The 70815-nt window shown below is 42.9% G+C and overlaps 3 protein-coding genes across 6 annotated transcripts in view; 1 reads left to right on the forward strand and 2 right to left on the reverse strand.

The window, feature by feature from the left end:
- The first annotated feature begins 980 nt into the window (after nt 1-980).
- On the forward strand, nt 981-33306 carry CNOT6 (CCR4-NOT transcription complex subunit 6). Of its 4 annotated transcripts, none has more exons than XM_041481879.1 (13): nt 981-1176; nt 2580-2956; nt 15068-15181; nt 17659-17845; nt 21254-21339; nt 22307-22411; nt 22503-22571; nt 23969-24126; nt 24635-24789; nt 25758-25912; nt 26881-27111; nt 28370-28572; nt 29228-33306. In XM_041481879.1, exons 3-13 carry the CDS (start codon nt 15070-15072, stop codon nt 29438-29440), a joined length of 1674 nt encoding a protein of 557 aa, XP_041337813.1. In that variant the 5' UTR covers nt 981-1176; nt 2580-2956; nt 15068-15069; the 3' UTR covers nt 29441-33306. The 4 variants fall into 4 exon arrangements, with proteins under 4 accessions (XP_041337813.1, XP_041337814.1, XP_041337812.1 ...); XM_041481880.1 differs by having other exon boundaries at nt 2634-2956; XM_041481878.1 differs by lacking the exon at nt 2580-2956.
- A 10606-nt stretch (nt 33307-43912) lies between these two features.
- Nucleotides 43913-48656, reverse strand: LOC121361383. The gene is made up of 2 exons (XM_041482028.1): nt 48556-48656; nt 43913-46874 (listed from the first exon to the last, which is right to left on the reverse strand). The coding sequence occupies exon 2, from the start codon at nt 46870-46872 to the stop codon at nt 45883-45885; it is 990 nt and encodes a 329-aa protein (XP_041337962.1). The 5' UTR covers nt 46873-46874; nt 48556-48656; the 3' UTR covers nt 43913-45882.
- An 8384-nt stretch (nt 48657-57040) lies between these two features.
- ADAMTS2 (ADAM metallopeptidase with thrombospondin type 1 motif 2) overlaps nt 57041-70815 on the reverse strand; it is a 172984-nt gene continuing 159209 nt past the window's right edge. Inside the window, exons 17-22 of the mRNA XM_041482157.1 lie at nt 70010-70169; nt 68693-68825; nt 66224-66431; nt 65745-65874; nt 64640-64729; nt 57041-60361 (exon numbers count right to left, since the gene is read on the reverse strand). Coding sequence (XP_041338091.1) covers nt 59901-60361; nt 64640-64729; nt 65745-65874; nt 66224-66431; nt 68693-68825; nt 70010-70169 — 1182 coding nt within the window. The 3' untranslated portion in view covers nt 57041-59900. The remainder of the gene's footprint in view (nt 60362-64639; nt 64730-65744; nt 65875-66223; nt 66432-68692; nt 68826-70009; nt 70170-70815) is intronic.

Consider the following 70815-nt stretch of genomic DNA (forward strand, 5'->3'; position numbering starts at 1 on the left):
CAGCTACATATCCAGGTATACCTAAATGGAGGCCTCAATTCCTATTCAGCTTTCCCAGATCATAAACAGGGTTCTGGGACAGTTCTAGTATCTGGGACAGTGTCTTTGTCTTCACTTTTCCTTTGGATGAAGTGGTGTGTACCAAGTGCTCATCTGCTGCAGCATCATCAAGGCTTCAGCATTTTAACTCCCTGGAAAACTGACGAAATCCTTAATTTGGAAGCAATTATTTAGGTGTTTTGCTGGTATTACACCATGGATGGCACTTCCCCACCATCATTTCACTTGGCATTTCTCATCATAGTCTTGCTGTGCAGGGACAGTAATAATAACACTTAATGAGAATGTACTTTATTTTTCTAAATATCTTGGTTTGCATCCAATAATCAGTTCATGGAGAAAATTACGTGAGCCACAATGTGAGTTTCAAAAAGGTGCTGCGGGCGATTCCGGGGGACATGTCACGGTAAACATTGTTCCGGAGTGTGTCGCAGCGAAGGATCTGAGGCACTGGTTTCCCATTAAAATACACAAACATAGAAGACATGTTGTCTTTCCTAAAAAGCGTTTGGCCTATCACCCGCACCGCGTCTGAGCTCACCCACTTCAAGGCTGAGTTCCCTACTTGGGCTTTTGCAGGAGAATTTAAAAGTTCTTTTCCAAACAAGCGACTATTCCCATTCTCCTTCCTTGGGCTCCTGCTAGGAGCCCCTTCCCTGCCATACACGCCTGGCACGGGCTCCGAGCCTCGCTCCGCAGCCACTCGTTACTTTCACCCACTTTTCCCCGCCGCGTTGCTCGGCCGTACCCCCAAACACGCTCCAAACTCCTCCCTCCGCATCCCGCCGCGGCCCCCCCGGCCCTGCCGCCCCCTCCCCGGCCTCCCTCCGCGGCCGCGGAGCGTGCGCGCAGTGCGGGCGGCCTGGGCAGGTGGGGCGGAGAGCGGAGCGGAGAGGAGGAGGAGGAGGAGAGGAAGGAGGAGGAGGCGGAGGAGGGGGGCCGGCCCGCCCGCAGCCGCCGCCGCCGCCAGCGCCGCCATGATGCTTGTTTGCTTTCAATGAGTGTGAGGAGGAGGCGGGGGGGAGCCGCTCTCCCGTCCGGCCCGCGGCAGGAAACAAAGAGCCAGGCAGGCGGCGGAGCGAGGGCGGCGGGGGGACGGGGATGCTGCAGCCACAGGTAGGGGCGGCCCCGGCGCCCGGCCCGGAGCGGGGGGCTCTGCCGCCGTGCAATTGAGTTTAAAATAATTTAACAAAAGGCCGAGGGAAATGACATCAATCGGGGGAACTGCCCGTCCACCCTCCACGCACGGCGCCCCGCGCTGCTGCCTCCCCGGAGGCCGATCCGCCTGGCTGGGCGCGCACCGAGCGGCGGCAGCGCTGCCTGTCAGCGGAGCGCTTCGCCTGCTCCGGAAGGAGCCGCGGCAGCCGCCCGCCCTCCGTCCCTCCCCGCCCCGCCGGCAGCGGGAGCCGCGGCCGCGCTGGCGCCGGGGCCGGAGCGCCGCTCGCTCGTTCCGGCGGAGGGAGCGGCGGGGGGGGGGGGGGGCCGGGGGGGGGGGGGGGGGGGGGGGGGGGGGCCGCCGCTCGCTCGTTCCGGCGGAGGGAGCGGCGGGGCGGGCGGGGGCCCTGAGTGGCAGCGGCGGCGGCCAATGCGGGGCTGCGGGAGCCGTGAGTGGCAGCGGCGGCGGCCAATGGGGAGGCGCGGGGGGCGGGCGCGCGGGGCCGCGGGACAGGCGCATGCAGGGATAAACAGAGGGAATTGGGGCGGGGGGCGGCGGCGTTGGGGCCGGGATCGGGATCGCGGCGGCCTGGCTGTCGTTCCGTGACCGGGCGGGGCCCGAGCGGGGTCACTGCCTCGGCTGGGGCACGGGGAATGAGTGCCTGGGTGCCTGCCGAGCCGCATCGTGCGGGGGAGCGGGCGATGGGCAGCTCCCGCACCCCTCGGTCCGTCTTGGGGCTCACAGGACAGCCTTTTCTCTTCCAGAATTTTATGGAGAGCGATAAGCCTGGGATCAAACAAGGCCTTAGAAAAGGAGATATCTAATGCACCTGTCTGTGTCTTGGTATCTATGGTGAACACGTATTTTATCAGAAATTTTTCCACAAGCATTAAAAATTCATATGAAACACACTAGGTTGTAGTCCTGGGTTGGACTCGATGATCTTAGAGGTCTTCTCCAATCTGATTCTGTACTGCTTTGCTTTGTGTAATGTAAGAACCATATTCAAAACAAATTCAGTATGCTAAAGGTTTTGTTGGCTTTTTTTGTTCTGTTTTTTTTTTCTTTTTGTTTGTTTGTTTTTCAATAAAGCCATCTGTATTTCCACAAACGCATAGAAGATTGTATCGCTGAAAATAGGACTTCATGGATGGTATTTGCTTTGTAACTAGAGTTGCAGATTGTCTGTTTTTTCATTTGATTTCTGGGGTTTATTTTCATAATCTAGATTTCGGTGCAGTGGGTAACTAATTCAAAATCCAAGGGATTAAGAAATACCTGTGGTATTTGTCGGGCTTAAATACAAAGATGTGCAAGTGTTGACTGGTAATTGTATTGTATCTCGCATTTCTTTTCATTCTAGAGCAGGTCTCGTAATTGGGAATTTATCAACATTTCCACTGGGGTAATTTTACAGGATTATCCGCCCTCTGTTCTTCCTGCTGGTTCATCTGGACTCTGTGGAGTTTGCTGCTAGCAATGAAGCCTTCTGTGGGGGTTTATTCATGCTATTACTGAAATGGAGCCCTTCGCATTTGGATTAACTCTTTGTTCACTTTTCACCTGAATCGCTTGGATCAGCCCATGTTTAAAAAGGATCCTGCCAAGCATCTCTTTTCTGTTTGCATTCTGAAGTTGAACTCTGAATACAATCTCATGCTCAGGCCGTTTACTGTGCTTGAATTTTAGAGGAAGAATTGAAATAGAAAGATAGATGAAACTGTAATACTGCAGGGGCAGGTAAATACATTTGACATTTTATACATGAAGACCTGAAAACATGTTATGAAGGGCCACATATTAAATGAGCATGGTGCCTTTTCAAGGGCTATTCTAGATGTTAGGAAGACATTCTTTTAACCAAGTGCAATGTTTGTGATGGAAACCACTGTCTTCAAAATGGTTCCAAGACTGAGCAAACTAAAAATTCTTTTCCAACATAGGAACAAAAGAATCCATATTTGAAAACGTGGCTGTATAAAAAAATGGTTCTATTAATCTGTTGCCAAAAAACTTAAATATCAGTGCACGTAGCACACTGTGCCATGCTGTTTGGCTCACCACTGTGCCAGGAGTCCATGTGGTGAACCAGAATTCTTCCATCCACTTGTGCAGTCCCTGTTGCAGAGGCCTTGGTTCTGTTTGCTAACAGACTGGTGAATTTTAAATTATTGTTATCTGTTTTTTTCACATCCTTTTGGCTGTACACTTTTGTATGTGCAGTCTGAGCATTATATCCCAGTATCAAATGGGGCCACATTAGGCAAAGATGCTACACAGAAATCTTTAGGAATGAGGATGCCTTTCAGCCTTCAGAATTGTAGGGATGTACAAGAATTGACACTTACCACTATTTTCAGGAAGTATATGTAGTATTGAAAGATTACAGTTGTGTACATTGGGCTTTAAAAAGCTGCCAGTGACCTTAAAACACTACAAGAATATTCTCCACAGACCCAACCACCAGATTTCAGTTCTAGTTGCATGAGGCAGAGGTTGAGCCATGCCCAGTTGCATACGAAGTATCTGGGGTTTTCAATCCATATATTGAGGTTTTACACTACTTCCCATGTCAAAAGACTGACATTACTGATTCCAGTCTAAATTTAGCCTTCTCCATGGTGTAACTTTGAAAGCTTTATGCATAAATTGCTCAAGCTGAGTCACTGCAGGGTTTCATCTGTTTTGTTCCTTCTAAAGTGTTGGTGCTTCACACTTGGAAGTGTGATTATTGTACAATAGCCCGCAAGATTATTAGCATTGTGTTAAGTGACATAATTTATGTTCTTACATTGAAATTGGGCTGTACAAGTCCACTCAACAAGGGAGTCTTGGCATCAGCTTGGGGACCTGCACTCTCAGTTTCTTCATGGAGCAATTTCTGCAGCTGACATCTTTGAGAGTTTACAAATGCTTAGGCAGGTCCCAAAGAAGAAGCTGTTTAAATGCTTAACATGTACTTTTAGCTGCTAATTGCACTTCCAAGATGGTGCTTGTTGAAAAAAAAAGATTGGCAACAACTCAGTTTTTCCTTTTGTAAGACTGCAACATGAATCCTTTCATTAATGCCTTGGAGGCCTTTTTCTAGTGTATAAATCAAGGAGAGACTAGGAGCAGTAAATATATACAGTTGTTTATTTTAGAACTAAAATACTTGCTGTTAGGATTCCAATTTATGCTACAATGGAGATCTGCAGGAAGAGATTGATTTGACTTCAGATGTTTTTTAGACTGGGAATGCTGTTAGTTGTTCTATGGAGGCTGCCAACTCGACATTGTCATCACAGCCTGGATATTTGGATGGCTCTCTTGTGCATCTTAGTTCATGTTCCTGGTATGCAGCCTTTATTCTGCAAGTGAAGGGGCTCCCTACCTGAAGACCTTCCTAAAGTTTCTGTTCCCTTTTACAATACCAGTATCTCCAAAGCATCTTTTAAGCTTCCCCCTTTGTTTAGCAAGGCAGCAGTTTCAGTTGGAAGACTGGGGTTTTTCCAGAACATGCTGAAACAATTTTAGTGATGGATCCTGTCATGAAGGTGCAGCATCTTGCCATGGTTAGGATGACAATAATGTCGTGTCCTGCATGTTACAAATAATATGCAGCTTTATTGCTTGAGCTATTTTGGAATGTATTGATGGGTGAGATGTGGATCCTGCACATTGATCTGACTTAAATGCTTCTCCACAAAAGTATCTCTCTGCATAAATCAGTTTGCAGAGTCAGGGATCAGAAAAAAACTTGCTTCAGAGACAGATCTTTCATGTGATTTTTTGCAACAAAGGCCATGTTTAGCCAACACCTACAAAGACAGAAGGCTTGAAACTAAACTAAAACACCACTGGGGTTGGCCATGCGCCATCTGATGTGTATCACCTGTCAGAGCAAGGAAATGGCATCATAATGGCTGAGTAGAAAAAGTCTTGGGGAATTTTATGCCACACTCTGACCATTAATACTTTTAAGTATTGTTTTAAAGAAGTTTTAACAGTTGTTCACCCAACAGAGGAGCTTTGTTTGACAAAGCAAAGGTCCTGTGGATAAAGAGGAATTTCAGTGCAGTATTGATCACAATTCATCTGCAGAGTGCTTTCAGGAATGAGAGCTTTTAGGAACAACTAATAAGGGTGAAGAATAATTAAAACTAGTAAGGAATCCTGTTTTGATGAGGAGCATGAAAGATCCACCTCTGAAGATTTGCAATAGCCAATCATGGCATAGGTGCTTTCTGTATAGGGAGCAGTGGACTAGATCACCTCACGGTTTCTTCTGATTTAGTAGGTCAGGACTTCTCTCTAGTGGTAGAATTTGGAAAGCTGCTACTTTGGTTGCTCATCATCCATGTCAGTACAAGCATTGCCAGAGTAATGCTCAAGACCAGCCAGTGATGTGACTGAGCAGTGATACTTCATTATAAAAAAACCCCAACCCCCACAACCTCGAAGCCCCAGTTTCTTAACTGAGTATCGTTCTTGGTTTTCAGTATTGTCTCACAAACAGCTGCATCAACACAACTGAGAGAGGTGATGCAGTGGAACACGGGGACAGGAAAGAAGTCTTGAGTTGGCTTTTTGCACAAGAGTGTGGTTGTGGAAAAACATTTTTAGGCTTGTTGGTTAAATCTGAAGTAAAACTAATCTGTGAATAATTTGCTTGCTGTCAGGATGTGGCTAAATGGGTAGAGCATCAACTGTGCAATGACTTCTGTAACATCCTGACCTTTAGTTTAGAAACACTAACAAGCATTTAGGTATCTTGAAATTGTGTTCTAAGAAGGCAGAGATTTTTGGATTTGGATACTGACATCTCTTGTCAAGCTCTAGTTCAGTTCTATAGCAGGAATGCTGAAAATGAGCTCATGTCCAAATTTCATTTAAAGTAGCTGAGTTCTCTCTTTAGCTCTGTTGTAAGACTAAGAAACAGTGTTTTGTGTGGTGACTTCTGGTTTTCCCCCATGGAACAACAGAAATGCTTACCACAACAGTGGCAAGCATTCTGCAGACACATAAAGGAAAATGTGGTAAGGAACATGTTGGTGCATGTGCCAGTATTTAGAATAGCTTACTGAGTTGGACCAAGATGAGAAATTTTGCACTAGGCCCCCTAAACAAGAATCAGTGTTCCATGTACTGTTAAGAATCATAACTAAAGGGTCAAATATGATTGGATACAACCAGTGGAGTGGGAGTTGCTATTATATTAATGTTTTGGAGTGTAAGGCTGTTCTCAGCTTTCTAGAGACATTTGTAGGTGAAGCTTTTAAGCCTTGGTCTTTCTGTGTACATTTATAAAACCTGAAGCTAAATGTTTTACAACACAGCTCTTCCTTTTTAAAGCTGGTTTTTTAGGTTCCATCTGACTTGTACAGTACACAGTTCTGTAATGCAATGCAATTTATTTAAATTCTTAAAGTAATTAGTGAACCTGACATCTCTTTAATATATTGGCTTTTCAGAATACACTAACAGAATGTGCAAAAAGCTGAATGCTGTGTAGTACTCATTAACTAGCCAATGTGGTTCCAGGGGTACCAGTTAAGGTCAGGCTTTGCTTTGCAGTTTGGGTTTGTGTTAGTGTTTGTTTTGTATACAGCAGCCTTTTACTACAGTCATAATTAGATACAATTTCTGATAATTAAGAACTATTCTAATCATCTGGACCATGTTTGCAACACTGAGAACATTTGGACATCGTATTTCTAATGATTATATGTTGTGCAGGGTAAGGGGTGGGAATTTGAGGGTTTTTTATCATGAGTCTGATAGAACAGGTCTGTCTTGGAGGTCTGTCTAGAAGATGGAGGAGTCAAGGAGTCAAAAGTCCTCAATTGTGCCTTCTTTACTCTGACCATTTTAGATTTCTCTTCTGAACCTAAACTAGCTTTTGTAGCAGCTGAGCATGGAAGTGGCAATTGCTTCCTTGCATTAGTGAAATGACGGTAAACAAGTTTTTCACACTGTGCAAGGCTTAGAGGATTACACATACACCATTAAAACATGGGGCTGCACATTGCTTATCTGTGGGAAATTGTAATAGGCAGGGGTTGGGTAGAAAAAGTAGAAGTTGGGAAAATGACGTCCTCCCTATGCCTGCCACTTCCAGCTGGAGCCAGCCAGTTTGCATTTCCATAAACAAGTAGTTATGAAGGACGAAGAAACCTTAATTATATTTGAAATACCTGCAGGTCAAAATTTAATATGCTCTTCATAAAAATATGAAATGACTGAGTTTTGAACTTCACAAAATTTAAAGCCTGTTCTAGTCAGTGCTCGCTAGTCTAATGGAGTCTTCCTGATTTGAAGACAGCAAGTAAATCCTTTGACATTTATGGCCCAGTTTATCTGATCCAGGACGCTTTGCTTGAGTTTCAGGAGGGTTATGTTTCATTTTAGTCAGCTTTGGCTAGATTAAGGGGTTTGCTGAACTTTAACAGCTTTATAGATTTTTTTAAAGAATATTAAAGCCTTTGTCAGCTTCTGAGTTTTGTCTAGTAGAACTTATATATGCAAATTCAAATAACTCATCTGATCAGTAATATTCCAGATACACTTATATGAATTCATGGATATTGACTTTATCAGTCAGTAATCTTGTATTTATTATTACACATGTTCACATATTATTACATGCATGTTCACATCCCACAGCATTATCTTAAGTCTGAAAAAGAGGAAGAGTAACTTGTGGGTTTGTACTGGCAGTCGTGTAAAATTACAGTTTTAGAAGTCCTCAAAATAGGATGGAGAAGCATTACATCCCTGATGAAGCCATTAAATCTTAATATGCTAACAGCCACTAAAATGTGATCTTAGGGAGTGAAAAAGTACTTGGAATGAATCAACTGACTTCGTGTTGACTCAACAGCTTTTTTAATAATTTTAATTTAGATTATTCTAACATTAAGCTATAAATTGGGTTAAAGGGATCTTGACACCTTCCCACATGTTCTAGTTGAGTCTCTTGGGAGGGGGGAGTGTTTCAGGAGTTGTCCTTGTGCTGCTGCAGTTCTGCCTGTGCCCACAGCTGGCACATGCCATCCCTCCCCACACTAGGCAAAAGGAAATTTTTAACTTACACCATGTGTTCTGAAAAATTCAGGTGTTGGCCTTTAGCTGATTTCCCAGTCGGATTTTTCCTAGCCTTATTTTTTCAATACCAAATACTTACTGTAAAAAAAAAAAAAATTACTTGAACAGCTTTTTTCAAATAAAATGCCAAGAGTGTTTGTACTAGTCCACAAATAATAGGTGTTTACACAACAGACTTGATATTTGCCTTGAAGTAGCATACTAGTAGGGAAAAAATAAATATGTGGTTTCTTGCAACACTGGTGTTTTCTTTGTATATATTTCAATAGAGGGATCTGGTTCTTGCCTACAAAGTTAAATGTAAGGTTTTGTTTCAAAAGATACGCAAGTCCTTCAATTTCTGTTTATTCAGCCTCAGAATATTTGCGATTTTAGTTCTAATGTACTGTAGTATGGATTTCTCAATTCTGAGGCAGACAGTTATTTTGGAATTTTTTCTCTTGAGTGATGTCTCACACCTGTTTTTCTGAACTTTGGTTTATCTGCTTGTGTATTGTAGCAAAATATATTTTGCAGATATATTGAATGTTACAATACATTGTAGAAAAAATACATCTTGTATAAAATACATGTATTAACAATGTAACATAAATATATATTGTACACTATATTGCAACAAAGTATGCATTATGTAGCAAGTTATTATCCTTAGCAGAATGCAAGTATTCTTCCATGTTATGGTGTATACTTGCTAGTAGTTGGGAAATACAAAACCACAGGCATATATTAAGATTTATTAAAAAAAAAAGACAAAGTTTCAATTTAGTATGTTTTGATTAAGACATTTATAAAAATAAGATAACATGAAATTTAGAAGGTTTTGTAAGAACAGTATCAGGATACAGGAAAAACATCCAATTCTTTAGTTTTATGTTTTAGGTGGATGAGGTGATGTGAAATAATTTTAAATAAGAATTTAGCTGAAATGCATTAAATGTACTTCACAGGGCACTTGGGGTTTAGCTGGGATGCATTGGGTATTTTTCCTTTCCTCATCATGGTATCTTGCTCATGAATATTTTTCCATCAGTTTTCAGTATTGACATCACTCTCGAGTTTGTTGCCCAGGCGTGGAACTGGCTGAGATAAATTCAGTCATTGACTCAGCTCATCAAGTCGAGTGTGTAAATTCTGCAGGGACTGACCTTTATCATAAACCCTGTTCAAGCTGTTGTGGCTTTTCTGTGAGGACGTGCCAGATGTTGCACCTTGTCATCCTGGCCAGGCACAGTGTTGTTGCTTATTTGCCTGTACTTCAAGCTGAAATGTAATTAAGTTCCCATAGAAATTCATGACTTGCTGAGTGAAGCGCCACCAGTGACAGGACAGGGAAAGCAGCAAGCTTGATTCATGTTGGAAAAGCACTTTTTAAACAAGGGGTAGTGAGTCTTTGAGTAGGAAAGGGCAAATTGCAGTTTTATAGTAAAACTGAAATACAGCACTATGAAATTATCTTAAAAGATTTTTCTTCCAAAGTACAGTAGTTATCTTTTAGAGGTACTTCTGTTCCCTTTGAAGAGGGTCACTGTTTGGAGTTGAAAGCAGAAATTCCTGTTAATTCTAATAACGCTCAACTGTAGAAATTAACCCTTTCAATACATCTTAACACATCTGATTAGCCTATACATTGCTAGACCTGCTGTAACCTTAAGTTATCTAAAATGCAATGTACTTTGCCTTCAGTTAGGATTTCAGACTTTGTTCAGTGTTACTGTTTAACTGGCTGAGGGTAGCTGGTAGCAAGGGTTTGCTTCCTGCTGTGGAAGAAGAGATTTTGTGTCAGTGTGGCCAGAAGTGCCATTATGGTGGTGTCTTGATTTCAACAACTGCAAATCCACACACATATTCCTGCTATACAGAAATAAACACAGGACCCTAGTCTCCCTCAAATATATATTTTTTTTTCCTCTTTCTCCCTTAGCCAGTTTAATTCTCTTCACCAGCTCCTTTGTTATCAGACAAAAGTTGGTGCTGATGCAAGAGTGGAAATACAGGGTCCTGGGGAGGAGGAACTGCAGCAGGACCAGCTTAGTTCTGCTTCATGCATTGTAAAACCACAGTGCAAGTGGTAGAGGGTGTGGAAGATCCTAAATTAACTTTGAATTCAAAACAGAACAGTCAATTTAAGAAGCATTTATATTTGTGGGGAAGGTCATTGGAACCCATTTTTAAGTGAAACTTCGGATTGCATGGAAAAGAGCTTCAGGGTTAAAGGCACAAGGTTACAAAAGAATGGTCTGGGTTGAGCTTCCAGCTGAGGGTTTGGAGAGAGAAAGGGGAAAAAAAGTCCCTCATATATGCTATTGTTTTCTTATGAAATCTTTGAGCAACTTAATAGATTGCTTTCTATCCTGCTACTTTTCAGCAGTTGAGAAGTAATTTATTTGGCAAGTCAGACTGCTCTGCATCAACAAATGGAAAATATCGTCCAATTGTCTTGTTACTTCTTACTTTATTAAATCTAGATTTGCATCATTTATTCACTGTTTTTAATTAAAGTAGCAAAAAGTTTGAATAATTCTGCACTTGATCAGGTGTGGTGCTACTTTGTTTATTTTCCCCACCTGGCTATCTCCAGATCTGCATTAGTGTGTCAGTGACAAGTAAAAGCAAGTAAAGGGGAAGGAGGGGAAGTCACTGACATGTGTTAGGAAGTCTCAGAAGCAGAGTTGTAATGCTTCAGTTTTGTGATTGAATTGAATTCTAAAGGTACTCCAGATTTGTAAATGGGTTTTATAGATAGTTCATAGTAAGTATGGAAATAGTTATTTTGGAATAGTTGATTGGATCAGTTGAAATTATGTCTGAACACTGTGTTGCTCTTACTTGTTCATAATTTTCTACAGAGTTTTAGAATTCAAATTTTCCTAATTTAAAGATGTGTTTTAGGGGCAAACTTGATATCTACATCCATAGTAGTAGTATAAAAGATTGTACTTGGCCTACAGGAGTTATCCAATAAATTTAGTTTTGAAATCGAGTTGATTTATCGTGGTATTGTAGAAAGCATTTCAGGAAATGAAGAATTGCTGTAGTATTGGAGTGCTTAAAAAACCCCCAAAACCTTAATCTCAAAGTATCTGCTCACGTACTTATTTTGTTTAAATCTTCCTCCTCTCTATCTTCGAATTTCGTAAAAATGGCAGAAGGGTAGAACAGGAAAAAAAAGTCGTCATCTTTCCTGCCCTGTCACTCAGAGCAGACTCATTTCTCCATTTTGAAGACACTGTTTATTGGTAGTTTCCCCAGTCACCTGGAGCATTAACTGCCTCATGGTCCAGCTTCCACTTGGCACATGTCCATAGCCAAGGACATTTATCATTGCAAATGTCTTGTCGGGCAATGAGCTGAACTCCCTTCGTTCTCCAGCGAGCAGCGTATCTAAAGCAGCTTGGCCTCCAGGAAGTCCTTCCTAGGCCGCCAGCTCCTGCTGGCATGGCCCTGGTGCTGTGGCTGGGAGGGCAGCCCTGGAGCTCGAGGTGCTGCTGATGGCAGAGGCATTGTCCAGGACAGCCCCAGAGCCCAGCCGGGCCGTGCATGGCCTGGCTGCAGTCATGGCTGTAATCTGGAGAGACAGGCAGCAACGGGGGCGGGTGCAGCTCCACCTGGGAACATTTGGCTTGGTCTGCCGTGGTCTGTTCTGAGGGAAGCCTGAGCCAGAGCTCCATCGCCCACCTGCTGCAGTAGCCAGCTTTGTCAGCTCTCTTCCAGCAGGTTGCCCTCCCTTGACATAACAATCTTCAGGTTTTTTCTTCTCTTCCTGGTCCCTGTCACCCTTCCCTGAAGGGGCTCTCGGTCCCTGCTGCCCCTCACCCTGTCCCAATGCCAGTCTCAGCTCCCTCTGTGCAAACAAGGGCTTGGGGCAGTGTCTGCACTGGAGGCTTGGGCTGTAATTCCTGTGTCAGACCTGTGCGCTGTCACCCGTGGTGGGAGTGGACAGCCACACTCAGTACAGCTCTCAAGCTCTTCTGTTTTTACAGCTTTTAAAATGGCAATTTTAATAACGTGGTACAAGATAGTAAACGATTTCATTTGCATTCAAACATACTGAAATGTCCTTTTCATTAAATTTATGTTGTCTGGAGCATTTTCCAGGAATCCGTGTCATATCTTTGTTATAAAGATTTCTCCTTTACAAACTGATTTACTGTATGCAATAAGAACCTAACATTAATGGTCTTTCACCATCTGTATTGGTGTAAGTGAAAATTACAGGTGGTATAAGCTCTTTTGAAAATTACCATGATGATTGTTAAGAGCTGCAGTTATCAATGGTTGTAATGATGTTCAACACTATTTTATGGGTCTTACTAAAAATTACTTTAGTCTGACAAAACTCTATCACTTAATCTGATGTTTACCTCAGCTTTTATGTTTTACTGTAGCAGCTTAGCAGGTGCTAAATTTGGATTTGGGGAGGTGGAGAAAGGAGACAGTAAAAGAGACTGATTTTCTTGAACTATTCCATGCTGTGAAGTTTTGAAATGCAATTGAAGGTGTTGTGCTTGTATTTTATGCTGTACTGTGACTACCCAAATTTAGCCTTCCTGTCAGTTCCTGAGAAATTTTGGGTTCTGGGTGATAGATGAAGATGTGCTAATGCCTGGTGTGACAGTATCTGGATGTGCTGGTGGCAGTGATGCTCTTGGGCAGCAGTAGCTCCTTCAGCCAGGAGGCTCTCAAGCATTTGTTGCTTTTTTGGCACCTGGTAATCCTAAACAGCAGGGACTCATCCTCTGAGAAATGCAGCAGTGAGAGAGGGAAAATCATCAAGAGCAGGAACTTTATTGAGAGGGAGGGTGACTTTATTGAGATGGAGTGACTGGTTGTGCAGGATCACCAGGATCCATTGTTAAACCCCCAAATTCTTAAATCTCTAATTGTTTTAGTGTACATTAACAAAACCCACTGGAAAAGTATGTCATCCTCTTCTAGCAGTGAGCAGTGATACACTGCTGGTACCAGCAAAGCTGTTAATTAGTGCATGTGATTGAGTGTGCTCTGGGGAGCGTTGGTGTTTCTGCACTGAATGAGATTTCTGTCTTTGCTATACCTGCTTCTCAAAAAATTGGAACATATTTATTAATTCAGGGAGCAGCAGGAAGAGAAAGCAGTAAATGTCTGATGAAGGTAAATGTTTCCTGACAAGCTGGAGCATTCCTACTTGGTCTTTGTGAATTATATATAATTATATGTCGAACTTTCAGAAGAGATGCTCTGTACATTACTCCAGTATATATTTTTGCACCAGTTGCATAGTTACTGCAGGAAGAACTTAGGCTTTTACCTTTCTGAGATTGTAATCCACTCTCCTCTCATTTAATTAGTGAAGTTTGCTGAAAAAAGTGTTACACTTGGTAATTCCCACACCCCGGGTACTCAAATGCCTTCACTCTGGAAGGAGCCTCACCCAGCTGCTATTTATAATCTGATCCTTTTACCCACAATTCACTTCTTAAAGGGGAATTTCTTTTCACTGCAGAAATCTGGTTTTGACCAGTAGTGGGAGTGGGAAAGGGAAGGAGGAGTGTGACTTAGTAAAAGAGCTGTTATATCAAAGTAAGCATGTGATACCTAAAAGCTTTATTTTAATTAAGATGCATAATTATCAGAAAGTTTTTGGTGGATTTTTGTTGTTTTATTTAACATGCAGAGTAAACATTTTTCAGTAAAATCAGTAAACAGATTATAAGTCTGGTTGATAATCATATTTACTAGGAGTTATTCTTTGATTTTTTTAATATAATGACAACATTTTTCAGTTCATCACAGGAAATGAAAAAATGAGAAAACCTTAAAAGACTTGGCAGGAAGATGAACTTAGAAATTTGACCAGTACAGCTGCTTGCTTATTGAGTGCATTTGGGTAGCATTATAATATTGCTGTAATGTATTTTGATGAATAATTGCATAACATCACTTGTAATGTGTTTTTAAGTGTTATTTGAGCCAGCATTGTTTAATTTGTTTATTTCATATAAACAGATTTATAGCTTGTTGTTTGTTGGAGAGGAATGTTTGCTTCTCTGTCATGGTGCATGATTGAGGATGGTAAAAAGAACCCAGAAAAATTATTCTTATAAAGTTAACAGGAATGATGTGAAAAAGAGTGAGAAGAATGAAGTTAAATTTTGGTATTAAATACTTGGCTGAAGAAAGTGATAGAACTATTTACCTTGGGTGCATTATTTTCAGATTGCAGAGAGTAGGGTGAAGGTTGGATTAAAACCTATCACTTTGCAGATTTAAAGAATTGAGAATCTTTTTGAAACCTTAATTCTTTTCTTGATGCTGATTTGTGTGAAAAGCTGAGAATTGCAGTAAACCTGGAACTGATGGGTAATCAGAGTTATTAGCAAATATGTTCTCTAGGGGTATGAGATCCCAGTGGTCATGGTCATCCCTTTTTGAAGTTTCATTGTTGAAGAAACAAGAGCCTGCAGTGGGATGTGTTGGTTTGAGGGACACACAAGATAGCCATGGAAGGTGGTGGAACACAATTTCTAAACTGCTTTGCAGAGTCTGGTAGATTTTTGGGAGGGCTAGGCTGTTGTTTGCCATTCTAGGAGTGTTAGAAATCTGTTTTTCTATTTTATAGCAGTGTTTCCTCTTCAGCAGCATTTGTAAATTGGCACAATATCTGTAGCTTTGATAAGTATTTGGTACAAAAGCCTAGTATGAAATTTAACTGAAATGGGAATTACCTTCTAAAGAATTCTCAGCATATCATATCTCAGTTAATCACTTGCCTTTTGGTTTCAACAGGAATGCCCAAGGAAAAGTACGATCCACCTGATCCACGGAGGATGTACACAATTATGTCCTCAGAGGAAGCAGCCAATGGAAAGAAATCACACTGGGCAGAGTTGGAAATAAGTGGTAAGGAACTGAGGCATGGTCCTGAGTTAAGAACTCCCTGCAAGTAGTGTGGGCTTGGACAGGTCTGGGGTGGAGTTACCTACCCTGAAGTGAGGCAGCAGAGCACAGGGATAGTAGCTGCCAGCTGGGGGTGTGTGGTGGGCAGAGCTTGGGCTGGGATAACACAGGGAGCTGTGGGAGGGCTGAGGTGGGGCAAGTGGGAAATTCCTGTATAGGAAAGTTTTCAAGGTGAGGATATGGATATGAACTCTTTGTTTTGAGATGATGAAGTGAGTGAGAGCATGAATTTAAGATTTAATTTCTCAAAGAGAAGAAGGTGAAGTTGGGGTTGATCTGTAGTGATGTGCTCTTAGTGTAGGTAATGTAACAACAAGGTATTAGTCCATGAAGCAAAAGCTTGCTGTTTAAAAGCAGTTGTAAATTTTGCTTTGTTCTTAAGATTAAAAACAAACGCCAAAACCTCCACAATCTGTGCAAGCTTTGAGATACTGTTGGACTCTTGAATCTTTTCTGAAAAATAAGATAATGGTCAGAATTCATAAGCATGTGTTTCAACTGGTCAACCAGTCTCTTGGTTTGTAGAGTAAATCCTGAATTTGCTACAAAAAGTGTTTACAAGGAAATTCAAGCAAATATTTTAAGAATTAAAAAATTTTGTGACATTTTAAGCTTAGGCTGTAATTTTGTGTAGATACAGAGGTTCTTGAAGCAACTGCAGAAATTGCCATGTGGGATTTAAAAAAGACTGTTCAGTAGAGAAATTTATGGAAGAAGGAATAAACAAACAGTTCTTCCAATTGTGAAGAATCTTTCCATCCAGTTCACTGAATCTATGCCTTGCTTCCAGTACCACGTGCCTCCCCATGTGAATAGCTTTCTTTACTGAAGGTTACAGATGCAGAAACCCAGTTAAATGCTGCTTCAGGAATCAGCATTATACATCAGCATTAGGCTTGGAATCCTCTTGGACATCTGCTGCTCTGCATAGGAAGTGCATTAAGTGATGGCTCTTTCCTTTCATGCCTGGTAATCTCACTGCAGACTGATTCCCGCCAAGGGAGGTGCTGGAGTGGAGAGCCTGGATCAGGGATGTTGATTGGAAATCCTTTCAGCTGCAAGGCTTTCTATGATCACAGTCACCTGTTTGCATTGGGGGTGGGGAAGAGGTGCTAATTCATTTTTAAAATGCAAAGAACTATCCATTTGTGTTTAAAACCTTTCAAAAGATTTCTTAATGAGCATTAGAGGAGCATCAATCCCTTAAGAACTGCATGGATTTGCCTTGCAGAATAAAATGTGCGGTGTTTTTTTCTTTCATTAATGTTCACACTGTCCTTTCCTTGCAAAGCACTTGGTCACATAAGATGGAAACCCACAGATGTTTTAACTGATCTCATTTGAATCATGTTTTTTCATGACAGGCTTTTTTATGCTCTTTGTTTTGTTATAGCTCACTGGAAATTGTACCACTATTAAACATTTTGCTGACAGGGACTGAGTCCCAGATGCACATGTTTCAGTGTAACCTTCCCTGGGCACTAAATATGAATTCTTATTTTGGAGAAAATAATTTAAGGAAAGGAATTACAAAGTGTGTGTGTGTTGGTATAATATTAACTAGACTGTTGTTAACCTTGATAAGTCACAGTGGCATTTTAAAGTTGTTCCAGCTAACTTTTTGCCTTGGAGAAACCGGTGTTGGTACTCCTAAGGCTTTTGGTACAGTGAGATGATTTATGTAAATGAAAAAGAATTTACCCCTGGAGGAAAAAAATCTTGGAGATGAGAAATATTTCGAGACCTTCTGATGATATCTCACATTCCTTGCATGCAGCAGTGTAAAAATCTTGATTCTGTCACACAAATCTATGTTTCCACACTTCAGTTTAAATAAAAAATCATACCTTTTTTAAAATATCTGGCAGTAGTTGATACAGCTTTTAGTTGAATGCCAGATGGAAATCCATGTTCTCAACTAAGCATCTTAGTCACCCTAAATATAGTGTTTCTATCTGTTCTTGGCTGGATTAATGCCATAGAGTAAAGATTTTTGGTTTGAAAGATGTGCAGAAATAAGGGATGAACCAAAGCACTGTCTTTCATCTCAGACATAAACTATAATTGAAAAAAAATCTGTTTCTTACGCTTCTGTTAATGATAAATTCATGGTCAGCTAGTTAATGTGTTTTGTCTTGTATGGAACTAGATAAAGACAGATGTTTAAGCCTTAAGTATGGATTGGGAAAAACAACCTCAAGCATCCTTGGCAATATCTTGTATTTTCTCATACAATGACAAATTTTTCATCTATAGACTCAGTGATTAATGGAATTTACATTGAATAAAATAATAATAAAACCCACAATCAAAACTCCCCCTCAAATTCCCCTGCCCTGTACATACTTGAGAAATGTGCTATTATTGCCAAATCTATGGATTTTAAATGTCCTGTTTTCTCTTGTACCTTTCTTCCACAGGGAAAGTGAGAAGCTTAAGTTCATCTTTGTGGACACTGACCCATTTGACAGCTTTGCATCTCAGTGACAATTCCTTATCCCGTATTCCTTCAGACATTGCCAAGCTTCACAATCTGGTATATCTGGACTTGTCCTCTAATAAAATCCGCAGTTTACCAGCAGAGCTCGGAAACATGGTGTCACTCAGGTATGTAAATCCTAACAGGAGTTAAAATTGTCTTTTATTATCTTTGTAGCAACAGTTCACCTTTCAGCATAAGTCAATTCCCCTTTCCTCCCTTCCTGTCTGCCTCCCTGAATACTTGCTGTGGGCTGTGCAGCTCTAGCAGTGCTGGCTTTTGTGTGATCTGCTGTTCCGATGTGTGACAGCACAGAATGAGCCTCAGAAGTGCTTGGTTTGATGGCAATCACCCATTTATATTTTTCCAAGTCAGGTTTCCTCTCAGACATCTCTTTCCAGATTCTTTTACAAATCTTTTATGTGGTGTTTGTCTGAAAGAGTAAGTGAAGCACCAAAAAAAAATAAATTGCTTTTAACTCATAGTAAGGTAGAAAAAAGATCAGATTAAACATTTATAATTGTGTTAACTACAATGTTTTCCTCATTATTCATATTTAGTAATTATATTTAACAATAGTTCATGTTCTGTTTATTGTATAACAATTGCAACATCTAGTGTCATCTAGTATGTCAGTATCATCTCCTCCCCACCTTTGCTGTGATGTAACTGCATTCCTGTGCAAACTGAGGAGGAGAAAAAAATGTTGTAATCACAGCTTTTCAAGTTTTTTTTTTTTCCCTTCAGTTTTGCAATGTCAAGATGTACAAAGTTAGCCTGGAAGTGAAATATGAATAATGGTGCCTATTTAGATTATACTTAAGGCTGCAGCATTTTACTTTGTAAAAACACTGTTACATAAATATATAAATTATTTATGTAAGAGTAAATATTTACAGGCAACAGTCTTTTGCCCTTGACCAAAAGGAAGAGCCTTATCTTGGGTTTATTAGACAGTTGCCAGTAATTGCCTTCATTGCTATTAATTTTGAAGATACTTCTGAACAGCTTTCTCAAATCCAGAAAATACAGAGTCTGAAAGTAACAAGAATGTTATTAGAAGAAAAGGCAGTGCTAGAGCAATGGACTGCCAGCACAGCTTTCATGAAATTGGAAGCAAAGCAAGTTTGCACATAGAAATATCTGTCATTGCATTTTCCTCCCCTTTAGAAAAGTCCACTCTGTTGGAGAGGATTAAACTAGCTGATTAAATTGGTGCTAAAAGCTCAAATTCCAGAGCAGTTCAAGCCTCAACCTTGGAGGCTGAGCAAAGGGACCTTGCTTTTTGAAGTATAATTGGCAGCTCTGTTTTGTAGCATGTTGTATAGTTGCTTTCAACTGGAGAGGAGTCTGTTCTAAGCTCTAGTTTTTTGCCTTACTATTTCAATTAAAAGCAGTTATTACTAACAGGTTTCTTCCCTTGTTTATTCAATTCCTTGGATATTGTGAGGTAGCAACTCTAAATTTACTGGAATAGTCTCAAATTCATCCTTGTACTTAATTAGCCTCCTTTCAGTCTTTTTCTTTTTAAAACATTTTTGTAAATGTAACACTTTTGACATGGAGGCAGCTTAGCAGTGCAGAGTCATCAGTAATGTCAAGTCGTTATGCCTTCTTCCCAACACTTCTTCTGATTTATTCTGGCTGATTCTATGAAGCTTCAGCTCTTGAATGTCCTAAGCTTCTTCTGAGCAGAGAAGGGTAAATCTTGTAAATGTGAAATGTGTAGCTAAGGTCTAGGATCAGCTAAGCTTTTTATTTATGACCAAAACACAGCACTTGAGCCCAGATCTCTAATGTGCAAAGCTGTGCACGAAGCCACTGTGCTCCTCAGTTAATTGCAGCTACTCCATGGTTTTTTTTTTTACTGTAGTGTAAGTGAAGAAAAGCCCATAAGCACATCCTGTGTGAGAGCACATGGCAGGTCCCAGCTGGGCCAGGGTTTTGTTGCAGGCTGGTGTTGCTGCAGACTCTTCCCCTGGATTCTGGGAAGTTGTTCAAACTAACGGTAATTCTACCATGGGCACTGCTGATATCCCAAGCCACAGAGATCATTTGTGCTTTCAACACTGAGAACTGATAGCAGCTCTCCCAGCTCCCACATCTGGAGCTCTGGGTTTGGTCTGTACTGTAGAGCTCTCCCAAGACTCCTTTCATCTCCCTTTTTACTGCAAGTAGTTGAAAAAAGAGATGTCAGAGCAGTAGGATTTCTGATCTTTGCAGAAAAAGGAGAGAAAAATAAACAGTGTAACATGTTATCTTGGAAAGCTCAGCTGTAAAACAGATCCTCTTGATATGCTTGAAAGAGCTTGAGTGCACCCCCAGTACATTTGCAGATGACACAGAGCTGGGTGGAAGGGTTGATCTGCGGGAGGGCAGGAAGGCTCTGCAGAGGGATGTGGACAGGCTGGATCCATGGGCTGGGGCCAGTGCTGTGAGGTTCAGTCGGGGGAAGTGCTGAGCCCTGCGCTTGGGTCACAACCCAGCAGTGCTCCAGTTTGGGGGAGCAGTGTCTGGGAAGCTGTCTGGTGGAAAAAGACCTGGTGGGGGTGGTCAGCAACATGAGCCAGGTGTGCCCTGGTGGTTGAGAAAGCTGATGGCACCTGGCCTGGATCAGCAGTAGTGTGGCAGCAAGACCAGGGCAGTGACTGCCCCCCTGTGCTGACACTACAGTCAAATCCCTCGGTCAATTCTGGGCTGCTTATGACAAGAAAGACACTGAAACCCTCAAATGCTGTTCTGTAGAAATCAACAAGAGTTAAATTAACTCTTGCCCTCTAGGTTTCCTTTTCTTTTTGTTGCCCAGAAATACTCAAGGTATTATATACCTAGGTCGAGTCTCTAGGTACCAAGTTTTAAACACTTTTGAGCAGCAACTTTATATTGATTGATTCTATGAAAGTCTTCACTGATTAGTGGGAATCCATTTTGGAAAGTGAAAAGTCTATTTTTTCTGCCTGATATGTTGGGATATCAGAATTCAGGACATGAATTCTGTTCCTGTCTGTATATTGCTTTTGTGAGTTTCAAAGCACATATTTTGTCTTACCACTGAAATTATGAACCCAAACCAACAGAAAATTACCTCTGTAAATGACTACTGCATGGTAATGCTATAGCTGTAATCATACTGCTGAGATCCTGAATTTGTAAATTTGATTTCAGGGATATAATTTCCCTTTATTTCTTAATCACAGCTGACCTGTTTCATGGTCTGGTTTGTCTGAGCTATTACTGCATCATCACTTGTAGATACTAAAGTGTTTAATTATTGCTAATGTTCACAAAATGTCTGACTGTTTAAGATAAACTCTCCAAACAGATCCTTTCCTCTGTACTTCAACATAATGTGTTTTGTCTGGTGTGTGTGTGTGTCTGAGTACAGCAGGATTTCCCTAACAATTGCTGTTTAGTCTCTGAATTTTTCAATATTGTTGTTTGCTACTACATTGATTCTCTTCTAGTTCAATTCTTATATTGCTGCAGATAAACGTTGCTCTGTTTTCAGACCCATATGATTCTTGCTCTGTCTACAGGGAACTACATTTAAATAACAACCTGTTACGAGTTTTACCTTTTGAGCTGGGAAAACTGTTCCAGTTACAGACTTTGGGTCTGAAAGGTACTGCTGTTTTTTTTCTTGGTGTCTGTGCTTGTTTAGTGATACTGCTGCTGAGCTGTAATGGCTGTAGTCTGCTGGTTCAGAAAATGTTACTGATTAGCAATCCAGATGAAACTGCTCACTCCACATTTATAAATACTGTTACTTTGGGATTATTTAGAAAAATAACAGGTTTGGCAGAGCAGTGCCCATAGAAAGAGGTTTCCTTTTCTTTTTGCAGACTGTGCAGAAGCTTTCTGTTGCTTGCATGGGTGTTGAATGCAATTCTGCTTTAACTAAGAAATAGTCTGTGGTTAACTGTGGTACATCTCCAGCCAGAAAGGGAACATCCTTTGTACAGCTGCGGGGTTCTGTGCTGTTCATGCAAGCAGCAATTTAAGTATTTTCCTTTTTTTTTTTTTTCCCTCTGAACTTTATGGATTCTAGCTATAAAATTGCTGACCGTGGGGAATTTTGAGTCACAAAATCAGAAGCACTGAGAGATATAATTCCTCTAAACACTGTTAAGTCTCAAAACTGTGTTTATCTCCCCCTTAAAACTGGGCACGTGCAGTGTGTGTTGTCCATGACAACTTCTTCAATCTGCTTATGTTTGGCAGATGGCAGAGTCTCTGCTGAGGTCTGACTGTCAGATCAACTGCTGGGGGATGTTTCACACTGAGCAGAGGTGGCTCCTGTGTTTGTGCTCATCAGCTCTGCCTGTTGTACCACAAGTTCTTCACTGCTCTTAGTCCAAGCACCACCTTTGGGATGCTCGGTTCCACAGCAGAATCAGCAGGGAATGTTGTTAAACTTCACTAGGGCTGTCCACGCATGCAGAGTTTTGGGGGACTGAAGACCTGAAATCTGAAATCCCAAAGTAGTTCATAATAGATCTTGTCTCCAAGATGTCAGCTTTCAACACTGATATGCATGTCTGCAATAGTTCTGTATATTTTATTCAATATTCCTGTGAATTGGTTTGTAGGAAACCCACTTACACAGGATATTCTGAACCTGTATCAGGAACCAGATGGGACACGACGGCTACTGAACTATTTGCTTGATAATTTGGCAGGTACTGCAAAAAGAAGTAAGTGATCATTCTTCAAACATTTCTTTCTGCTGTGTTAAATAAATGTGATTATCACTTGTTGTGTCTCTATTTTAAAATGTTCCCATAGTTTCGACAGAACAGCCACCTCCAAGATCCTGGATTATGTTGCAAGAACCAGACCGTACAAGACCAACAGGTACTGTAACACTTCAAGGATTTCTCAGTTCTTCTATTTTCCTTTTAATAAAAGCTGTTGATCTTTACTGGAAAAGAAGTTAATGCTTAAATTAACCAATCATCTGTGCAGTGCTGACCAGCCAGCTGAAGTCATTCTATCCCAGTTGGAACACCTGTTCCAGATTTACCCATCTTTCACTCTGAAGTAATTTATTTTTAATTAACGTCCCCCTCACAGGAATTGAAACTGTTGTCCACAATTAGTTAAATGGTGGAATTATAACAGGCTTAATTTAACATTCATTGAAGAATAAGAAACTGAAGCATTTGAGCATGATTTCCAAAAAATGTACAATTGTTTTAAGTAACCAGGGTGTCATCCTTGATTCAACATTTTTCTTGCTGGTGAGATTCAGGTCATGTTTAATTCTTTGCTATTTTTTTTCCTGCATAAATTGTTTAAAATACAGTCTTTTCTATTTACCTGCACACCAAAAATCTTAGTGTATTTCTCAATTATTGCAGTGTCAGGACTGATAATTCTCCCATTATTAAGGTGATTGCTTCAAAGATCACAATATTAATGCAGTTTCTGTTTTTCTGTCTCCTATTTATTTGTTTTCAAAATGCTAGGCTTTGACCCTAGCCAGACCAAGATCGTTTTCTTCAATTTTCTATATCTTCAAACAGTGGTCTTGTTTCTTTTTTCTGCATTTGAGAGGAGCTTCCACGTATCTCATTGTTGTACTTCAAATTCTTTAAGTGCTTTTTAAAAACAAACAAACCTATAAAACCCAACAAAAAAACCCCCCAAATCCATGCTGCTGGATTACCTGTCAAGTTGCCCCAGCCTATCTCATTACTGCTCCTGTTTCAAATTAATACAGAGAGGAGATATTTCTTGTCCTATGCCTGAATGGCTTTTTGAGGTGGAAATATTTGAGGGGTTAATTTGCCTACACTTTTTCTTTGTGTGAAAGGATCCTCACCCTGCCTATGGATCTGTTACAGTCTGTGGTGGCAATAATTGAGGTAGATTTTAAAGAATCTAATTGTAGACTTGCAGACCTTTGTGTAGCTGGCAAATACAAGTATTCAAATACACTTACTTTGGGTTTTTCACAGTACAGCACCACTTAGCAAAAAACACATTTTTCTGCTCTTCACTGTGTTAACCATATAAAGGGGGTGTTGGTTTTCTAATTAAATGCTAGAAGACAGCTGCCATAAGTCCAAACATGTAATTTGTCTCCCTAGAAGAACTAACAATTTTTTTTAGCACCAATACACATGCTGTGTTTTGGTTGAAAGAAATGAAGCGTGAATTGATAAATTTGCAGAAGACAAAAGTCAAGAAAATAATTGTATTTTTTTTTTTTAATCTATCAGTGTGTAAGTAAAATTATTGTTCTGCAGCCTTGTTCTCTGTCATGTGTTACAACGTCCTCTGTGACAAATATGCCACCCGGCAGCTGTATGGCTATTGTCCATCCTGGGCCTTGAACTGGGAATACAGAAAAAAAGCCATTATGCAGGAAATACTGAGCTGCAATGCTGACATCATAAGTCTGCAGGTAAAAAAAATACACCATTCTTTCTTTTCCTTTTCTATTCCCGTGTGCTGGTTTCTTCACATTAAGTGTATTTTTAGTAAACAGTCTGTTTTCAAAACCTTCTGCAAACAAAAGAAAAAGAGGTGATGTTTAGAACATTATTTGTTGCTTGACATCAAAAGAAGGCTCTCAGCCCCCGCAGTTGGAATGGGAACCAGCAGCCCCTGATCAAAGCAGTGTTGGTGGGGGTGTCTTTGTGCCTGTGTGTGTATGTGGGGCTGTAATTGACACATTTTCAAATAAGAGGCTTGAGATAATCATAACTCCAGGGATTGCAGAAATTAATTTATATTTTCTTAAAATAGGGATATTGCTCTTGAATTTGCATTCTCTGATGTACTTAATTCTTAGATTTTTTTCCCCTTAAATCTAATTTGAAAGTGATTTACACTTCTGAAGAGTCTAAGTAATATTTGTCTTCTATATTTTGCTAATAGTACATTCATGCTGTGCTGCCTTAACTTTACAGGAGGTTGAAACAGAGCAGTACTACAGTTTTTTCCTGGTAGAATTGAAAGAACGTGGCTATAATGGATTCTTCAGTCCAAAATCTAGAGCTAGGACAATGTCAGAACAGGAAAGAAAACATGTTGATGGTTGTGCAATATTTTTCAAAACAGAAAAGTAAGTGATGTGGTTTTCTAAGCCTTCTGTTGTCTCTTGCTGTCTTTTACATAATTTCTCAGGTGGGTCTTACAGTTCACACAGCTGGGCTTTAACTGTACTTTTGTAGCCAGGCAGGGTTTTGATAAAGAGCATTCCTACCCCCGGAAAGACTGGTTTGTAATGACAGAGATCATTCTGTGTGGAATTAGCCATAAAAAATTTAACACTGAAATATTGAGTTGAATGAGATTTCATTCTGTTTGAGCACTGCTGGTTGGGAGTTCACTGAATTATCCTTCACTTGTTGAGTCTAATAATTGAAAATTAAGAAAATAAGGGAAAATGAAGCAGATTTTCTTGCCTTTTGGTTTTGGTTTTTTTTTTTTTTTTGAGTAAAGGAATTTATAATCCCCCAAACTGCAGAAATAAGGTCTCAGATGACATTGACTTTTTGATACATTAGCCTTTGGTAAAGCAAGCAACAAGGGATCACTGCACACTTCTGTAAAAAAGCCCTGATCATTTAAGAGCTGCAGCACTTACTGGTTGTGTCATATTGCACTTGTACAACTTTGGATGTGATGGTAATAATGTCCCTTTCTGCTTCCATTCCTGTGTGTCCATAAGTAAATGTAGGTGCCAGGTTTGCAACCTAGTGTCTTGGAAAATTATTTACTCCCTCTCTGTTAAATCTGCATATTTGAACTAGGAACAGATGCAGAGTTAGAAACAAGCATGACTTTTCTAAAATACCTCTCTAGATAAACAAAATATTTTAATTGTAACTAAGGTACTATAAACTACATGAAAATTGCTATGAAAACTGTATCACTTGATTTCAATTTGGGATTTTATGAAATGACGTAACTGGCTGAGATTTTCACATCATAAATGTGTTTGAGCTTTAATTAAAAGGAGAATTACTGATAACATTTCCAACTGGATCAGGCTGCTGAAAACAATTACATTTGATGTTTTTCTTTCAGATTTACTTTGGTCCAAAAGCATACTGTTGAGTTCAATCAACTAGCAATGGCAAACTCAGAAGGTTCAGAGGCTATGCTGAACAGAGTTATGACAAAAGATAACATTGGAGTCGCTGTTCTGTTAGAACTGCGAAAGGAATTGATAGAAATGTCATGTAAGTCCCATTTCATTTATTTTTAAAATAGATGGTATTTTGTAAAGGAAAAAAAAAAAATTACTCTTGTTATAATAAACAAGAGAAACTAGGTTCTGCAGGTGAATTTGGCTTTGCAGATTGTATGTTCAGACAAATTTATTTCCAAAGAGGATTTTGGGGAAGAGTCATATTGCTTAAATGATGAGGGGTTATTTTCCCCCACTTGTATTTTTAAGGAAAAAAGATACAAAAATTTGAGTGATTTTGTTGTTTGGTTTTGGGTTTTTTTTCTTAAAACTATGTACAAGTATCAAAGAATCAGGTGGTGTTAGTTCTGTGTTTCTGGATCGTGTATCTCCATCATTTTAACTTATTTTCTTTGCTGTCATGCCTAAACAAACTGTTTGTTCTTCCCTGTCATTCTTCATTTAGGAAAGTAAATTGGCTTTATAAGTATCACAGTGGGAACCTACTCAACCTGTGTTATATTTATCCAAATGATATTTTATTAATTCAGATTGTAGCAAACAAGCCTTTTAAGAAACACTTCCAGCAAGAGAGGTAACTTAGAATGTGGATAACTTAGAATTCAGAGCTTTCTGCCTAATAAGATATGAACACAGCCTGTTTGCTATCATAGCCTGAGGAAAGCTGCTGTAATTTTTTAGAAAAATATTATTTGCCTGTAATTAGGATTATCCATTACTTATGTTAATTTTCTGTGAATACAAAAGCATTACATGTAACAAGATAGTCTGCTAATTGTCTTGAATGTGAAATATCATTCCTAATGCTTTCTATCAGCTAAAACACTTCTTAAATGTAAGAGGAATTATCTGACCCTCTTCATTCAACTGGTTTTAACCCTCTTGAAGTCATACTGGTATTGTATTTTTTTTGTCTCCTTAAACATTTTGTTTAAAATTTTGTAATACTGTTTTCTGTTGCTGACTGATTTTAAATAAATAACTGATTTTAAATTTTAGCTGGAAAGCCACATCTTGGGATGGAAAAGCAGCTAGTTCTTGTAGCTAATGCACATATGCATTGGGACCCAGATTATTCTGATGTGAAGCTGGTTCAGACTATGATGTTCCTGTCCGAGGTAAAGAACATTATTGATAAAGCTTCTCGTAGTCTCAAACCTGGTGTTTCGGGAGAACTTGGAACCATTCCACTTGTACTGTGTGCAGATCTCAATTCTCTACCAGACTCTGGTAAGAGTTCTATTTCTTATTCTTTAGACTATTTCAAGTGTGTAACAATTGTAAGTTTTTCTGTTTGGAGAATGCATTGTTTGATAATACAAGCTCTGTAGGTGCTGAGGACAGAGAAGGTAGGAGTGACGGAGGAGAGAGAACTGTTTCATTTGTGAGTGGCCTTATTGCTTGTTCTGTACTAGAGCTGTGTCTGGTCTTTCAGAAGCATTTCCACTGTGATTTTGTTCCCTGTTTTTAAAAATATCTTCCAAAAATAACTGAAAACATGAGTGTGTTGCTGATAATTTGGTTTTCCTAATTTTGTTGTGAAAAGATATTTTACCTTTAAATTTGCTACCATACAATCAGTTTCTGTCATGTTTTAGAACTTCTAAAATTCAGTACATCCCCTTCAGAAGGGGACTTTCCAGAGCTCTTTATTAGCACGGGACTTTGTTTCTTGACTTGGTGGCAACTTTATAAAAGTGCAAGGAAAGAACACATTCAGTGGCTGCCACCTTGCTTGCTCAGGTACCCAGCTGAAGTGCTGTACTCAAGAGCCATCCTTCATCTCCATTCCTGGTCCCCTTCCTTCTGGCTTCATCTTGGCAACTCTTAACATCTCTTAGGGTTTTAAGGAGCAGTTATTGGTCAGCAGTAATGGAAATGGGATTCTTTTTGATGCAAGGAAGGCCAGTATCACTAGTGCTGATTGCAATGACCAGTTCATGTGTCTCATTGTGTCTTCAGAGTAACTTAACTGCTTCTTTTACCTTCCAGAACTTTAACACAGCTATTCTGAAATTGAGGCACAACCATCATTTTATGTGACACAGATCTAATCAATTTGGCTTTGCAGCCTCTTTAAAGTTAACTTCTTTTGAAGTAGTGTTTCAGAAGTTGGCTTTTTTGCAACACTTTAGCTGAAGAATATTAAACAGCAGGACCTGAGCATAAAAGCAAGAAGAGGCAGCCAATAACTAGCATTGATAGAATTTTACTTCTGATTTTTTTTCATCTTCCCCTTCCCAATCTATGCCTTATTAATCTTCTCTTTTTTTCTAATCAAAGTGGGTCTCTTTGTTCTAGGTGACATTTGCTCTTGATACACGTTGCCCTGCTATATTTTAAAAGAACTGCTGTTGATTGTACTGTGTATTGTTAAGGTTTTGGTTACATAAAGCCTAAAGTTGCATGTCTGACTTTGACTACCTACATACACTTATTTGCTGAATGTTTGTTAATACCTTCTTGTTTGTAATCTGTCTCCTCACAGGTGTTGTTGAGTACTTGAGCACTGGTGGAGTGGAAACAAACCACAAAGATTTTAAGGAACTGAGATACAATGAAAGTCTTACTAACTTCAGCTGTAATGGAAAAAATGGGACAACAAATGGAAGAATTACGCATGGTTTCAAGTTGAAGAGTGCCTATGAGAATGGTCTAATGCCTTACACAAATTACACATTTGACTTCAAGGTAAGGACTTGCTTATATTTTGGAAAGGTTTTCCATTTCCAAGTGTAACTAATGTGATTTGCTCTGTGAAGTTGTTATAAGTTAATCTGTGTAGCTAAGTTCACCAAGTTTACACTTAAAACATAGCAAACTAAAATGCCCAACACTTTAGTCTCCTAGAAACCATCTTATTCTTTTTAATAACTTGCAACAGCTTTGCAAGAGTTGGGGTGCTCTTAACCTTCCCTGTAAACAGTAGGAGTTTGTGTTTTGATACTCCAAGCTAAATGACAGGGGCTCTTAAGCTGTCAAGTGCAAAGAAATAATCCATGTTGCTTCTGGAAAAGTCGAAGTCCTCTGTTGGGAAAACAGAGATTGTTTGTTTCCTCTTAAAAATCTGTGAAATGTGATTTGAAGCTCTGTAGGAGGTTGGAAATTGAAACCCCCAAAAGCATAGCAGAAGTGATAAAGGGTGGCCTTTTCTTTTCTTTTCCTAATGTATATTGAGCATCCCACTGCATATAGGAAGAAGAAATCTCCTAAATTGTGGTGTGCTATAGAGAAAGGAATGGGATATTTCATTACTTGTAACACTGAGCTCACCTCTTGTTTAGAATAACTTGAGACAAGAATAAATACTAACAAAAATCTTTTTTTTTTTTCCCTCTTGTTTTAGGGTATTATTGATTACATCTTCTACTCTAAACCTCAGCTAAACATTCTTGGCATTCTTGGACCTTTGGATCATCATTGGTTAATAGAGAACAATATAAGTGGTTGTCCACATCCACTCATCCCTTCTGACCACTTCTCACTTTTTGCACAACTGGAGCTTTTGCTGCCTTTCCTGCCTCCTGTAAATGGAATCCATCTCCCTGGCAGGAGGTAGTCAAATACATTTTAGAGGGCAACCTCAATCTAACTTGTACAATTGTAAAATCTGAATATAGAGGAGTGAGGTATGGCCAACAGGGATTTTTTTTCTTAATAATCTTAATCTTAAATCTAATTATTTGCTAAAGACATAGTAAAAGCCAGGTGCTATCAACAGACACAATTCTGAGCCCAATATACTTTGTATACTGTTCCACAGCGATTGGTGCGTTTGCACCTTTCTTTAATACATTACAATTAACCTTCCTGTTTCTTTTCTCCAACGTGACATTTTCATGCCTTGAAATAGGGAATTGTTATACAGTGTATTCTCTTTGCACAGTTATCTGTAGCACTACTTTTTTGAGGCCAGTAGGAACATCCACAGAACATTCTCCGTACTTCACTCCCTCCTTTTTCAGACTTGTTTGTAAAATATAGAATTTGAATTTAGCCTTTATTGATTGTATATGAACAACAGAAAACCTGATTTATGAGATTTTGTACTTTAAAAAAAAAAAAAGAAAAATCAGATTTGGAAAATGATTGTATTGTAAACTAAGGCTAAATTTTTATCTGTTTTCATGTGTTATAAAGGCCAGCGTGTAAAAGAGGTTGTCACAGGTTTTCTCTGCTAATGATTTGCACTGTTAGGGTTTTGTTAGCCCTTTTATACTACTTTTTATGTTCAATTGAGAACGTTGCTTTCAAAATCCAAACCTTTAAAATATTAATAACTTACAGAGATAATGAAATACATTCTATTTCTGATTAAACAAAAAGAAAGAGGCATAGAGTTCTCACAGAACAGATAAGCTGAGCAGTGAATATAAGTAGACCTGTATGGATTGAAAGTTATTGCTTATGTGTACACAGTCAGACATTTTTTTCATCTCTAATTTTTGAAGTAAAATCTAGGATACTTGTGTACAGCTTCTTCATTTCTCTTTTAAATATGTGTCCTATCTCCACTGTGCCTGCTTAAATTTGTTCTCAACTAGCACTGCCTGTGCATGCAGAGAGATCCTGTGCATCCTCTTTTATTTTTTTAAATAATGTTAACACTTGTGAAAATTTTATGAAGATACTTTTGTATAAGCTGTGGCATCTTTTTTCCTTTGTGAAGCATTGAATATCACACTTTGGAACATGTTCAGGTTATGGGTACACAGTTTCTAGCTTCTAACGCCCATGCACTGCTTCTTTCAGTGTCATTGCACAGTGCCGTTTTTCCCACTAAGAGTTACTATCATGTGGATTCTCTTTCGTTTGTGTGTTCCTCAGTTTCTGAAAGTATAATTCCTTGAAGATAAAAACCTAGCCCTACATTTTCTATTAATGAAGCAGTGTAAAATAAATGCATTTTCAATACAGGTCCCAAAGACAATTCTTCAGATCATATTTTAAAGTGACCAAGTCTTATTTTAAAGTGTCAAGCAAGACCGAAGTTATAGTGTACCCTCAGTGCCATTTGTGTCATGAAGCCAAGTATATAACAGCTTACAAATTTAACTTGTTTATTTGTATCCTAAAAGGGAGAATTCATCATCTCCTTAGACTAATACAACTTCAATAATAAATGTAAAAAAAAAAAAAATTAATAATGGATATAGAGCTTGGTCTTAAACAGCTTTTGTTTCAGCTGCGGGCAGGGAAGCAAAAGGACACTGAGCATTAAGAGAAAACTTTCTAAATATTGTGAATTTTTTATATATAAGAGAATTGATTGGTAATAATGATTCAAAATTTTATTGAAAAGTAGTCAGCACACAAGTGTGCTCAAACCGTTCTGTTTTAAGCTCAAAGTAAAAATTGCAAACAGTTCGGATGTGTAAAATGTACATTTTAAAATTTCAATACAAGAAATTTTGATCTTGAATCCTTGTCTGGGACCTGATCTCTTGGGGTTATCTTGTTTTGGTTTTAGTTGTAAAAACACCAAACATGTCCAGTTTATAATCAGTACATTGAAATGCTGGTAGTATTGCTGTAGTAGATTTAATGCGTAGTGTTATTTTTTTTCTGTTTGTTTTTTGGGGTTTTTTTGTAAAGTGTGAATAAAAGGTGTTTTACTCATGTTTCCTTAATGATGTCTTGGTAATGTACATCATGACAATTTCCAGTAATGATGAGCCAATTTAGCTTGTCAGACTAAGCAAACTATTTTTCTTTTCTGATATCTGGATTGTGTAAGGAGTCCAGAAAGCTTTACAGAAGGGGAAGGGAAGCACTTACTCATTTTGTATTTTTTTAGAGGGGGATAATTTACTTTAATAGATGCTGGAGCTTGAGTGCACTTGTTAGATTCTAAAGGTTTGAGCTTTATCCAGTATGTGTTCTCCTCTATTGCTTAGTCTTAAAAAAATATTTGAATTTATGACAGCATGTGAAAATATGGCCCCTTGTGCTTTTGGAGACACAACTGTTCCTGCTTAGTCACCTTATGGTCTAAGGGTCCATTTGAATAACCATTTCCTCCAGCTTTTATAGTAGTCCATCAGGTCCTGATTGAAAACCCTCTGAATCCATTGAAGACACTCCTTTGACTTCACTGGGTTTTGACTGGACAGCAGCTGTGACTCGGGGGCTGAAGGAAGGAAGGAGAAATGTTTTGAAAATAGGGAAAGACCAGATGGCACCAAAACAGAGCTGAGATAAACTTTGTCAAACAATCTCTCAAAGAAAATACATTCTTGTGTCAAACAAATCTAACTCAAAAGTCTCAATTTCCAGCTATAACATAGAATAAGGCAATAAACCGTGTCTTCACAAAATCAAGATGTTTGCTTCATAGTTTTTAACATGAAATGGTTATTTGCAATATTTTTATTCGAGGTAGTTTTGGGTGTTGCCATAATGTACCTTCAGTGTTCTTGTTGTAAAAGCACATACAGCAAAAGTCACAGAACATCCTTGGGATTGAAAGAATTTATTTAGGTAAGACCAGGCTTTTTTCCACTTAAAATACACTCTGCCATATCTTGTCTAGTTTTATTTACATTTACCAAGAGTTCTGGGTGTCAAAGTGTAAATTGAACTACACCCTTAAACAAAACAATTGTTTAGAGTACAAGACTAATACCACAAGTTACTGCTTTGAACATAACACAAGTAGGGGGGGAAAGAGCAGATAAATTGGTGTGTGTTGTAATTATTTTGTCCTTTTAGCAGCTTTAAATTAAAGGTAAATTTGGCTAGCATTGGACTGAACTGATTTTAAGAACATTGTATGCATCTCTGATATAACTTCAGCAAATCTCTCAAGGTTGTTTTTTTTTTTATAGCAGGCTTAGAAAATAGCTTATGCTTTGCTTTTTCAACCATGTATGAAAGACAAAATAATTGCAACACCATTGTGGGGGAGGGGGAAAAAGAAAACTAATTACACTGTAAAACTTTGAAAAGTTCAGTTAACCGCTTCAGTAGCAAAGCCTTTCTCATCCAGCCGGACACAGTATTTTTTAGTATGTTAACTGCTATTCTTTTCTTTTGGTTGCATAAATTTGTAACACTTAAGTGTCTTGGTATGTTTAAGTAGTGTCTAAAATAGAATATCTTAGTCTTTATTCACAGTACTTCTGTATAATGTGTAATGCACTGGACTAACTCTTGTTTACCATTCATGTAACAAAAACCAGCACATTATCTGCACTAAGCTCAAAGAATGTTGCATTTGTCTATAGGCAGCTCTTCAATAAGATAAATGGGAAACTGAATATGGTCTGATGGTAAACAAGGGCTTTTACTGTTCTCTTCAGTGGAACTTTCTTCTTGGTCAAATTTTAACTAGTTAGTATTATATTTATATACAGGGTCTTCTTTTTCTTTACCAATGTATTTTCCTACTCATAGCTGACCAATAAATCCAGTATCTGTTTCAAACCTTCTTGAAGTCTAATTCATATTTTAACTTGATTCATAAAGTTTTTCCTCAGGAGTTCCAGCTGAAGTGAGAGAAGTGTGTGAAGGGTATAATGGAAGCAACAGGAACTTGTTAATCCCAGAAGGACCTTGCTGTGCTTCCTGCTGCTTTCGAGATCTGCACACCAGAAATCTGCTCTGGTTGGGTTTGGATTGCAAAGTGAAGGCTTGATCAGAAGTGCCTCCAGAGCCTGTGGAGAACCCTGTCCAAACCTACTCAGAGCTCAACTCCTTGTCTTCATAGCTGGCCATCCTCTGACCTTCCAGGTCAGCTGTGCAGTGCAGGTTCTGTCTCGGTCCTGTAGACCTCTTATTGCTCCAGAAGCACAAAGTACACTTGGGGTCTGACAGCAGGAAGGGATTCAAATACTCAGTTTACTGTGGGAGGGAAACAAAGGGAAGACTTTTTCAACTTCTTTTTCAGGAGTGAGATTCAGCAAACTCTTGTCCTTGGTGTATTTTCATACCCTGTTCTTTCTCTGTGGGTGACACTGTCTCAGTGTCTGTAAGAGTGCAGCCTCACCACGTTTGGTGTGATGTTCCCATCACTGGCAGCAGGAAACAGCAGACACCTGAGCACACTTGTGTGTGTGGAGCACACACTGAAGCACCCAGCACCTCTCCTGGCACCACTGCCCTCCTCAGAGCCCATGGTCTGTGTGTTGGTGCTGCTTTGCCATGAAATAAATGATCTAGTTCTGTGTTCCAACACTCACCACAGGCCCCACAATGTTCAGCTTGTTTGTAGGTTTAAAATGTGCTCTCTTGAAGCAGCTGTAAGTCCCCAGCAGTGTGATGGGTCCCTTGCAGGCCTAGCTGTGATTTCTCTTTGGTTTTGTGTCTTGGGTGAGATGTTAATTCCCAACACATTTGCAGGATTGCCACTAGATGGTGCGGGAAACACAGACTTGAGCTCACACAGCCTGAACCTGCTTCAGTGCATGCAGAGTGTGGCTTGTAGAATTATTCTGAAGAATGTTTGTGGGAATTCAGGCCCACCTTTTCTGGTGGTAGCTGCTGGTTTGATAACATTCACGCCAATTAATACTGGTTTTATAAATCCAGCTGTCATGATGGGAATGAAAGGGACTCACTTGGTCCTCAGTGACAAAATTATTCAGTAGGGCCTTCCCTTGTTGCATTAATCTACTTAAGGTTAAGTTTTCAGACGAGTGCAGTTGTTACATGGTTCCAGACTGGAGTTTACAAGCTCCTAAATAGTTTCTGCAAACCTGACATGGAAGTATGGGGAGAGCTGTTTGTAGGGAAACTGCCAAAACTAAGGGAGAGGCCAGTGTCCTTGTCAGAGAATGTGGGGAGAAAACAGCACCTCTCCCTCAAAGGCAAAGGACTGAGCTGAGCCTGCGTCCTGTCGTCCTCAGCCAGGTCAAAGAAATCTTGTCTTTGCTTAACTTGAAGTAAAATATCTGGAGCTATTTTAATATAATTGAATACACAACATCTCTGGTCAGACTCTGGTTATTGGTCCTTCATACCCCATATCCACTGGTTCAGTTCAGTGATAGAAAAAAGTTGGATTTGGGCCTTCTAGGGTGAGACTCTCCCAAATCAAAGCAGTTGACAGTGTGGCTTGTCTTCTATTGGCACTGGTGAAGCAGAGGAACCTTAAAACCTGTGGAACTGAGCCCAAAGAGAAAAAGCTAAGTGGAAAGGACAGGACTCAGCCAGGTACATGAAGTAACCTCTTGGTCTCTTGGGAGAAGCCATACTTCACTAAAGGTGAGTGTTCTGGTTCTTTTCTTGCTTTTCATCCTCCTTTCCTAACCCAAAGGCAGTAATGGTTTACTCTCTAAATGTTCCCTTACTCTGTATGGAAAGCAGTAAATCTAATTAAGCTATTTATAGAGATCTTTGGTACACTTGGATATTTTTTTAATTCCAAAATAAGCCTACTGTTCTCACAGTTTATCAGTTTTTAAAAGATAAGAGGGTACATCTTGGTTAAATATTCCTAGTGTATCAGTGGACAGCACTGATTTATTTAAAAATGCTAGATATTTACTGTAAAAAAAGCACACACTACAGAAAATAAAAACACACATACTCTCCTTCTGGGTTTTAGTGACCACAGATTTAAGGAACACGTAGGTCACTTGGTGAGGCTACACTTTTTTTTTAATACAGTTTAAGTTTCTCTGCACTTTCCTGGTCTCTGGGAACATGCCAGGCTCCAGTGGTTTGTGAGAGTGCTTCATGGCCAGCGTGGTGGGGAGTGCTGGGAACCAAGTCCTTGCCACGCTTGTCCCCTCACCTGTGTCATGGGGTGCACGTGCTGCCAGCCAGGGAACAGCTGCTGCAGGCTCAGAAAATGAATTACAGGTTACTGTGCAAAGGAAACCAATGGAGATTGGGAATATTTGCCTACCTCTGAAAACTGAGCTCCACGGGGAACCTCATCCCACTCTGTAGCCCCGTGGGGGTTGGTCTCTTCTCCCAGGCAACCAGCAACAGGACAAGGGGAAATGGTCTGTCAGGAAAAGTTTAGATTGGATATTAAATTTCTCTAGAAATTTCTTCATGGAAAGGGTTGTTAAGCTTTGGAACAGGCTTCCCAGAGAAGTGATGGAATGGGCATCCCTGGAGGGATTTGAAGGATGTTTAGCTGTGGCACCTGGGGACAAGGTGGGCTTGGCAGGGCTGGGGTAATGGCTGGCCAGTTTTCCAGTGAGTAATAACAGCAACACCCAGTGAAACTCTACATGCACTGCCCAGGGAGAGAAGATCAAATCAAACAGGCTTTTCCTTCAGCTGCTCTTTGATTCTCAGTTTCTGACTTCACAAATTTATGTATTTTCATGTCCTTTGCAGTGTTTTAAGTTGGTGTGTGAGGCAGCTGAAGGTTTTTAGTGCCTTAGCTGTTCTCTGAGAGGCTGTACCCCTGTGTAAGTGGGGGCTATGCTTGCTAATGCTTGCAGGTAGTAAACTAGGAGTATTTCTGGTGTAAATTGAGGTGATAGACCACAGGAAGGATTGGGATTACCCTGTGTAATATTTTCTCCCTCAAGTGGAATCATTTAGTCACAGACCGGTGAGGGAGGGGGGAGATGAACAAAAGGTAGAAATGTGGGTCTGGGCCCAAAACAGCCAACAGGAAATTTTCCATTGACCCCACTGGGTTTTCACTGGGAAAACACAATCAGGAGCACAGAAAAATGAAGTTCCCACACGTGCATGTGGAACAGCCTGTCTTCCCTGAGACCTGTCCTAACTCCCCAGAGCCCTGCAGGCACCAGGGCAGTGTCTGACCTGTGGCGCCCAACACAGGATTCACATCCCACTGAACTGAGCTTGCATTTTTCCTGGGTCCAGTGCCAAGTCTCAGGCATGGCTGTACCATTTAATTAGGCTTTCAATTTGATAGTGTGAAAACTGCAGTTTCACCTTGTTACATCAGCCTCAGGAGTCAGCCAGCCTTTCCTTTAAATTTGTCCATGTATTACTCATGTCCTGTAGGAACTGGTGAAATGAATAAGGAGGAAGAACCACCTGGCACTGCAACACATGTTCCTCTTTTATTTCTGTGGCTTGCTCTGAAAAAGCTGTTTCTATATAATTATTTTTACTTATATGTTTGGGTAATCCTATGAATCTTCTTCCCCTAAGTAGGAATGATTCCCATTCTACAGAAAGCAGCAATAATTCCAAAAGCCAGCAACTAACTGAAGCTCGTGGGTGTCTGGATGGTGGAGCAGGTGACACCTGCTTGGACTCTGGGGTTGGTCCTGCTCCCTCTTGTCCTGCAGGTGAGAATCTCATCCCATGAGCTGAGGGACTTCAGCAAGGGCAAAACTGCCCTGCACTGAGCAGATCAGAGGTCTGAGGAGGGCACAGAGCCATGGCCTCGTCCTGCTGGAGCTGCTCTCCACAGCAGGATGAGCAGCGTGCCTTCGGTCTGTCAGCTGGGTTGGTTCCCTGCTGTCCCCAGGACAAGGAATGCGTGTGGTGCAGTGCTTTGTTTTCACAGTGATTTTAAAAGTACTGTACTGCTGGCCTGGAACACTCTGTACAAGGTTCTGAGAGCAAGGACTTCTTAAATACATCTGCAAAGGTTGTGATCCATAAAGATATGTAAGTCTGTCTTGTCTGTTGAAGAACAATGCAGCTGAGAGACCTTGGGAGCTCGTTTGGGTCAGGATGTGCAAAAACACTTCTCTAAAAAAAAAAACCCAAAAAACAATTATGTGTGACAAAGTACTGTGTAAATGTGGTGCTTGGTACTGTTGATGAGAAAGGAAAGAATTCTAGTAAAGGCTAATTACAATGTTTGGTTTGATAGCTGGCCTCAGAGCCCCCACAGGTCTCAGAGCGTGACAAAGTGAGACTGGCCATACTAGCCTTTGCTGTTTCTGGAAGAACAGGGGAAAGGGAAATGATAAAAACATTTTGAATTTCCTTTTGAAATTAAATTGCTAGAATTAGTATTAGATACAACAAAATGTGGTGAGGTGGTTTGTTTGTTTGTGGGGAGGGGTTTGTTTTTTAGTCAATTTTGATCAGCAAATACAAAAATGAGCAGCTTCAAACTGACAGAGGGCAGGGTGATATTGGGTATTAGGAAGTTCTTCCCTGTGAGGCTCTGGCAAAGATTTCCAGAGAAGCTGTGGCTGCTCCATCTCTGGAAATATTCAAGGCCATGCTGGATGGGGCTTGGAGAAACCTTGTCCAGTGGAAGATGTCCCTGCCCATGGCAGGGGGCTGGAATAAGATGATCTTTAAGGTCCAAACCATTCTATGGTACCATGAAAATTTTTTGAGTACAATGGGCATCACAAATTTTACCAAGCCTGATGGGGTGATGTTTAAATGTTTTTCTTTCTAGCTTGTATCCCTTGCAGTGGACTGTAGGAAGGAGGCTTCGTCTTTGGGCACAGAATCCAAAGATTTCTGCTGCCTGTCTGAGATCACCAGGTAATTTTCTGTTGCCAGCATTAGCCTCAGAGAGACTTTTCTTTCAGAATCCTGTTGTTGGAGACAGTGCAGTTTAATGAAGCGCACTGATGTGCTCAGAGCAGCTGCACTGCCCTTGCTGTCACATGCAGTGCCTTGTGCCTGCTGGCCAATTGTGCCAGGAGCACTTCTACGTGTCAGAAAAATGTGCAGAGATTATGGATGTTTGTCAGCATCTTTCTACTGAAAAATAGAGCCTAAGAAAAGGTTATACTGGGCACCCCAGCCTCCACCTTCTACCTCCATGGAAAATCCCACCTTGGAGCACCTGGTGCAGCATCTGCCAACCTGGAGAGTGAACTCTATTCCAAAATCCTGAGGACTTTGCTCCTCTTTTCCTTGTTGCAAGACCTAATCTCTTTGGCTCTCTTTGGTGGTGGAAATTATCACTCCCATTATCCCCCTGACACTTCCTTATAATACCACTGTTGGCTTCTGGATCCAGCTATTTACCCCACATGTTTTCCTGGTTAACACTATTGTACAGTTATATAATTAATTCGGTTAATTACGCTTAGAAAAGAATTTCAGGGTGGAGACACAAGCAGCTCATCTGCAGGCAGTTTATTGTGTGGTTCATTCCCTTTTTGAGAAATTGTTGATCTGAATCTCAGAGGCAGCAGAGAAAGGAAACTTTCATTTTCTGCCTCTAAAATGACAAGGGGAGGGTTTTGCTGAGTGCTGTTGCAAGGATCAGTTGTCACTTTGGTCTCGAGAACTTCCTAGAGCAGGCAGTGCTTTATAATTCCAGGGAAGAGAAGACACTTTGCAATAGATCTTGCTATTTGCTTGTTGCTATAAAAAGACTGGGAAAGGGAGGTGGGGAGGAATCTGTTCTAAACCCAGCTGGTACCAGCTCAGCCCTTCAGAGAAGCACAACACTTAATTTCTCTTGTATTTCTTTGACCCAGTTAGCATTGCACAAATGTTCCTGATCACAGGACTGTCTAATCCTCTCTTGAGTCCTGCTGAATTTTATCTTGTTGACATCCTGCAGCAATTAATTCCAGGAGCTGACCCTGCACAGCAAGGAGGGTGTTGTTTTCTGTCTGTGTGCCCTTGTTCCAGCAAGCCAGGTTTGAGCAGAGGCAGCATGGAGGGCCAGCACAGAATCTGGCATCTGAGGCAGGGATGTCACCATCCCTCGAGGGCTGGGCATGCCTCACACCCCAGCACACCTGAAGGAAAGCTGAACACTGAGCAGCTCAAATGTCATGACAGCCTGGCTGTGCTTTATGTCACCTTGTAGTGCCTGAAGGAACAGGTGCGGTGACATTTTGGAGAGAGCTGGGACTGAGCCAGGCTGGGAGCAGCAGCAGAGTCCCAGCTGCAGCTGCTCTGGCCCATCCCCATCAGCTCTTCTGGGCAGGAGCAGGAGCTCACCTGCAATATTTGTACCACCAAACCCTTCTCACCTGCAGACAGTGCCAGCTATTAGACACCCATCTGTCCTAAACTGGGGTCTGGAGTAGGACCTGGATGTTTCTGGATTCAAAACCAGGCATGATCAGGCCTGTGCTTGTATTTGCTTCCCCTAAAAACCAGTTTTATTTTGTACTGTTTTCCACAGCTGGCTCTGTGAGCAGGGACCATGTGCAGGTTCCTTTGCTCTTTGTGCAAACCAAGCTCAATCTGAAGCTCCCAGCTCATCCCAGTGATGAGGCTGGGATGGCCTGCAGGCTCAGGAGTCAGGGGTGGCCACTGCATTCACACAGCCCCCAGCCCACAGGGCCTGGGGGGAGGCTGGCACTGCTAAGCAGCCGTGAAGGGATTTGTGAGCCAACATCACAATTTATTCTGTGCAGTGTTTGATGCTTCTGTAGCAGGACCCGAGGGGGAATGTGAAGAACATCTGGAGCAAATTTGGTATTTCTTGTGTAATTACTTTGGAGCCCGGACACTTGAGATGTGGCATCTCCCTGTTCTGAAGCTGAGCTAGTGGAGCTCAGCCAGTGCTCATTGAGTGAGTTGGAACAATACAAAAACATAAAACAATTAAGGTTGGAAAAGCCCTCTAAGATCACTGACTTCAGCATAGCACTGCCAAACCCCCTGCTAAGCCATGTTCCCGAGTGCCACACCTACATGTTTTTTAACACTTCCAGGGACAGTGATTCCACCATTTCCCTTGGCAGCCTGTTCCAGGGCTTGACAACCCATCCAGAAATTTTTCCCAATACCTAATCTAAACCTCTCCTGGCCCAGCTTGGGGCCATGTCCTCTGGTCCTGCCACTTGTTACCTGGGAGGAGAGACCAACACCCACCAGGCTACAGCCTCCTCTCAGAGCTGGAGAGCAGCCCAGCACCTCTGGTGTAAACCATGTTCTCTCCCACATACTCACCATTCAGGAAAAAATACCAAACCTTCAGCTAAGCACAGCTGACTTGCAAATGTCACGTTGTGCTGCCAGATGAGATGTGGCAGTGTCCCTGCAGGCTCCTCCTGCTCCCACCGAGCGTGACCACCCGCTCTGCAGAGCAGGGGTCTGCTGGTCCTGAGGGACAAAGCCCCTGCAGGTGTGTGAGGCACAGGCAGATAAAGCCTTGTGCTTTACACAGTTTTTGCTAAGCTCACAGCAGGCTGATGGGCTTTCAGCTAGGTTAATTTGAAAGCAAAGACAAGAAACAGTTGATACAATGCTAATACACGCAAATAAAAAAAGTAATAATTTGATTTTCCTCATCAGCTGCTATTTGAAATCTCTGCTTTGAATGCAGCACCCCAATTATCCCCATTACAAGCCCATTCCAAAGCACTTAAAGGTTCCCTTTGATTTAAATGGCATTTGGTCAAACTTTATGTAGCAACAAGCTGGTATTCTAAAAATGCCCAGACTTTCTACAGCTCTTTGCAACAGCCCTAGGAAGCATTGCCTCCAGGACCATTAATTCCAGGAAGGCTGCAATTACCAGGAACAATATCTCTCTATTTGCACAACATGTATTTTGCATCAGCTCTAGCTCGTGTCAAACAAATTCGATTGTACTTGAGAATCCCTGAGCATGGGGAAAGGCCACAAGCCCATGGTGTGGCACTTCAGTTGACATCCCTCCTGTCAACTGTGGCCCATATAAGTGATGCCAGCCACAAAAACACACGTGGGCCCCGGTGAGCAAGGCAGAGAGCTGTGCCTGAACCTTCTGGCTCTTCAAACTCAAGCAGTAAAGCTTTCAGCCATCACTTCCGAGCTCTCTTCTGCCCACATCTACAGCTGCAAATGGAAAATACAAAACACTTTGCCATTAATCACAGTGCTGGTGGTTCAGTCAAGGTTTCATTCAAAGCTAAGGGAATCCTGCTTAGTCACTAAATGCAGTTTAACTTCATTCTGCACCATGATAAATGAAGTAGTCTCCACTTAGGAAGGCTCAAAGTTAATTAAAGTATGCCCTTAATGAGCAATTAGGCCCAAATGCAGGCACTTCAGGGCAGGGGGAATGCCTGAAGCACCACCCACAAAGCCCCTGCTTGCAGCTGAGGCATCCTTGGGTTTTGCCTCGGGCTCAGGTCTGATCTCCTTTAAAGGTGGAAGCTTTAAGTTTTCCGTGGAGCTTTAAGAGCTGGATTTTTTTTTTCTGCAATCAAAAATAGCTGCTTTAATCCTAACTTCAGAGTTAAAGACCTTTTTAGAAACTGATTTTGCCACCTTGCTCATAGCCCTGCAGCATCTCCCTGTTTGTGTGCAGCCCTTCAATCTCACATTACAGCCCCTGGCTGAGAGAGCCCCATCCGTGGTCTATCCCTGCCTGTAATCACTCTGCACAGGCTCATGTTTTCCTTTGTTTATCACCATCTCTCTTGCTGGCTGTGTGGGCACAGAAAGGCCCCTCCTGGCTGGGAGAGGCTCTCTGTGCTGCAGGAATTTCTGAGCAGTTCCTGCACTGCACAGCTCTGACCCTGGAGCTGTTCCTTCCTGGCCTTTGGTTTCAGCTGATGGGTATATTTGTCATTTAAAGATGTCATGGATTGACAAGAAAGGAAGGAGTGGGACAGTTTTCTTTCTGCCTCGCCGTCTCTGGTTTGTAAATTCTGGTCATGATTTTCTGTGTCCAAATGCATTTGTGCTTTGTAGCAGGAGGAGGCTGCATGATCATGCAAGCAAAATTGCCATGAATGCTCACAGTTTGCTTGTGAACTGGATGTGAAGTCTGAGACTGAAAGCTGCTGGTGGGATTTGGATACCAATTCCCCATTCAAATTAATCCAAATCCCTTTGGCAGTTCTGATTATCTCAATAAATGAGATTTTTCTGCCAGTGACTTCAAATGCAGAGCCTGCCATGAGATTGGCCATGGAAGCAGCACGGCTTTTATCTCTCTCTGTGACCTAAATTCCTAGATAAGGTTTTCTTTCTTGTCTGGAAGCACTTCTGAACAGGCAGCAACTTCTGCAGGCTTATCCTGACCGGCGATTCCTCAGGGGCTGTTCTGCAGAGAGGGAAAGAGGGGGAGCATTTTCTGATGGCCCAGGTGTGCATCCGTGGGGTGAACAGGGAGAAAAGTGCTGTGTGGCCTGTAGTTACAGGCCACGTTATCCCACCCAACAGCATCCAATTTCTTTTTCCTTTGGTAGGACTGCAGGCTCCCTCAGCAGCTGGGGGGCAGAGAGGCTGTGACAGGGGAGTGACAAGGCTGCCCCAATCCCCATCCCCTCCCTGAACCAGCCCAAAGTACATCTGCAGCAGGTGGGTGATGTACAGCTGCAGAACTGCCTTATCCAGGGAATTGGTGCCTATTTAAGCGTGCAGTGATGTCACAAGGACCAGCATGGTCATTTCCAGAACAGCTGATGGTGAAGAAGGTGAGGACTGTGCTTTTCAAAACAGGGTTTAAGTGAACTTGAATGGAGACAACGTTCCCTATCTGCTGCCTCTGTCCTGTGTTAAACCAGCTTTTATTTTCTTACCTGTCACAGCTTCTACTGCACAGCTGGAATTGCTCAGCCTGGGGCTCCTGGCCCTGTCACTCCTGCTGGGAGCTGCCCTGCTCCCTCACTGCACCACCAGCCCCACATTTCCCTCCTCCCTTCCCTGCCTTGCCACTTCTATGACCCTAATTTGCCCATGTCTCTTTGCCCCCATCTTTGCTCCATCCCAGCAGCTTTGGCTCCTCTTGAAAAACCTATTTGCTTGAGTAGAATCTCAGTTTTCACTTAAGAAAAAGTATTCTCCAGAAAGAGCCAGTTCACTGCAAAGCTTCACTGCTCCAAACCTGCCTGCACCTGGAATTAACAATGTGTTTGTAAAAGGCCCCAGCTCTGAGCCCAGCCCTGCCATCACCCCAGCCCTGCTCCCAGTCCTACATCAGAGAGTTGGAGGCTTTCCCCAGCCGCCTGGGCTGCAGCTCTCACCTGCTGCTGTGCCTTTTTGCTCTGGACATAAAAAGTGATGGGTTTCAGGGTGTAGAGACTTGCAGGACTGTGGCAGCTGAGGAGGAGTCCCAGCCCTGGGCAGCAGCTGCAGAAGGGGTGAGGTGTGAAGGCCTTTGGTGACCTGGGAGAGTGAGAAGGTGCTTGCATGGCAAGTCACAGCCCACATGCTGTGGATCAGCCCAGCACTAAAAATAATGCCCTGTGGAATGCAGGATGGAAACAACAACTGGATGGAAGGATTTTATTTGTTTCCTCTGTCAAAAGCAGTGATACATGCAGTTGGCACAAGACTTGTTAGGCATTAGAGTCATAAATATTCACATGGAGAGAAATTTAAATGACAGCAGAGCAGTGAGGACAAGCATTGCTTAAACCCCAGCATTTACCTGAGAAGGGAGGGGCAGGTGTGGAGGAGGCAGAGCAGGCTGGGACCTCCTGGGTTCAACTTTCTCCAGCAGCTTTAATGAGTGCTGGAACCACCTTCACTTCCATTCTTGCTGTGTAGTTAGTTCAAAAACAGAGCTGAGAAGCAGCTCAGCTCCATAGCACTAATGAGTTTCAACAGGAGAAAAAAATATTTGAGGTAAGAGATGTGAGGGTGAGAAGCTCAAACATTCTCACCTTTTGATCCTTGAGCATATTTACACTCATGTTGGTGCTGAGTAGAAATTGCTTTTTCATTTAATCTGCTTGAGGGTGGTTTGGAAATCACTTGTGAGCATTTTTATAATTGCAGCTTTCCAATGCTGTTTTTCATCTTAGCTGCTGTTGAGCAAACAGCCTGGTCCCTCTGCTCTCTGCTGTGCCAAAACATTTATTCCTAGTAGTAGTAATAATTAGACTGGTATTGCTTTGCAGTTTTCTCAGCTACATCTCCTGACTGGCTGTGGAGAGTGTGGCACCAGACACAGGTGGGTGAGGTTGCTCTGACTGCAGGAGAAAGTGCCAGTGGCAGCTTCTCTGATGGAGAAGTCTCTGTGTGGCAGTGACTGGGCATGTGCCCGCTACCGCATGCCAGGACTTCCCAGCCTTGTGGGAATGCTTCTCGTCCTAGAGACATCCCATGTAGCAATACCATCAGCATGAATTGTTTGTATGTGCTGTGTGCTGGGTGGTTGGGACATGCACATTTGTTTTTTTCCATGATTCAGTCTGGCAGCACGAAGCAAAGCTCAGTCAACATCATCAGCATGGTCAGCTAGGTGAGAACACAGAAGCACAGGTATGAAGGGAAACACAAGTTATTATTTTACATTCAGGTTCTATCAGCACCAGCCCAGCACTCCTAGGCTGCCCCTCAGCCAAGGCTGCTCTTGTGAGCCTGCAGAGCTCTGTGTGGGCTCATGGGCCCCCACACCTGAGCAGCAAATCCCCTGGGTGCCCGTGGTGTGCAGCCTGGCTGGGACAGTGCAGAGTCCAGCGTGATGCCTGTTTACAGCTGGCTCCACAACAGCCACAGCCCCAGCACAGCAATGCCCACCAGGGCTCCCAGCTCTCCTCCTGCCAGGGCTAAGTCCAGGAGAAAAGGGAACAGAGTTGTGACAGGGTAAGCACCAGGAAAATCCCCACCCAAGGAGTTGTAATATTCTCCACCTTGCCCTCCAGCAAATCCTCATAAAAGACTTCTTACGATTTTTAAGAAATAATTCTTTATGCTACTGCTCTAATGGGTGACCTCTCCAGTGGGATCCTGGTGCTGAGGCAGGGATCTGTGATGGGTCTCCCAGCAAATGTGTGTGTGTCAGAGAGAGTGCATTTCCTACTGTCCGAGCCTTGGGCAAATGGTTCCTTTTTGAATAACTGAACTCAAGTGTCAGCAACCTCTGCCTGCTTGGCACTGGCTGGGAAGCACTGGTATTTCAATGTTCCCACTTCTTCTCCAGCACAGATGGGATTTGTGTTCTCTTCAGCTCTCTCCAGCTTTTCTTCGTGCTCAGGGCAGTTCTAGGCAGTAGGTGGGAGGAGATGCTTTATGAGCTGTTGCCTTTCCAAAATGAAAACTGATTGCTGTTTCCTTAGCAGATGAGACCCTGAATTGTCCCTTTGCCCACGGATGAGGGATATGATGGATCACAAGAGTCTGCCTGACTCGCATGCATGTTCAAGCCATGTTTTCTGTGTGAGGACTCCAGGGAGAGCTGCTAGAGCACAGGGTGGTTATATCTTGTGAATAAAATTATTCTAAGCAGCTACTTCTTCACACTTCAGCAATGGCTGGGAGCAAACAAGCTTTTATCTTTGCTTCTTTCCAGATGCATCTGTGCTCTGAAATCCAGTTATGGATGGTGGCTTTTTTAGGTACCTGGAAAGACTCGAAGTATCTCTGCCTAGTGGGAACATCACCCATGACATTTTTGTCACAGTGAGAAGTTTTTCTTCCTTCTTTTTCATCAATGCCTGCAGTATTGAACAAATTCTGCCTTCCTACAGAGCAGGGCAGGGCTGGGTTTCCTGCCACCTTCCCTCTGGCTGAGGGTGCCAATTGCTCTTCAGTGTTAATGAACATAGGGCTGTTTTCCTTCTGACTGTGGTTATTCCCTAAAACTGTTCCCTCATCCCTTCTGAGATACCTCAGCTCTGGGCATACTGCTTCTTTCTGAACTGGTCTTGGGGAGGGAAGCCTTGGAAAACTGAACACTCGTGGAAAACTGGTTTTCCCTGTGTTTTTTTCTTCCAGGTTTGTGGGATGAAGGTCACCATTTGGGGCAGAAGAGTTGCATTGTGAGTAACCAGTGCTGGCACTTTCACCATAGGAAGAAGCATTGGAGGAGCAAAGATTTCCTGTATTGGTGTAAATTTGTTCCAGGGGGTCCTCTCTGGACCAAAAGTCGGTTTCTGCAGGTGGGACTTTTCCCAGTGGCACCACACTAGAGATGAAATTGGTCAATTTACATTTTGACCTTTCCTGCTGTGTCCCCACATGCGGTGGAGAACCTGACACATCCTCGAGGGTCTTCAGGGTCTTTCTGTCCTTACCCTTACGTCTGCTTTCCAGAAGGGCTGGGAAGGTGGGTCTGGCGAGGTGGCAGATGGATTGGATGTAGTCATCACTGGAGTACAAGTCTGGGCTGGCTGCAGCACTGCCAGCACACTTGGGGTTGCTGCTTGGATCCTCCATCGCTTCCTCGTGGGTTTCCCGTATGGTTGGGAGAGGCTTTGAAAGGCTCAGTCTGATCCGGGGTGCCATGGCTGCAAAGAACAGAGCAGACCTGATCAGCATGTGAAAACCTGCTCTGGTAAAGAAACCCTGGGCTTGTTTCTACCTGAGCCACCTGATGTCTTCTTGAGGTAAACACGGCTGTTAACAAAAACTGCTTTTGAAAAGTTTGCTGGCAGTACTTTTATACCCATGGCTTCACAAACAGCTTCGTAAATGTGCCAAAGAAGCCAAGTCATTAAATGGGGCAGTAAATAGAAGGTTCATTAAGGAGATAAGCAATGGTGCTCCCTCCCTCCTTAAGCAATGCAAGGGAGCACAGCTGGAGAGGTGTGGGGCAGGGACATGAGCTTGTCCCACTGCCCTTGGTGGAGCAGCAAGGCACAAACTACTGTCCTTATTTAATGCTCCAGGTCTGATCACTGTGACAGGGCTCTGACTTCACCCTTAGTCCCAGCAGGAGCTGAACCCAGCAGGAGAGGAGCTGCTCTGTGGGAAGCACCACCTACATAAAGCAACATTACAGTGGTCTCTTCTAGAAGCTGTAGGTGAGAATGTACAGGGTCACTTTTATCCACAGTTCATAAATGTAGTTACGGAGAGGTAGGTCCTCCCCTGAGTGCTTACACAGAGTCAAAGGGATTTAATTCATGTCCTTTATATTCAAATAGTCACCCTCAACTCATTTTAGGTTGGATTTCCATCAAACTGCTCCTACTACTCAGTTAAATATATTGAATTACAAATTTTTCAGTATATTTTGTGCTGCAGTGTTTTCTAACTTACTGATTTTTTTTTTTTTCCTCCAAACACTCCCCCTGTGCTTTGCTTATCTCCCCTTCTGGCAGAAATGACCATATAGCCTGGATTTTTTTTTTTTTTTTTTTTTTTTACTGCTTCCCCCAATGAAAATTGTATGTGACTAATCTGCAGACACAATATAGTTTTGTTGTGTGATTAAACGCAAAAGTGCTTTGCTGGCTATTTTAATGCCTTGCTTGTCACTGCTGGAAATAAATCTGGCTTTGTTGAACCTCCCTGCAAAGCTGCAGATCACACACGGAGCACAAATGAGCAGCTCGTGCCGAGCCCAGGGTAGGGCTCGCCGGGTGCCCATCCCTCCCTGCCCATCCCTGCTTTTCCTCATGTGCTGCTGGTAAAGCCAGCCAAGCTGGGATTTGCTGACCTGAGAGCAGAAGATGCTTGTTTTAAACCTTAGAACCCTTTTATTATCCTTTTTCCTGCCTGCTCCGTTTCTCTCATGTCTTCAAGCCTTGAAGAAAAGGCTTCTTCATCCCTTCCCTCCCAGCCTTGCCTGAGCTCGGCAGCGTCAGAGCCTGGGCCCGGCGGTGAGAGCGGAGGATGCTCCTGGTGAGGGGCGCGGGCATGTCGCGTTAAATCCCGACAGCGCTAATCGGTAACTGAGTCCTGCCAACACGCCCTTCCTCCGGAAGGAAATTTAAATTACCTGTTTGCAGGTAAAACACTCTCCCGATGATGGCATGGATCAGGTCCCGCCCGATGCGATCCCCTTCGCCCTGGGCACCGCGCTGGCACGGCCGAGGTCACCTCCCCGCCACCTGCGGCCCCCGCGGAGCTGGACCCGCTGCCTGCAGCTTCCCTTCCACCGTGCCGTGAGCATCCCCGGCTGCCAGCACCCCGGATATCCCTAGCGACCCCCGGCACAGCCGGTGGCCAGACCCCCTCCCTTACCTGCGGGCTCGGGCGCTGTCGTCTCCCGCGGCTGCACGGCTCTGCCCCGCTCCCTGCTCGCGTTTCCAGCACGGGAGATGCTGTCTGACACTAACCCATGCGCCAGCTCCCTGCCTCAGTCAGCTGATCCCGCTGCCTGTTTTGTTGCTGTTGCTAAATATATCCCGCTGGCTGCCTGCCCTGCCCGAGCCGCAGCCGGCGGGCGCCGAGGCACCGGGGCAGCCGCGGGCACCGGCCGGGACCGGGCATCCCGCATCCCTGCGGCTCCGTGTGGAGGGGACCGCCATCCCGCATCCCTGCGGCTCCGTGTGGAGGGGACCGCCATCCCGCATCCCTGCGGCTCCGTGTGGAGGGGACCGCCATCCCGCATCCCTGCGGCTCCGTGTGGAAGGGACCGCCATCCCGCATCCCTGCGGCCCCGTGCCTGGCCGCGATTCCCCCTGTGGAAGGGACCGCGGGGCCGCGGCCGTGATGCGGGAGGGGAAGGGCTGCCTGTGCTCCAAGCTGGGCTGGGAAAAGAGGAGCCGTAGTTCCTTCATACTTTATTGCTGAAAGAGGAATCCTTAGGGTTTGGGGCTGTTTTTCTTCCTTCTCTGCCTTATTTTGTGATCATATTTGTGCTGGTTTTCCCAAGAGGCAGTGGGGTGTTTGCAGCTTCTTTCTGGTGCTGCTCGCTGCTCTATTCTGTCCCTGCTTCCATTCTGCTCTGAGCCAAGCATCCCTAGGCCAAGCTGTGCATCCCTGGGCTGAGTCACACATCCCTGGGCTGAGCTCTGCAGCCCTGGGCTGAGCGCTACACCCCTAGGCCAAGCTGTGCATCCCTGGGCTGAGCTCTACATCCCTGGGCTGAGCCACACATCCCTGGGCTGAGCTGTACAGCCCTGGATTAGATTAAAGCCCTACATCCTGGGCCAAGCTGTACATCCCTGGGCTGAGCTTTATCTCCCTGGGCTGAGCTGTACCTCCTTGGGCTGAGCTCTACATCCCTGGGCTGAGCTGCACCCCCCCCGGCTGAGCTGTACATCCCTGGGCTGAGCTCTCCAAGCTGTACATCCCTGAGCTGAGCTTTATCTCCCTGGGCTGAGCTGTACCTCCTTGGTCTGAGCTGTACCTCCTTGGGCTGAGCTCTACATCACTGAGCTGAGCTGCACACCCCCGGGCTGAGCTCTACGTCCCTGGATTGATCTGCATATCCATGTTGCTGTTTAGGCACAGCAGCAGCCAGCCCTGCCATGGCACCTGCACACCCCCCGGCTGAGCTGTACATCCCTGGGCTGAGCTCTACATCCCTGGATTGAGCTGCATATCCATGTTGCTGTGGAGGCACAGCAGCAGCCAGCCCTGCCATGGCACCTCCCAGGGCTGTGTTCCACCAAGCCCCCTCTCCCACTGCTCCCAGGATCATCCCCATTTGTGTTTCTCTGAGACCACACAAGTGCATTACAGCAAACTGCTTTGCCAGGAGGACTGGCAGCATCCAACATTTGCCTTTGTTTCCTGGCTTATTAACATGCTGCAAACTGATTGCAATTCTGGAGTAACCCCGGTGTCCCTCTCATAGCCTCTCTTGCAGCATCACATTGCGTGGGGAGATGAATTGTTATGTTGCAGCAGATTCTTCCTTCTGTATTTATTTCCCAACACCATCCTCAGAGGCAGCCCCAACAGCTGCTGCTCTTTCCTGGGGAATAGCCATCCCACACAACATCCCTGTGTGCCCAGGCCAGGCAGTGTGACTGCATTTCTGAGCCTTGCTGCTCCCCACAGTGCCTGTCCTGACCTGCTGGAGGGATGAAGAGAAAAGTAGAAATCCTAGATTAAAAAATCACTGCTTTAGTTTTATTGCAAATATTCTATGTTACCAGCATTCAGGCTGGAATTGGCTGTAGCAGCTGATTTAGTCACCCAAGCCCACACTCATCATTCAGGTTTTTTCTTTGTCTCCATTAAAAATAAATAAGCAGCTCAACAGACTTGTGCATCCCTTTGGGATATGGTTCCCAGCAGATTTTTTTTTTTTTCTGGAAATAGCCATTGCTTATTTTTTCACTATAACAGGTATGTAAGCTTAAGCTGTTTGTCTGGACTTCTGGTGCCAAACAGCTGAATTTAGCTGAAATGACCCACAACCTTTCATGCATTAAATTCACTAACAGCAATGATCATCAGGGATCATGCTGTAGTAACTCAGAGATTCAATTTTTCCTTCTTGCTTGCAGAAAACGTGATTACCACCAAAAGGGAAAAACCCTCAGACACCAGCTATGCTAAGCAGCTGCAGTATGGAGCTTGGGAAAAACATGTGAGGAAGATCACTGAGCTGGAAACAAATTCCACATGTGCAGATGTGCATGGATACATTCTCTTTAAAAAGAGTCTTCAAGATGGTTCTCTAGCCTAGTAAGTCTCTCCTCCCTGCTGGAGTTACCTCCTTCTTAAAGGTATGATGGAGTGAATAGAACATGCCAGATGGGAGGGACAAATATAATTTTTTTTTTTTTTTTTTACCTCAACCACCACCATTTGCTTTCTTCTTTCATCAGATGCATCCCCCCCCCCAAAAAAAAAAAAAATAAAAAAATCTTAGTTTAAAAGAAGCAAGCTGCAACTTTGAATGCTTGCTCCAAGAATGCCACAGGTTCCTCCCAAGCACTTGTGAGGATGGTTCTGGATAAATCATCCCAGTTTCCTGTATTTATACTCTGCAAGGGTGCAATGAATCAGCATTCATGGGTGCATGAAAACTGTCACCAAATGGGATTAATGGCAAAAGAAAACAGCAACAGCAGCAGTACCTGAGCTGCAGAGGAAACACCAGATGTTAGTTCTGCAGGGCTTGGTGGAGTGTCTGAGATGTAAATGCTGACAGTTATTTTTTGGTTTGGTTTTATGTTTGTTGGTTTTAGTTTTTTTGGAATGCTTCCAGCTTTTGGGAAATCCATGCAGTTTAGGTAAGTGTAACAGGTGATTCTTCTCTGGGCATTTTTGAAGCTTGTTGGCTCTTGCCAGGGCTGGGGGATAGGGTTAACACAGCACTGAGCATCTCCACACCTCAGTGCAGATCCTCCTTGAAGGTGCATCAACAACCTGGAAGGGCTGCTCCTCTCTTGCATGTGGGAGAGTGACTTTTTACAGGGCAGGCATTGAATGGGACCAGGGGAACAGTTTTAAATTAAGAGGAGACGTTTAGATTACAAAGAAATACTTTGTTGTGAGTGTGCTGAAGCACAGGCTGCCCAGAGAGGTTGTGGGTTCCTGGAAATGTTCAAGGCCAGGTTGGATGGGCTTGGAGCAACTTGATTTAGTGAAAAGTGTCCCTGGCCATGGCAGGGGGGTGGAACCCACACCTCAGTGCAGATCCTCCTTGAAGGTGCATCAACAACCTGGAAGGGCTGCTCCTCTCTTGCATGTGGGAGAGTGACTTTTTACAGGGCAGGCATTGAATGGGACCAGGGGAACAGTTTTAAATTAAGAGGAGACGTTTAGATTACAAAGAAATACTTTGTTGTGAGTGTGCTGAAGCACAGGCTGCCCAGAGAGGTTGTGGGTTCCTGGAAATGTTCAAGGCCAGGTTGGATGGGCTTGGAGCAACTTGGTTTAGTGAAAAGTGTCCCTGGCCATGGCAGGGGGGTGGAACCAGATGATCTCTAAGGTCCCTTCCATTCCAAGCCATTCTGTGATGCTGTGTTTCCATGTTTGTCATAAAAAGTTTAGGAAAGGAAAATGTTTTGACCTGATTTGTGCCAGAAACCAAATCTGTGTTCTCTGATTACATCCCCCAGCCCATTAACCTCCTGTGCATTACATCAAGCAGTCATTATGGTACCAGTGAAGATATTGCCATGAAATATGAATGAGCTGGTTTTGTATTAACTAGGCAGAGTTGGGTTGGAATTGTTGCACCCACAGCTGTTGTCGTGACTGCAGCTCACACAGCAGCTGGTGGTGGCTACATGTGCCAACGCTGTCACTGATGCACACGGATTTTCTGGGAGGTCCTGGCTATTTCTTGCCTTCTGCAGGTGAGGAACCAGCTGCTGTGTGAGGGCTGGGTGGCTGCAGCACATCACCACAGGGCACAAGGCTTGTTTGCAGGACCTGAGCTCTCCATCCAGCTGGGAACATGGGTGGAGTCCTGTGCAGAGCCTTTGCAAGGTTCCAGGGGATTTAGGTACTTTAACTATTCATTAGCAGTTTAATTAAGCTGGAAAATTACTCTTGGGAGCCTTTGCTGGGCATTTCCAGGCCATTACATGGTCATGGCTTCATTGGCAGTGGTTGCTCATGGCCAGCAGAGTTCTGTGCCAGCGCAGACTTCTCTTAAAATACTTCAAAGTCTCAGAAGTCCAAACCATGATGACAACTCGCTGGCAACCTCCCCTGGGAATCCATCCCAGACTATTTATTTAAAATAATATCAACATTTTTATTTCTGTTGTTACTGATCTGCCTATAATTAAACTATATCTTTGCATGGTTAAATTTTTCATCATTATTTTAGATTAAACATGTCCCAAAGTGGCTGAACACTGGTGTGGATTGGTTCCTCTTGGAGGCACCACACAAAGAGGCTGGAGAGCTGAGCACTGTGAATTGCTGCAGGCCTCAGTGAGGGCAGCACTGCCATCACTTGAAAACCTTCTCCTGCCTGGGGTCACATGAAACCCCCTGTTCTGCCAGCAGCCCGGGTCACCTAAAACGGATTTGTCTGTCCATAGGTGTTGTGTTTCTTTAAAAAAAGATTTTTCAAAATTAAATTACAATCATCAGTGAAACCTCTTGCTATGTTACTGGCCTCTAAAGTTTCTTCTGGAGGAGCTGGGAAGGGTTTAGACGCCCTAAGAAATAACAACCCCAGAAAACAACTTATTCTTGAGTTATTTTCTGTGTTTTGCGTGGTGGGATTTATCATGGCTCTAATTCTCCACTGCAGGTGCTGTCTGTGTTTCTCTCCTGCAGGATCTCTCCTCCATCCCCCAGCCACGGACAGCTGCACAGCAGCACGGCAGAGCAGCAGCGCAGCAGAGCAGCAGCACAGCAGCACGGCAGAGCAGCAGAGCAGCAGCACAGCAGAGCAGCAACGCAGCAGAGCAGCAGCACAGCAGCACAGCTGCAAAGCAGCACAGCAGCTCAGCAGAGCAGCAGCACAGCAGCTCAGCAGCACGGCAGAGCAGCAACGCAGCAGCACAGCTGCAAAGCAGCACAGCAGCTCAGCAGAGCAGCAGCACGGCAGCTCAGCAGCACAGCAGGACAGAGCGCAGCAGCATCTTCGGCTCCATCCACACCGGGTTGGGGCCGAGCCGAGGGGGTTTGATTCCATCCGGCCCTTCCTGAGCGCCTCCCCCCAAACCAAGGGATTTTCCCGGCTGGGGTCACAGTCCAGCGGCTGCCTCAGCCCCACTTCTTGTGCCGTGCCACCATCTAGTGGCGGCTGCACCGAGGGGAAGCGACCCCGGCCTGCCGGGAGCCCCGGGGCTGCGCGGTCCAGCTCCATCCCGGGGGATGCTGGTGGCAGCACCCTGCTGATGGAGCATTAAACCCAGCAGGTTAGCCAGGATAAGGCTTCTCCCACGTGTGTCGTCCTGCTCTGTTCCCTCCTGTAATAAGATTTTCGAAGTGCTTGATGTGGTTCTGTGGCTCCATCGCTCCGGGCCCTGCTCAGCTTTGGGAAGGTGGTAAAGGAGGAGGGACTGGGAAAGGGGGTGGGGAGGGGGCAGGGGGAGAGCAAAGGTGAGCAATGCACACACACACATATATTCACATGCACACACACAGCCCTAGGGGAGTTTCCAGGCATTTATCTGCCAGGAAGGCTCAGGAGCCTTTTTTGCCCCCTGTGATCAAAGCCACGTGTTGAGCCAGAACACCCTGGAAACGCCCTGGAAATCATCCTGTGCCCCCCTCGCTGTGGGAAAGGGGAGCTGAATTTGCACAGCACTTTGTTGGAGCTGCCTTCTGCCTGGTGTAATTAAGAATAACCTGAAAACTGCTTTCCTGACCTGGAATTGCAGTTCCTTGAGCTGCCTCTAAAAAAAAAATTCCTCAGAGCCAGATGATGGTGAAAAGGGATAAAAATCTGATGTAGGCAAGGAGAGGAGGAGAAGGCCTCCTGTGGGTGTCATCTTTTGGCATTTGAGTGAGAGAGAGAGAGCAAGACCAGGGGGAGGGAGAGGTGTTGGACATGCTGAGCTCACCCTGGGTGTCCCTCATGTCTGGGGTGTGGATGTGAGACCCTTTGCCACAGCCACTCTAAAAATCTCAAAATCTATGTAAGCAAAAGGCAATTAAATATAACCCTTGTCACAGCTGTAAATGCTGCATGAATTATCACAGTAAATGAAGCCCAGGTTTGGGCTTGTCCACTGTTTTATTGGGACATTTATTTGTGTAAATAACTTTTCCAGATGGAAAGTGTTGAGGTGGCTCATTACCTGATTAAAGAATGCTGGACTAGAATGCACTGCATGGTGCTCACTGAATAACCACAGTAAGCAGGGATATTTCAAATCCTCAAGCAACAAACTTCAATCAGATGAGAAAGATTCAATTATGCTTTAAAGGGAACCGGGCTACATTTGTGAAGAATATGGCAGGAGAATGTGGGCAAAAGAATTTCATGGAAAGGAGCAATTACTTTATCAATAGGACATGCAAAGCAGAATTCACTCATCAGTCCTGAATAGAAGCCCAAATAACTGAGACTTTTAAAGAGATTATACATGGACCAGGATGGATCTGGGCCTCAAGCAGGTTTAAGTGAGTTTGATTAATTTCCATGCAGTTGTCAACTGAGGTTTTGGTCCAGTGACTTCATGATATTTAGCCTTGGATAATGGATGTTGTAACAAGGATGTAGGACTTTGGCAGCAAGTGTATCCCAATCCCACTTCATTAAGTTGTAGAAATTGAATTGGTTTTGAGTCTGAAGATGCTGGCTCTTCCTTTTCTAGCATCTCTGTGTAACATCGACTCAATGAAAAAAGCACAGGGAAAAGCCAAACACTTTTTTTTTTTTGCAAAAGAACACAGACATTTAAATTTAATAAATTATAAAATTAAAGATTCTAATTTGTATATACATTTTTAATATACAAGAAATGGTTATTTATTGCAATTTCTGTTAAGGCATATGTAAGTGAATGGAAGTTGCATATAGATATTCAGATGAATATAGCTAATACTGTGCATTGTAGGTGAGTAAATAAGATATTAAATGCATTATGTAATAAAATAAAACAAAAACCCCTTTGAGTACTGGTAAAGCACCGTTTCTAGAATTCTCAAAATATCTGAAAGCATTCTATGGAGGTGTTGTGAGACTCTAAATACTGAATGGATATATGAATATAAAAAGTGATGCGTTCATAATAGATAACAGAAATTTTAAAAGAAATTATGGTGAAAAAAATGGCAGATGACTGAAGCCAAAGAAATCAGAGTTTGTTTGGGATTTTTTTTTTCAGGCTGTCACTTGGATTTTAAGTTTAGACAGCCAGAAAAATGACAATTGAGAAAACTGTACCTGCATGGTTAGATCATAAATACATTGCTTCGTGGGAGCACATTACTTAATCTCTCAGATCTCTGAGATGGTTCCTGCAGTAATATATTTGTTTATAAACCTGCTTTAGGTTCTGGGGATTAGGTTACATTAAAATATTGCTTTCTGCTTGTTGTGTCTGAAAATGCAGCACCTGGGCAGCAGCAAACTGGTTACAGAAGATCCACTGTGATGATGCTCTTGCCCAATTACAGCATTGTAGAGAAGATGAAACAGCTGTCAAAGTTCAACCAAACAAAAAAATTACCAAATTTTCCACTGCATGACACAGAAATTAGATCAGCTCAGGAGAGCTCCACCTTTTGTCTGGGGCTGCTTTTTCTTTATCAATAGAGCACAGTGTTGTGTTTTCCAATAGAAGTGATGTACATGTTCTTGGGGAACTGCTGAAAAGAAACACCTCCTGAAGAACCCATGACAGCTTGAAAAGAAGGCATCTTTTCTGGTCTGAAGAGAATTAACTTCCCCTTCTCATGCAGGAAGAGTGTGAAGAGAAGGCAGCTGGTGGCTCCTGCTCCTTAAAGAGATGTTCCATCAGCCTCTTGATGTCTTGAGCAACGTAGACTGAAGATGCTGCCTCAAGCAGTTTAGTGTTCCCTCTCCCCCCCCCCCCCCAAAAAAAAAAACAGCTAGAGAAATATTCAGTAGAATTTAAACCATTAAGAAACAAATCAAATTAAATCTCCCAAAAGGTGAGACTGAGAAAGGAACAAGCCCTTCCAAAATGCAGATGCCACCAGGCATTGCATTGGGTTCCTAATGAACACTGGACCTAACATAGCACCAGACCAGCCTTCCAGGAGGCTGCTCCTGCTCCCTGAGGCAGCAGAACTTTCCACTTTATCTGGAAAAATGCTTTTTTGAGCTGTGAGCACTGCCTGCTGTGGTATTTCTTCGCACCACACACAACCGTACCAGTTCAAACTGCCTGGTTGACTAAGCCTATTCCAGAAGCTAGGGCAGAACAGAATCTATTAGATGAGTTACCTCAGGAGATTGGAGAAATGGGTCTTGAAAAAGTCCCAGAGGGTTAGACTGGTACCCTCCAGGCAGCAAACTTTACCTCCCCATCTGCATAAATCCAGCTCCAACCCTTTCTATCTTTGGCTTTGTAAGATTTTTTTCTAAGTTTCATATGCTTGGATGAGCTTCCTAGTCTATGAAAAAGCTGGGGGTTGTGGTTTTTTTATTGTCCACAGAGCTAAAAAGATACTAACTTGAAGGGGAAAAGATGAGTTTTATACTAACCACATCTGTGTAAAGGAAACGTGGAAGGCAAGAAATACTATGACTACAGGCTGGGAGCCTGGCTGGCTACAGCTTGTGTCTCCCATGGCACAGCAGCTGGAATGATCTTGATTTAGACACATCTTCCTTGCTTATAAATAGAATGGTGGGGTTTTTTTCCCTTCAGTCTCATTACTACGTTGCTGCTGTGCACAGATGTGACCTGACCCTACACTGTTATTAGAACTTGTCCCAGATGTAGGCAACCACAAATCCCTTGGCACAAGGTTCCTGGGGCTTGCCTGCACACCGTGGCTGTGTGACAGCCAGCAGGTCATGGAGCTGGGCTGGGACAGGGCACCAAGGACAAGCACCCTTCGACTGCAGGAGAACACTCCATGTCCCAGGAGTGAAAATCTATGGTGGAACTGATCCCACTGTGCTGCCAAACTGCACGGCCTGAATTTTACTTCTACAAACCAGAACAGATTTTTGCTTGTACTTGCTGCTGCTTCCACATCTGCAGCCACGTCTGCTTGGCCCAGGAGACGTTTCCTGATGCTCTGGACTCTTAGCAGGCCTGTTTGGCTTCCCAGTTATCCTTGTCTTCAGGGTATCTCTCATCCCTGCACCGAGCTGCTCCAAGTGTATCACCCTGACCCTGTGTAAGAAGGAGCACTGGATGCCACATCCCAGCTGAAAACATTCCTTCTCTGCTTGGGCTAGTATCTCCATGAAGAATTTTTCTTAGACCAGGCTTGTGCTTCAGAAACTTCTAGCCACAGTTCAGGCCAAAACAGTTCCACGTGTAGGTGCTGTAAAGCCTGAGGTTCCTGCAGGCTCTTGCCTCCTTTCCAGCAGGAATGGCTCGTTTGGAAGAGGAGACTGGGCAGTTCATTCAGTCGTGGTGGTCAAGGGCAGAAGGTAAGTCACAGAGAGTCACACGTTCTTCACCTTGCAGTACTTGTGAAGCTCTTTGCCAGCAGCTGGACCAGGGAAGAGCTCACTCACTGCTGGGAATGAAGCACATTCCCAATAATTTTGTGACTCTATATATGGGCTTATTGCTGGTGCTGCTTCAAACCAGAACCAGCTCAGGCTGGAGGGTGAGATCTTCCTCTCAGACTGGAAAATATGAACTTGGAGCCACCAAACCTACCTAGTGGTAAAGAGAGGATTTCAGGGAAGCCCCGGACTCTGCAGGAGATTTACCAGCAAAGAAGAAACAAATGGAAGAATCCAAGCCAGGAAAAAATCTGCTCAGATGCCACCCACAGCAGGAACCAGTCCATGCTCCCTGTCTCAGCAGTGTTAGAGCCAAGCTGAGTTCATCTTCTGTTCTCCAACCAGGAATTCAAAATGACCTGTGAAAACCATGATGACCCTGAGGGGGAAAAAAGTACTCAAAGGGTTGTCAGGTTACACATCTTAAAGTTTTCTAGCAGACCTAGTGCTGTGAATACACAATGTGTGTGTATGTGTGTGTGTTCATGTAAGGGCACAGCAAACAGTTGTTCACTTCTGCACCATTAAAGCTGTCCTAAGGAAAGGAAGATAATACAAAATTAATTCCTCAAAAATAACTGCATCCTATGTGGGGGGAAAAAAAAGTTTTTCTTAACAAAGCACCAAAGAAAAGACAACAAGAATCCAGTCATCTTTAAGTTAAACAGAATGTGGGTAGAAAAAAATCAGACCAATAAAAAAAGCACCGACCAATAAGGATCACTGAGGCTGTTGCATTACAGGAACTTAAAGATTATAAAAAATATGGATAATTGTAAACAGAAAGACTAGAATGTTGTCAGTCCAAGTTGGCCAGATCTACCCTACTAAATGTCTTGCATGTGTCCAAAAGTTTAGGAGAATCCTTTGAAATTGTTTATGGAAGTATGTAAACTACTGTTTGTCAGTTTTTAATTTACACATAAATATATGGCTACAGAGTTTTCTCTGTATTTTCTTACACAGTCCTGGTTCAGGAAGCTACGTGAGCACATGCCGAGCTGTGACCAGAGGCAGCTCTGCCAAGGTCAGCCAAACCCAGCCTGGCATGTCCTAAGAGCCTTCCCGAAGCTGGCTGTGTTAGTGCCAGGCTTTGTGCTAGGCACAGAAGCATCACAGGAGTGCTGACCCCCTGCTTGTCAGAGTTAAAGGGATTTATTTTCTTGGGACTGCTTTCTGCCATACTAAGTGTGACTCCCTTTACTATTCCCAAGCAGTTTTATGTAGGTGTAGAAGACTTTAAAGAGCCTGTAACTGAGAAAATTGCTAACCTGACCTAAGTAACACGGTTTGTTTGGATTCAGTGGGACACTGTAGGGATATTGCACTAATACTCTGCCGTACCCTGTACACCTAACCTAGCCATCAAAGTGTTCAGATTAGCACTTATGAAACAATCTGTCATTCCCATTTATAGTAGGCTTGAGAATTTGGTATCTCTGCCATAGCACCACTTCGATTTTCCCCCATTCTTAGTCTCTACGATGGCCAATACTACGAAGTTGGTAACATCTCTATAAGAGAAAAATGTTGTTCGTGCCATATTTCCATTTTAGTTTATTTTCCTAAGAGTCTCTCTTTTCATTTTCTCAGCGATCAGCTCCTGAATTCTTTGATTCCTTGTCCTTTCATAAGGCCTCCTCCGTGTAATGATGTTGTGCTGTGGTACTTCATTATCCAAGCCATCAACTTTGTAGGGAACATCCACTGCATTGATTTCTGGGTGCTCCTCAGTGGCATTGGAAGGGGGTGCACGTGTTTTGGAAAGCAGAGGAGGGCTGGTGGCAGACTGTGTGGTGGACACTCCCACGGGAGGGCTGAGGGTTGTCAGGAGCTCCTCCTCAATGGCATTATTCTTATTTACATTGGCACTGGTTACATTGCCATCCTCTGTTACGTTGCTGTACATGTTGCAGGACTTGCAACACAGCTTATGGTACCCGGGAATGGAGCAGTAACGGGAGAGAACTTCCATGCGACAAAACATTGACTTGTCTCCTTGACAATGATCTTCTGAAAGAGAAAAAGGGAACAGATAAATAAAGAGCATCTCCACATTAATCAGGAAAAGAAACACAGCTGAAGCTTTGGCAGTGGGCAGAGGGTTTGATATTTAAAGTGGGTTGGGAAACTGGCAAATGAGCCTTCTACAAGCAGAAGCAGGCTTATATTTAACCTAAAAGTCAACTCCAAGAGTTGCAAAAGCCGATCTGAACTGTATGTACCAGCCCCATCCAAGCTCTGGACCATCACACTCGAATTTTTGCCTTCACATCCTGGAAGCTCTACCCTACAGACCATGAAGCCACAATGAATTGTGTTACTGTCTTGGTTTAAACTTCAAAACACACTGATTGTGCTGTGCTGTTACTAAAACTACACTGAACTCCCACAAAGTCGTGAAGTTTTATATTAAGAAATCTATTTTTTCCCCATTTGCTCCTTTTAATGCTTTTCTGCAACCAAACAGTGACTAACCACAGTCAGGGGTAACATATATTTATCCAGACTGTCTCAGGAAAGTCAAGTCCTATTTTGATATGTGTAATTCTCAGAATTAATCCATCTCCACTAATCAAAGTGATATTGTTGCCAGGTACCCCTACTCTGAAAATAGCAGTGTTTTCTCAGCATGTCTCTTGTTTGAGAGAAAAGTGGTGCCATGAGGCTTTGCTACTCCTCCTAGAAGGGAGCTGGTATCTTTGGAACAACAAGCTCCAGTGCAATGGAGCCAAGCCAGCCCATTAATTACTGGGAGACTAAGTAAAATCCTGATTTTTGTGTCAATGACTGTAATAAAAGAGAAAGAATGATAATCAATAAGCTTTAAGCTGTCAATAGCTGTTACAACAATCTGCACTATAACAGAGGTGTTATGGCAGATCCCTGATCGTGCTTGGAATGCAGGTGGCAAATTGTAGGCTGAGGCATTAAAGGTGAAGTGGTCAAAGTGTTCCTGCCTGAGAAACATGAACAGAAGCCTACTCAGAGATTCCCCAAGCCCTTGTGATTTCTGCTCAGGGGAGGCAGAGGACGGTGTGAATTGGTGGGAAATGGGTGGTGAGGGTCTAGCAGGCTCCTTGGAGAGAAAGCTGCTGTCCCACACAGACACCCCTCAGCTCCTGTGCCTCCAGGATGAAGTAATGGAGCCAGGCACTGCAGTGGAGGAAAAATCCCAACATGCAGCCCATGCTGAGAGAGGAGTCAGAGGGTTTGTAGGAGAGGAGAGGGCTGAGGAGAAAGGCAGACTGACCAATATCTGGCGTCATCACTAATAAAACATTTCTCTGTGACCAGAGTGCTGAGACAGAGATGAAATCACTTGTCACTCTCCCCCTGCTCTTACTACATTTCCACCTACTCTTACAGTAAAGGGTGAGTAACTCCAATTACTCGCTTTTATTTAGAGTGCACCCGATGTGAGACAGTGCCCTCAGCCTGATCTGGAGTCACATTTCAGCCTCCTGCTACGAGCACTGGCTTGTGTCAGCACCCTCACAGCAAAGGAGAGAAGCAGAGCAGGTTCAGCGATAAAGGGGATTTGGAAAGCGTAGGTGCCACCTCTTCACTCATCCTCAGTTAACAAAACAGGGCATCGTGGGTGTTTCATTGGCAAACATATCAGTCTAAAATAAACTAATAGCTGGTGCTGCTGCTTTAAAATGCTAGTGCTGGCTGAGGCAGGTGAAAACACCTCCTGTACGTTGTATCTATGCTCTGATTGTTGCTTTTGTTGCAGAAAAACAAAATTCTAGTTGCTGCTTTAGAATGTGCCAGGTATTTTTCATATTTTTCAAATACCAAACTGAAATACTGCTGGATATTAGGAATGACTCCTTCCTTAGGAATATAAGAATAGTACCTTGGTTTTGGAGAGATTTTCAAGCCAGCCTATAAGAGCTGGAACTGTTCAAACCTGCATGCACAGCTCCATACAAAGGCCTGAATGTGCCTATACAATGTATGTATATTTTTACAAACCCCTAAGAGTCCCCTTGAAACATTTTGCCTTGTGATGCATGACCCTTATGCATATGCCCCCAAATGGCTTCTATAGTAAAAGACAACAGATATAATATTTAAATGTGATTTTAACAAGGCAGGTCTGTTCTTGGCTTTGTAAGAATCAGTAACAGCACCTTTAGAAAAATGCCTTTTTTCCCTAATAAAAACATGCAATGTCAAGCTTAACAATACATGGAAATAAAACTGCATTATGTGATAAGTTTAGTGACATCTGATAAGTCATATAAATAAACTCTGCAACTTCTCAATGCCAGAATGAAATTTTGATCCTCTATCCAAACCAAAATAGCCAGATTTGCTGAACTTTTATTTATTTTTACTTGCAGTATGCATGACAGACTGGAAGTATATATTCAAAACATCAGTAAGAAAAAAATAAATCAGTTTCACAGTCACTTTGGTACACATTAGTCTCATAAAAAAATATTGAAAAGCAAACTGAATTGGCACATCTTTAATATTATGTTAAATACATACAAAACACTAATAAAATATCCCTGATAAACCAAAGTGCATATAGACATAGTGCACAATGCCCAGATACCTTATTGCACCATTCTCTATAGCCACCCATCTCTTGAAACATCACTAAACATTGTCTATTTAAAGGTAACAGTCATGAATATATTTATACAGTTAAACACCAATTATTTTACATAACAGTATTCAGTGCCAGATACGTGTCTTTGCTTTTTCACCTTGTCATGTAAATTGTTAACATGTTTCAGGAAATATTAACAGCAAAATTTAAATATGTGATCACATGATAATGACAAGTTTGAAGTGCTACACTGTTGACGACCCAAAGATTCAAAAATGCCACTTTTCCAAAAAATATTATCAAAGCAATAAGGTAGTAATTTGCTCCAAGACTGCAGTTTTATATTTCTACTATTGGTACTGACTGTCACACAGAAGTTTATGACTTGTGAATTCCAAATCCACAAACACGGAAGGTGAAGCACGAATGCCAGTTAAATTTCAGTAAGTCAGGCCACAATCCTGTCTCGATGGAGATATGGATATGCACTGTGCAAATCAACCTCCAGTTTAATTTACTGCCTTCCAATAGGTATCGTTCAAGTAAAAACACTCCATATGAAGATCAACTCAAGGTACCAGTGTACTGTTCATATTTAAAGCTGGATCTGGTAAATTAATGCCATTTACATTTCAACATTAAGGCATTTTTCTAAAATTCATCTCCTAAGCAAAAAAAGCAATAAAAATTGAGGTAATTCTGTAGTAGTTCACACTGTTATGTTTGCCAGTTGACACATCTAAGAGCACACACACACACACACACACACACACACAACCGTACCAGTCAAGTCAGACATGCACATGGTGAAAAAAGACCAGAGATGTAATGAGTATAAACAGCTCCATGCTGAGCAGCTGGAGACATCGTAGTCAATGAAAACATCATATTGCCTCCGCCACGTTAAGGAAAACACCACCACGCCACCTTCACCATGGACCATGCCTGCTCTGCTTTGGGTTTGTTTCTAAAGTGAAAATGCGCAAAACTGGCAAAAATTGTGCGATGGAAAAAATGAGCGCAGCTTTTCTCGAGGAAAAACCCTCCAAACGACCATCAGAGTCTGGCCAGAGCAATGGCATCAGAGCAGCAGGGAAAGTACTGACAGACTCAGCTTCTGCTTCCCAGTGAGCCCTCCACGGGTCACAAACGTAAAGGTGAGGGTCAGGAATAAAAAATGAGCAGCAAGGGTGAGGAAAGCAACAGCACCACAAAGGAAAATGGAATGAAAAAATTCTTCCACTCATCAGACTACCCTGTCAGCGAACTGAAACCAGAGAGTTACGAGATTTCGGGTTTTTAGATAAAGGAGAACTTTAGCACTACAAGGTGTCATTATTGTGATGTGATCACATTCACAATAAGTTCTCAGTTTTGCTATCAAACTGAACATCAGGAACCAGTAAGAGCCTTTTTTCACCACCACCAAGCAACAAGCAAACCGACCCCAGCTCCCTTTCAGAGGACTGCAACATACTGTGGAGATCCAACTTCACACATCCAACACTTCAAGACCTCCACCACCAGGGCTACGCAAGCTCCAGAGAAGAAAGACACCGAGCACCGAGTGCCTGGTGTGAAAAAACAGATTCAGCCCAAGATTTAAACTTGGCAAAGTCAAGGGAACTTTCCGCATAGAGAGAAGAAGAGAGCAAAAGGCAAAGTCCACATTCGATGTGGCATGCATTTAAGGGCAAAGGCAGAGTTATAAATGGGTCTTTTACTTGAAGATATTTTCTGGATGGGGTAGTCTGGATCAGGTCTTGACAGCCATTGTATCATGTAGGTTTTCTTTGAAGGATCAGAAACGTTTCCTTGAATAGAGGAAAAAAAAAAAAAAAGATGCAACAAAACATATGTTAGGCAGCACTAAATTGTCCTGTCAGAAGGGGACAAGCTCAGAGAATGAGTGGGCTCCAATTGTGAAGGAGCCCAGGGAAGGATTACAACCAAGCTGTCTGATTTGGGGCAAAAGGTGCTGTTTGGGGAGGTTGCTACAGCTTGTGCCCAGCACTTCACAGCCAACACTGAAGACAGCCCAAGGGCCAGTTCTCCAGCAGCACTTCTCATGGCAGTGTCACACACCCCCAGAGATATGCAGTCTAGTTTAGTTACAGTGCCTCATTAAAATCTTTGTATTGGAGACTGTAATTGACAGCTTGCTTCTAATTAATTAGAAATCAAAAGCTACCCTGAGAAATACATCAGGAAAAAAAAGAATATGAATGACTTAATAATAGGAATATGTGAAATGATCTCACAAATATCATTTGCAAGCAGCTGAAAAGCTAACAAGGATAAAGGCCATATTGCCCTGGATTAAGCAGGAACATATTAATTACAGCTTCTAAAAACTGAGTTAGATAACCCCTGCAGATAACTTGTGTTTGAGGGAATGAAAAAGAAGCCTGGAACTGTTGGTGGAGGTGGGGAAAGGAAAGAGGCATCCTTGGTTAGCACAGCCCAGCAGCCCCTTGCCAAGCCCCACAGGTCTCAGGGTGCAGGGCTGGACTCAGGCACTGCTCCTCTCCCAGGGCAGCTGTTGGGTGCTGGCCACATCTGGCCATCAGCACTGTGCTGAGGCCATCTGCCTGCTCTGCCCCAGGCTCTCAGGCTGTCCTGGGCCAAGCAGTGCTCCCCAGCAGGAGGAGAGTGCCCAAGGAGCCCTTCAGCCACACAGCAGCTCCACATTTGGAATTCTACTCGAAACAGGGACTATGGAGAAGTGCCCCCACCCGTCAGGCGTAGCACACAAGTATCAATTCAATGAAGTAATTAAATAATTATTTTTTTCAACAAGTAACAGACTCTATCAAGGAGAAGTCTTACTGGGACACGGAGGTAGTCTGCAAATCCTGACGGTCTCAGGTTTATTCTCCTTGCACAGGCCGATGACATTGTCCCTGGTCCGGCACAGGACCGGGCGATCCTGGGTGCCATTGCCACAGCTGACAGAGCACTGAAAGGACAGGAGCAGTTACACCCCAGCCACCCTCTGGAAACAACCAATCAGAAATTAGCTTTTCAATGTTAAACTGCCTTGATTCGAGCTGACATGGTACATTATTTGAACCACTGCAGTACAGCAATGAAGCAAGAGGGAGAGCCACTCACTGCTTCTTGTGGTACACCAGTAATTGTGAAATACTCCAAGAACGAGCTGTGGTCAGAGCAATAAACAAACACCTGTACATGCGAGCCATCTATTCACAGAGCCATCTACTCACAAACACAGGGGGGGCATTACTTGTCATGCTCATTCCACCAGACAGAAATGAGTTGTTTGAGACCCCCAGGAAGAGACTGACCTGTGACCAGGGTCCTATTCTCCACTGAGCTGGGCACAGCTCCCTGTTGCAGGGCCTCCTGCCCTCGGGGCGGTCGTTGTTGCAGTACTTGGTGTGGACAGAGCGATTTGTGTTGTCGTGCAGGGGCTGGATGCAGCGCACAGACCGCACCTGATACCCTGTCTTTCCACAGGATTTGCTGCAAGGCTCCCATTCCCCTGTGACCCATCTGGGTTGGTGAAAAGAGAGCGAGTAGAGTGAAATTCAAACTGTTGATCTGTAACTCTTAAACACAGGTTTAACGTGATATTAATACTAGTTCTAATATGGAGAAAATAAGAAGATATGAAAAAAACATAAGCAGTTATGGTGAGGGTAATTTAACTGCCCCTGGAGTGTCATTAATAAGACCCAGATCTTCAATATTACTCTTTCTCATTATCTCCAAGATAAGCATTATTATTACTCCACTGTATTTGCCTTGATTTTAAGCTGCACTTTCCAAGATGGCACATAAAAATATGACCACTTTTATGTCAAAAGCAGCCACCCAAGGGTGATGCTGAGCTTCCCAGGTCTGGGTGCATGAGATGTGCCTTGTCTCATAATGCAGCACAAACCAGCTGGTTCCCACACGAGTGGAGACAAAACATCTGGGCTAGAAATGCAGCTCCTGCCTGGCCCACATCTGGGCACTCCATGGACCACATCCCTGGCCATGTTAGACTCAATCTGCTGAAGCACTGGCAAACCCAGTGCTGTGAGTGCTGAACTTGGGCAGGTCAGGGTCCTCATCATCATAAATGTTTGGTTTGGGGGAAGGCAACACTCCACTGAAAACCAGAAAGTTCGAGTTCATAATTTCTAAATCAGTTTGGCCACTGAGAAATGAAATCTACGGTTTGTAGTGTGGTGTAGTTGAAACCCTCATTGATCACCCAAACTGCCTCATGAATTACAGCTATAAATTGTAAAGGACTTAGAGAAGAGCAATAGGGACAGACAGCACCAAAGGAAGTTTACCTAGACTACTGAAAGCTTGGTTATAATCAAGTGAAGACATACAGCAGTCTATAAATATTTACAGAGTGCAGATATCTGCAAGATGGAAATATTGTTCCATGTAAACAAGATTCTTGGGTTAAACTTAACCAAAAAATATACACAGTCTGGAGAAACACCCTGAGGTTGAGGGAATTGTCCTAAAGTACTCATAAAATCCTGGGTTTGGAAATGGTCAAAAAATAGTACAAGGCACTGCACTACACATTCCAGTTAATCAGAAAGTAACAATTTCTCCCAACTTTCTCTTTGTAACCTACAGAAATTACACAGCTGTGAAGAAATGCAAGAGCTGTGAAGACAGGAATCCTGAGGTGACTTCTGAGACAAAGATGAATTTTTCCCAGAAGTGAAGAAGCAGCATATTAGTGTAGGGGGTGTCCCAGAGCTTTGTAAAACTCCTTAATAATTGCCTCTCCTATGTACAAGAGCAAAATGCTTGGATGACATTCTATGGAAACAGAGTTAACTGAAACTTCAGGGATCCAAGTACAATTTAGGATCCTATTGAGCCTTTGTGGTACCAGGGCCCAATTATATTTGCAGCTGAAAGGAGGATACAGTCCTTTCCAGAGAGCCTGAGATATGGTTAGGTCATTACTTCAGTTTTCCCATAAATAAATGTTCAACCCTGACCCATGCAGAGTTTATGGGGCACAGTTTTTTGCCTTTTCTCTCTTTCAAATCTTTTTCTTTTGAAAGGAAGTTAGGAAATATTGTGTGGTATGTTCTATTTATTTGCTGTGATTCCTGGAACCTACACTCGGTCCCCAGAGACAAAAGCTGGGATCAACATATTCCTTTCTTGTTGCAGTAGTAGCACAAAGAATATATTGGTCCTACATGTGGCAGGAATAACCTACTGCCAGTCAAAAAAAATCACCCATAAAATGTGAATTAAAATATTTATAACACTTGACTATGTAGAGCAGAAATGATAGGCACTTTGTGCTGTACAAGAGCAGCCAGAGAAATCTAACAGGTCAAATATTTTTCCTGAGTTTAAATGTCCAAAAATATGATGTGAACTTTATGAAGGTTTGGATTTGAGAGACTGGACGTTGACATTGGTTGTTTTCTGCAGCACTCTGTACATTTGCTCTGACATGGTTAACTCACAGTGTGTAAAATCTGCCGGTATAAATTGAATTTATGTCTATTTTGTATCACCTCAAGACGGCCTGAACACAAAAGTCTGGATCAGGACAGCACTTATTTTCTAATCCAACTTATTTCATAAGCCACAGGAACCAGCAATCACAGAAAGAATATTTCCATGAGCAGAACAGAGCGTGAGATCCTCACAGTCCCGGGCTGCTGTAATGGCCACGAAGGTGAAGCTGAGGCCACCAGCCTAGAGGTGACAATGCTGGCTGGGTGTGGTGCCCCGGCACCCCCAGGGACAGTGCTGGGGGCAGGGATGCTTACATGGGCTGGGAGCACTCCTGGAGGTTGCACACCCTGCGGATGGGTTTGGGCTTCTGGATCAGCTCGCAGTAGCTGCGATGAACCATCTTGTGGTCCGTCTTCCTGCGGCAGCCGTACTTGGTGAGCTGGTAGCCTGGGGAGAGACACTGCTCTTACTCTGGGAGCTGGCAGACCTCACACAGGGCTCGGGTTTCAGAGGAGCTGCACAAATTCTGTCAAGGGCTGCAGTAGGAACTGCAGATAAACATGCAGTTTATCTGCGTGTTTATCTGCAGGAGGGGTAAGCTGCACTGAATAAAGACTTGCAATGCAAATTTAACACCCAGAATTGTTCACCCCCTATATTTTTCACTTCTTTAATCAAAAAATCACTGGGTTGGAAGAGACCTTTAAATCATCAAGTCCAACCCAGCCCTAACACCTCAACTAAACCATGGCAACTGAGTGCCACATCCAGTCTTTTTTTAAACACATCAGGGATGGTGACTCCACCAACTCCCCAGGCAGCCCATTCCAGATCACCCTTTCCATAAAAAACTATTTCCTAACATCCAACCTATATTTCCCTTGATGCAGCTTAAGACTGTGTCTTCTGTCCGTTGTTGCCTGGTGAAACAGACCAACCCCACCTGACTGCAACACCTTTCAGGAGTTATAGAGAGTGATGAGGTCACCCATGAGTCTCATTTTCTCCAGGTTAAACACCCCCAGATCCCTCAGTCATTCCTCACAGGGCTTGTGCTCCAAGCCCCTCTCCAGCCTATTGCCCTCACCTGGACCTGCTCAAGAATCTCAACATCCTTCCTTAACTGAGGGACCAGAACTGGACACAGCACTCAAGGTGTGACCTCACCATGAAAATTAAAATAACATTTAAATAATGTTTAATGAAATAACAGCCAGATCCAGCATCTCAAAAACATTCTGCAAACCTCTCCAGCAACAATCCAGTGCTGCACCCTGACCATCAGCCTGGGGAACAGCATCAGCACTCACATCTGGCCCCACAAAGGAGTCTGACATTGCAAAAGCCACATCATTGGATGGGATTTACAAAGGGCTGCCCCATGGCACCTTGGGGTTTGGCACCTTCACAGCTCGGAGATGCTCATCCAAATCTTGTACATTTGTCCAATTTTTCAGTTTCATAATCATAAATCAGAAATGAATCAGCCCAGATCTGTCCCCAAACCATTTAAGTCAGATTTTAACCCCATTCACTATTTATTTATCTAATAAAATTCCTCCTATACTCTGGTCTCCCTAACGTCTCATGGCAATGAATGAATTTTGCATGATCTGAGGTTTTGTTTTTACCTCCTCCACAAGGTTTTGAACACTGGGACCATTTCTTCAAAGCCCATTCATATGACAATGAGTCCTCTTCCAAAACATTATTGTTATCTACATTCAAGGAATCTTCATGGATCATGTACTTGTAAGTCAAAGATATCTTGGCACCACCATGAGGAATCACCTAATAAGCAAAGGAGATGTAATGAAAAAAGATATGAAAGGCTGATATCAGGAGCTCTGTGAGATGATGTGAAATAGTGATCATGGCTAAAACATCCCCGGAGGGATTTCAACCTTTTAGCTGCACTCAACACATTTTTTCCCTGATGAAAAAGTATCTCCATCCTTATGACACAGAGTTTCTAAACTGCATATTAAGAAAGACTGTGGTTGATTTAGACTTATTTTCCTTGCCAACATTGGACTGACATCATGATACTAAATTTTTTCCATATCCCATCACAAAGGAAGGAAATTTGGTACTCAAATGATAATGGATAGTTCCACTAAAAGACAAAGCAAATTCAACTGCAGAAATAAGTGAAACTGGCAAAGAAAATTGCTTATATTTCTGATAAAACACAAATATTCTTACGATAATCCTGGAATTCTGCAAAGCTTTTTTACTTAATCTTGACAGAAATATAAACTATTTAGAAAGAGGTTTTGTTATCACACTGCGCTAAGACAAATGCAAGAAAACAGAACTCAATTTGAACAAAGTGCAAAATATTTGTCCTTTGGAAACATTGTATTTATTCTTCCTTTGAAGTTCAGCTGGTGTAGATCAACACATTACAGTTGTTTTCAGAGGGATGTTAAATCAA

Source organism: Pyrgilauda ruficollis, unplaced genomic scaffold, assembly GCF_017590135.1.
Source record: "Pyrgilauda ruficollis isolate IOZ18807 unplaced genomic scaffold, ASM1759013v1 scaffold57, whole genome shotgun sequence".
NCBI classification, from domain to species: domain Eukaryota; kingdom Metazoa; phylum Chordata; class Aves; order Passeriformes; family Passeridae; genus Pyrgilauda; species Pyrgilauda ruficollis.

Bases quoted from the DNA above. Each gene is read 5' to 3' on its own strand.
- CNOT6 (XM_041481879.1), top strand. From the start codon at position 15,070: ATGCCCAAGGAAAAGTACGATCCACCTGATCCACGGAGGATGTACACA. The intron at 21,340-22,306 runs GTACTGCTGTTT...ATTGGTTTGTAG, and splicing joins ACAGACTTTGGGTCTGAAAG to GAAACCCACTTACACAGGAT. The intron at 24,790-25,757 runs GTAAGTGATGTG...TTTTTCTTTCAG, and splicing joins ATATTTTTCAAAACAGAAAA to ATTTACTTTGGTCCAAAAGC.
- LOC121361383 (XM_041482028.1), bottom strand. From the start codon at position 46,872: ATGGCACCCCGGATCAGACTGAGCCTTTCAAAGCCTCTCCCAACCATA.